Here is a 72,089-nt window from a genome sequence, read left to right on the forward strand (position 1 = left end):
CTATCCCAGCTACATCGGGCGAGAGGCAGGGTACACCCTGGACAGGTCGCCAGACTATCACAGGGCTGACACATAGAGACAGACAACCATTCACACTCACATTCACACCTATGGACAATTTAGAGTTATCAGTTAACCTAGTCCCCAATCTGCATGTCTTTGGACTGTGGGAGGAAGCCGGAGTGCCCGGAGAGAACCCACGCTGACACGGGGAGAACATGCAAACTCCGCACAGAAGGGCTCCCACGCCCGGGATCGAACCGGCAACCCTCTTGCTGTGAGGTGAGAGTGCTAACCACCACACCACCGTGCCGCCCTAATAGCACAACTGAATTCCTAAAATTCCATTACGACTTTTGGTTTTGGTCTGTCACCCAAAGATTTTCAGTAACCCCCTCTTGTCACCCCTGTGAAAAGTTTTTAGAGGCGCCACTGTTCTAGTAGCGCAGTAGTGCGATGCTTTGATGACAAAGTCCTTGGGTTCATACCAATATCCCTCCTCAACTCCTTCTTCCTCTATCCTTGATCACTTGACCCAGAAATCGATCTAGACTGCCCATCTTGTAGGGCGTCTTAGTACGTTAATGTGCTTGTAAGAGTCAAGGAGAGAGGAGGCTTTCAGAGGGGAGCGAGGATACACGAATGCAGCCTTCACGGAAGTCTTTTAACGACGACTCTTCACAATCTGTTATTTCCCTCATCAAATTTTATTACGGATACAGTCAAATTCAGAGAGTCTGTCTGTCAGCAAGAAATGCTTATACATCACTGACCGTTGTTGGGAGCTTTGCCCGATTAAGTGAGTATTCCCCTACGCGACTTGGGTGTAAGCAGGCAATGGTGCTGTGGAGGAGTGACTGCCGGCTGTCTCTTATAACATGTTGCCTGTGAACGTGTGGACTTCTGGCATGGAGGAATGGAGCTACAGTGTAGTGACGCCATATTGGCTGGAGCCTGCTGCCAGATACCTCGCAAGACTGAGGTAAGGACAGTTGATTGTTTTTTTGTTTGTTTCTTTTTAAGATTTTTTTTCTGGGCTTTTGCCTTTAATGGATAGGACAGTATGTGAAATGGGGAGACAGAGAGAGAGCGGAGACTGACACGCAGCAAAGGGCCGCAGGCTGGACCCGAATCCGTGACCGCTGCAGCGAGGCAACGCCTCTGTACATGGGGCGCCGTCACCACCCACCATGCCACTGACGCCCCAGTTGATTGTTTTTAATCCTTGAGCTGCTTCCCTCAACATTTAAAAACATTTTTATTTGTGTGTTTTATATTTATTATAACAATATTGCATTGTTTTTCAGTAAATAGTATTAAATATTTGAACTCATTGTTTTTTATGGTCCTATCAACACCACCAGTTGGTTTTTAGTAGCTGAAACTATTTTAATTCTTGTAATAATTTTTTTTAAACTTAAGCTGGCGTCCTTGGTTATTTCAGTATTGGTATACCCTATGCCTGCTTACACAAGCACAACTAGAAATGCAAGGTGTTGAGTCTTTGGTGTGTGGACCATGTGGAAGTCTCTAAGCACACCTACTATTTAGGTTTATGACAATAATGCAAAGTGTAGAAAAGCTGGTTGAAGTAGAATATAAATTGGAGGGTGTGTTGATTTATACACTGAACAAAAATATAAACGCACCACTTTTGTTTTTGCTCCCATTTTTCATGAGCTGAACTCAAAGATCTTAAACATTTTCTATCCACACTAAAGACCATTTCCTCACAAATATTGTTCACAAATCTGTCTAAATCTGTGTTAGTGAGCACTTCTCCTTTGCCGAGATAATCCATCCCACCTCACAGGTGTGGCATATCAAGATGCTGATTAGACAGCATGAATATTGCACAGGTGTGCCTTAACACTTAGGCTGGCTACAATAAAAGGCCACTCTGAAATGTGCAGTTTTATCACACCGCACAATGCCACAGATGTCGCAAGTTTTGAAGGAGCGTGCAATTGGCATGCTGATTGCAGGAATGTCCACCAGAGCTGTTGCCCATGAATTGAATGTTCATTTCTCTACCATAAGCCATCTCCAAAGGCGTTTCAGACAGTTTGGCAGTACATCCAACCAGCCTCACAACCACAGACCACGTGTAACCACACCAGCCCAGGACCTCCACATCCAGCATGTTCACCTCCAAGATCGTCTGAGACCAGCCACCCGGACAGCTGCTGCAACAATCGGTTTGCATAACCAAAGAATTTCTGCACAAACTGTCAGAAACCGTCTCAGGGAAGCTCATCTGCATGCTCGTCGTCCTCATCGGGGTTTCGACCTGACTGCAGTTCGCGTAACCAACTTGAGTGGGCAAATGCTCACATTCGATGGCGTCTGGCACGTTGGAGAGGTGTTCTCTTCATGGATGAATCCCAGTTTTCACTGTTCAGGGCAGATGGCAGACAGCATGTGAGGCGTCGTGTGGGGGGGCGGTTTGCTGATGTCAACGCTGTGGATCGAGTGGCCCATGGTGGCGGTGGGGTTATGGTATGGTCAGGCGTATGTTATGGACAACGAACACAGGTGCATTTTATTGATGGCATTTTGAATGCACAGAGATATCGTGATGAGATCCTGAGGCCCATTGTTGTGCCATTCATCCACGACCATCACCTCATGTTGCAGCATGATAATGCACGGCCCCATGTTGCAAGGATCTGTACACAATTCCTGGAAGCTGAAAACATCCCAGTTCTTGCATGGCCAGCATACTCACTGGACATGTCACCCATTGAGCATGTTTGGGATGCTCTGGATCGGCGTATACGACAGCATGTTCCAGTTCCTGCCAATATCCAGCAACTTTGCGCAGCCATTGAAGAGGAGTGGACCAACATTCCACAGGCCACAATCAACAACCTGATCAACTCTATGCGAAGGAGATGCGTTGCACTGTGTGAGGCAAATGGTGGTCACACCAGATACTGACTGGTTTTCTGACCCCCCCCCAATAAAGCAAAACTGCACATTTCAGAGTGACCTTTTATTGTAGCCAGCCTAAGGCACACCTGTGCAATATTCATGCTGTCTAATCAGCATCTTGATATGCCACACCTGTGAGGTGGGATGGATTATCTCGGCAAAGGAGAAGTGCTCACTAAAACAGATTTAGACAGATTTGTGAACAATATTTGTGAGGAAATGGTCTTTAGTGTGGATAGAAAATGTTTTAGATCTTTGAGTTCAGCTCATGAAAAATGGGAGCAAAAACAAAAGTGGTGCGTTTATATTTTGTAAATATGCGCTCAGCCAGTTACATCATGATTGTATTGCCACCCCCAGTACTCCCACAACTAACTACTACCAATACAAGTACCTTTACTACAATATTAGTACCACTATGAATTACCAAAAACTCCATACTGAAAGCTACTCCCAAAGTGCTACATATTGAGCCATCAAAAAGACAAAGTGTTGTTTTTATTTAATTAAACCATATATCTTATCATGGATACAAAAACAATAGACTGTTCTAGCAGCAGATTTGTGTCAAGTGACCCAAAGAATATTATTTATTTAATTTTTTTCCTTAAACATATAAAGGGATTCCAATGAGCCGGAACTCAGACACTATACAGAATAAGACACACACTCTGAGCATTGTACGCCGTGTTCTGAGCCTCTTGTGATTTGTCCAGTCAATCAATCAGGCGATCAGCCTGTTTGACTGTCAGCCCAGTCACGGCAGTGGCTCAGTAAAGCAGAGCAGATAAGAGCGAGTCCCTGCGGACGAGCAGAAAAACACTGCTGTCACTGCAATCATTCCAACAGTGTGAACTTGGCTCCAGCGACCACAGCCTGGCCATGGGGGCACCCACTAGAGAGCAGGCTGGGTGGATGGCTGGTGGAGAGGGGTTAGTCTGAGAGGAAGTGTCTTGTGCCGTAGGAGATGCCATTCTGGGAGCAGCTGGTGCCCTGGCAGGATTAGATACAGAGGAGAAGCCACGCTGACAGAGAAAGATGGAGGGCATCAAACACCCACACAGTCATCCCTCCCTCCTCCTCCCCTCTCCCTCGCTCAGGGTAAACAATTCAATAAAAACTGTGCCAGAGATAGCAGTGATGCCCACTATGATGCCAAGGCCAGCGCCCTCCAACCATCTGATATTGACAAAACACCCGGCTCACACTGAGAGCAGATTTCATGGAGATGCTCGGTGGGTTGGCTCTGTGTAAATGCACACCGAGGGGAACACTCACAGTGAGGGAGGGTTGCATCAGTTTGAAACAGGCGAATGCTATATTTTTGTACATAAGTGTTGAGGAATATGAATGTAAGATGTTTCTCCATCATGAAGGGATCATAACTACTGTATGTCAATTGTAATTGTTAATTGCAAATTGAAAGGTCAGCCTTAGATAAAGCAACTAAAACTAACTGGTTATAATTAGTATTACATTTTACAGAAAATGAGACCTCTTGTTATGAGTGAAATATAAAACATGTGTCACTCATCTACATCAGGATACTGCCCTGTCCCACTGCCCAGGATAGATGTGTGAGTTTATCACATTTGCACCCAAAATCAACACATGCTGGCTACACACTTTGACCTCTTCCTCTACCTGTATGGTGTGTACAGTGTGTGCTACAGGTGTAAACTGATGCATCATATTACAGGATGCTATGTGAGGTGGCTTTTTGTTTTGTTTAATTTATTTATTTATTTATGTTAGACACAGCATTAAACACACAGGTCTCAGAATAACACTGATGACAGTGAGCAGCAGCAGCAGTCCATTATAAAAAATCTCTAAATTAAATGCAAATTCTGAAGAACAAAAATACAGACATACACACAGACACACACATATATTCTTTCACGGCAAATGTTGATGTATGCAATTAATTTAGAACAATTAATCAGAGGATGTAAGCATGCAATTAATTATTTTTTTACTTAATTGACAGCTGTTCCAGAAAACTGAATTATAAAATATATACAGTGGTGGAAAAAAGTTTTCGGACACCCCATGCATTTGTGAAATATTGCATTAAGAATTACTCTTAGGTCTTCAAGTGCAATTTCTTTTAGTACAGTCACAGCCAAAATATAAATAAATCCTAAAAAAAGCCATTAAAAACTTAAAATTGATTGGTTCCATAAAAATACATAAGAAATTTTGAGTATTGGGTCATTTTGGTACCAGTGATGAAGGTCGTTCTTTTTATTAAAAGACACAATTTTTGTTGCCAAGCTTCGTGTCTACATAAAGCTAGCACATTTGAAAGTTCTTCAGACACAAAAATGGCTAAAACAAGGAACCTAACGCAGGAAACACACCTGAAGATAAAGATTCTCAGTCAGGAAGGGTACAGCTGCCGCCAGATAGCCAGGAAGTGCAGATGCAGTCCTTCAGCAGTTGGATACACTCTGCAGAAATACAGACGAACCAACAGCTTGGAAGACAAACCAAGATCTGGGCGTCCAAGGGTTTCTTCAGCAAGAAATGACCGCATCCTGATCCGCATGTGCAGGCAAAACTGCTGAATGACATCACAGGAGCTTCAGCAGCAGTGGTCAAACCAAACTGGTGTCCAGTGTTCCACCCGCACTGTACGTGGCAGACTTTTAGATCATGGCTTAAGGTCCTACAAGGCTATCAAGAAGCCCCTGATCAATGAGAGACAGAGGTTAGCCTGGCGTCGTTGGGCCCAGGCACACAAGAACTGGACAGCCAGGAATTGGAAGAAGATTTTGTGGTCAGATGAGTCCAGTTTCCAGCTTTATCTTCCTCCTACTAATGTGAGGGTACGCAGAAGGCCAGGCGAAGCATTATCTCCAGCATGTACAGTACCTACTGTCAAGCATGGTGGAGGCAGTATCATGGTTTGGGGATGCATGAGTGCTGCTGGTGTTGGTCATCTCACTGTCTGTGATGGCACATTGAACTCTACCAAGTATTGTACCATTCTCGAAACCCACATGCTCCCTTCTGCGCGTGCACTGTTCCGTCGAGGTAAAAACTGGATGTTTCAACAAGATAATGCCCCTTGCCACACATCCAAGGCCAGTAGAACTTGGCTGCAGGAGCACAGTATCCAGGTCTTAGAGTGGCCAGCTCAATCCCCGGACATGAGCCCCATTGAAAATCTGTGGTGGATTATCAAAAGGTCTGTTTCGAAGCATAAACCAAAGAATTTAGAAGAATTAAAAGCAGTAATTCAAGAAGAATGGGACAAGATTACCCCTCAACAGTGTGAAAGGCTCGTGGGGAACATGCCAGCCAGGATTAGAGCTCTACTATGTGCCAATGGCAGGACTACTAAATATTACTTTGATGATGTGATGGTTTATTTATTTTTTGTTCAGTTTTGAACACATTCTCTGTTATTTGTTGACTTTGATACCGACAATGTTGAGAACTGACAAAGACAAGATGGACTAGCAGAGAATATGAGACTGCTACCTTACAAGTTACTCCAGCCGGGCTGCTACATGCAGAGGATGTGGGATATATGGATGCTTCAAAACCCAACATCTAGGCTTAGAAAGTTACAACTCCTATCCAAGGGTTCAAATAAACGACAACTGCTCCGGCAACTTGAGATTGATGAGGTTCAACAAACGCTACGGCAAGGGGGAGCAATAATTGAGAAGAATCAGTGGATATACACCACAGCAACGATGATGCTAGAGATGCTTGGCTACAAGATGAACACCATGAACCACAAAGAGTGTAACCCTCCATGGAGAAGGAGGCTGGAGGCCAAGATCAAGGTGACACAGAGAGAGGTTAGTCAACTCTCAGAGCTACAGAAAGGTGTGGGGAAGAAAGGGATACCTCGGAAGTACAACAAACTGTTTGTACCTGAGGCACTGGAGACTGCCAAGCAAGGGCTCACAGCTCTTGCTACCCGCCTAAAGAGATACCCGAGAGAAGAAGAGGCCAGGAGAACAAATAGGATGTTCTCCACGAAACCATCCATAGTGTACTCTCAGTGGCAAGGTAACAACATGAGAATAGATCCAGCCAGGGCTGAAACTGAACAATACTGGAAGAGCATGTGGGAGAAGGAGGCACCACATAACACTGATACTAAGTGGCTAGTGGATCTAAGAGCAGACCACAGCAATCTCCCAGAACAAGAGCCAGTTACCATTACAGTGACATCCAAGACAGAGTGTCAGGTATGAAGAGCTGGACAGCACCAGGCCCTGACGTGATCTACACCTACTGGATAAAGAAACTGACTGCACTCCATGAATGCCTGGCAGCACAAATGTACCAGTTACTGAAGGATGGGACCCATCCAGAGTGGTTGACCCAGGGACGGACAGTCCTCATCATGAAGGATCCCCAAAAGGGCGTAGTCCCATCAAACTACCGGCCAATAACCTGCCACTGCACAACATGGAAGCTCCTGTCCGGCATCATAGTGGCTAAGATGAATAGGCACAACTGGCCCAATACAAGAGCAAGGCCCAGAAAGGAAATGGTAGTAACAACAGGGGAGCCAAGCACTAGCTACTGCTAGACAGAACAGTCACCTAAGACTGCAAGACCAGGCAGACCAACCTGTGCACCACCTGGATCAACTACAAGAATGCCTGCAACTTAGTGTCACACACATGGATACTGGAATGCTTGGAATTGTACAACATCAACAGGACACTAAGAGCCTTCTTCAATAACTCAGTGGGGCTGTGGAAAATGACTCTGGAGGCCACCTCAAAGCCAATTGCACAAGTAACCATCAAGTACGGCATTTACCAAGGTGAAGCACTGTCCCTGCTACTGTTCTGCATAGGATTGAACCCCCTCAGCCAACTCATCACAACTCATCGAATACCAGTTCCAAAGTGGGGCAACCATCAGTTACCTCCTCTACATGGATGACATCGAGCTGAATGCCAGGAATGAACGAGACATCCACTCACTGATCCACCTCACCTGGATCTACATTCGGATTAGGTAAGAGTGGTTGGATAGTGTCAAAGACAGAGAAAATGATCAAGGCCAAGGGAGTTCTACCGAAAGGCAGCATTGCAGATGTTCAGGACAGCTACAAATACCTTGGGGTCCAGCAGGTAAATGGGAACCATGAGGAGGCTGCAAGGAAGTAAGCCACAGCCAAATAACTACAAAGAGTAAAGCAGGTCCTGAAAAGTCGACTGAACGGAAAGAACAAGGTCAAAACCATCAACACGTATGCCCTGCCAGTCATCATCTGCACAATTTACAATCACTGTTACAATCACTTGTAATCTCTGAGCAAAGTTCTTTTTTTGTCAAATATAAAACAATTACAGTGAAGCAGCTGTTGGCAAAGCAATTCTCTGCGGTCACAATGCTCAGAAGCAATGTTCATATAATGAGGAAAAATAAGAATCAAGTGACTGCATGTTGCTATCTGTTTTTTGGTGGCCACAGCAGTCTTTACATCTGTAGTATGCATCACCTGCAGGAGGTGACAGGTGAAGAGGCTTAATGGGGTGGTTACCTGAGTATGCACAGAATAAAGCAGTACTCTAACTCTAGCGGTAGAGTGACTTTATTCTCTGCTCAGGATGCCATTACTCCACTATATCCTTACATAGAAAATAGTAGTTTGCTGCTATATTAGTGCTCTGAGTGTTGCATACAGAACCCTGAAGAAGAAGAACACTGCAACATCCAAATTAGATTCCTGAGGTCAGCAAGAGGCAACCTTCAACTAAAAGATCTAAGAATACATCAAATACATTTTACAACCCACAAGATGGGTCCTTTCATGTTAAATAGTTTTCATTACACTGCCGTTTTTTCAAGTATTTGCTTTTGTGATTGCAAACACTTTGGCTCCAGACGACATCATCTGTGTAAGCTGGCAGTGGTCTTATCCAAGATCTTTTGGCTTCACTTATGTATAGTGGGAGTGGGTGGAGACGTATCAATCATCTTTTATACAGTCTATGGTCCTAACCAGTCACAAGAAACTTGTGATCTTTGGGAACCACAGATTTGATTATAACTATATTTCATTAGATTAATGTTTTAATTGATTGGTTGATTGATTGATTGATTGATTGAGTGAGTGAGTGAGTGACTCTTTATTGTCAGGACAGGTCTGACATTTAATTTGCATCTCAGTAGTTCCATTTGCAACATTACTGTTTTGACAGGATAAAGTGATTTTGTGGTATGATGGGTGCCATAATCCTCGAGTGCCATAACTCTTTCTCTCTCTGATCCACTGTCTTGTCGAAGCTAGATCAAATTAATGATTCATAATTGACATAAAGGAATAAAAGGCCTGGCCCATATAAATGCATGGCCCAAATATAAGCCTGTTGATATCAGTGACTTAAGAAAATATTGTTTTATGGTATTTTACTCACGTCATCAAAGTAATGTAACTTATTGCATTGGATTACTTTTCAATTGCTTTCTTAACAGATGTTTTGAAGAGGGCAATAATGCTAAAAGTCCTCAACACATAAGTGTATAAATGTTGCAATTAGATTTGTCCCAATGGCTTTTTTTTCTGTTCGAAAATATGCAAAAAAAAAAAAAAACAGAATTGTTTTATGCATTATATAAACTTTTTATCAAAATAATTTAGTCATATGTAACTTATTTGTTATCACCAACATTTTAATTAGTAACTATAATTTTATTACATATTTTCTTCTCAGTAAATGTAATTGATAAAAGCAACATTTATTTTCTAATTTCATTATGTAACTCTATTACAACTAGTTACTGGGGGCATCAGTAGCTCAGTCCCTTGGGGCTTGGCTTGGGAACTGAGGGATCATACATTCAAGTCTCAATACAGACCAAGTATGGCACGTGGACATGTTGATCAAGGCACTGAACCTCCAACTGCTCAAGGCGCCTGTCCCAGGCAGCCTCCTTGCTCTGACATCTCACATTCAATGCATGTATGGGCCCTGTTTGTGCATGTGTTTGTATTTCAGGCCTGTGTGTATAAGACAACAGAGTAAAAAAGAAATTGAATTTCCCCTCATGATTGATAAAGTATATCTTCTACTTCTACTCCAAAACACTGATCTTGAGTTAAAGTAGCCTACTTGATTACTTTTCATCATACTTGTGCTATTATGTTTTCTTCCTGCTGATGTGCACTGCTGCACTCGTCCTACACGCTCGAAGTATATATGGTCAGGAAATTGAAGAGCTGGTTCTCTGCACAATTTTTGATAACCATTTGGCCTTGGGTTGGATATCAAATCATATCATGTCAAAGGGCTAAACACACAATTCATTGATGTTAATGTCAAAGTCAAGTTTTTCGTGTCTTTGTCAAGTCTGAAGTCAACAGATTCCTGACTCATGAGCTCAAGCAGCTCATCCAGGCATCAGTCTTTTAAATGGTCTCCACAGCCTGTAAGCAGGTGAAAATGCGTCAGTTTACACGTTTAATAGGAACTCGATCAATTCTTGTATTTAGTTTTTACATGAGATCCCTGCACATGCTCACCTGTTCATCAGACCAACATGAACTGTTTTTCTTCAACTTTAAAGAATGAGCAGTGCTGCTCTGGCTGAAATCCATCTAGATGGTGTCCTTTCTGTTGATTACCACAATTTCACAGTTCATGTGAAAGTCATCTAAAAACCAATTAAAACAGGTTCACGCTACATTCCTCCTCATTTCCACAGATCACAGGGAACTGCCAGCAGAATTAAAAGGTAAGATCTGGTAATTACCTCCAAACCGGCCAAAAAATTTCAGATCTATTATGTGATTTCTCCACTGGGCTTATCACAGCCTTATCAGACTGCAGGCTGATTACCAAGCAAAACCCTGTGATGAAAAATTAGGAAGAAATAGCTAAATGGAGTGAAAAATAACAGAAAACAGCATACACACACACTGACACATACCAGCGCCCCTCAGGTACTGAGGTGATTGTGGATTCTGGATAAAAACTCCCCAGGGCACCCTCCTTCTCCTGGCAGCAACAGACGGATAGAAAGATGAAAGGACGGATGGATGTGTGGCGAAATGAAAGGGGGAAAGAGTAGATGAAAGAGAGGTCAAGTGTGAGAGATGGAGCGACAGGTTTTCATCATATCTTTTTTGAGGGTGGGGGATTAATGGTCTGTCACCTCACAGCCCTGATTAGCCTGGTTTACTCTGCTCATTTACAATTGGTGATAGCACTTCATGGGTGAGTTGGTCACATCTGGTGGCCATGAGAAGATAAAGGGATGGAGGAAACCACAGACTAAGATGAAGGCACAGAGTCAGCGGCCCACTGACAAAAATGAAGGGAACTGTGTCAACTTGAAAAGATTTGCCTTGACTTTGTGGGTTTACAGGAAAGCTTGATGTGTAGAGGATAAGTTGCTGGTGAGTGATACACTGTATTTAGCCCACACTGACAGCAAAAAAAAAAAAAAAAAAAAAAGGAATTCATTCACCTATAAAACAGTTTAGAACAAACTGAAGTACCAGCAGCCCAGTCACCAGAGCAAAATATTGGCACTGTGCATTTCTGCAAACCACAAACATGTTACATTTGTACGTTACTTACGTATCATATCAGCGCTTTTTAAGAGTTACAGTATGAGAGCTGTATTTGTCATCAAGAGGTGGAGGGGACAGTTGATGGCGTGACACCTAGGCAAGACACAATGCAGACTTTTGTTTGTTTTTTTTCCACAACCTGTCACTGTTTTTTTCCGCTAAGGATAGTGCCAAGACAAGCGGTTGTTTTTGTAAGGAGACAATGGCACGGAACCTGGGTATTTTAATCCAAAACTGGATCTTTTCATAACCATAACCATTTGTGCCTAAATAGCATTTTTTCTGGTGACGTGGTTGAGTATTAATGTTTATAAACCACAAATCGTGGTTACATTATTATCATTTGTTTTTTTGTTTTTTTTTTCATAGCCCAGGCCATCAGCTCTATCAGTAATTCAGTAATGATAATGTTGTACTCACCAAAATACTTGCCAAGATCTCAGGACATGACAACATCTTGAAAATAAGTAGAACAGGGCAATAAGCACAAGCTGTCAGACAGTCAGACCAACCAGGTCTCGCACTGAAGTTGCCAAAAACAGTCGCTTGGTCAGTGGCTTCCAGCATCAGACACTGACAAATAAAGCCTTCCTTTCACTTTGGCATGATACGTGGCTGGTCGCTGTTATTGTTTAACGAGGGCGGGAGGGGTAGCAGATGGGTCCAACAACCATTTACTTTCACCTGGGAGGCTGGTGATCACTTCCCGTATGATTGTAAAGCCAAAACCTGTTATTTTCTTTTGTCCAAAACCCAACCACATGCTTTTGTTGCCTAAACCTAACCATGTGTGTGCACTGGCAAAATGTAACCACATGCATTTGTTACTGAAAGAGGAAAACGTCAATTTGCAGTGTTATACTGACATAGTGTATACATGTTAAAGGTAGGGTCTGGAGGATTTTCAAAAAACAAAACAAAATATAGACATATACAAATAAAATCCTGCTTAATCATCACCTATGGACTTCTACTCATGTCTGGTGGTGACTCTGTCTGCAGAGCTCCTGCCCTCTGCCTGTATTTTGATGTTTTTGTGAGCTTGGACCGCTTCTAGGCGGAGATTTCCCCAGCCAATGAGAGAGCGCAGGTGCCGTGCCCAAGCGTGTCTGAGCGTGCACCAGCGCGAGTGTGCCTGAACCTCTTCCGTGAAGCCTTCTTCTGTACCTCCGGCCTGCGTACACCTGGGAGAAATAGCGGATACAGACGTACCCACTAGGGCATTAACAGAAAAGTCGATTTGTTGACGTCAGTGGCACAAGTTGACAGCCCCCGGGAGGAGTCGAAAAGTCGTGTGTTTTTTCCCTCTCTCTCTCTGTGTGTGCTTGTGTACGGAATGCAATCGCTGCCTCTGAACATAGGTGGAACGGACTCAAAGCGGACGTCCGCAAGCCCTGTGCGTGTAAAGCTCAGATTTTATGACAGCACAGACTTCGCTCCACGCACCAGTGACTGCTCGGCATGTATTTTTCACATCACGGGGATTTTTCACAGACATTTTTACAGGAAACTACAACGCGGAAGTGCGCTCAACTATGAAAGCCCGAATGACTGCGGACATTCCTCGTGGAGTCCGCTCCGGTAATAGTACGCCCGAGTATGTTCGGGCCATGAGAGTGACACACACATCACATGTCAATGTGATGACATCATCAAATGACTTGTCGACTTGACTTAGACTTTATTGACAGACAAGTCGACCTGAAAAAAGTCAAAGTCGCCCTAGTACCCACGAAGAAAAGGAAATTAAATGTGAGTGAGGCAAAACGCAGAAACGATAAAGCACGGGCCAAAACTCGTGTGAATATCGGGGTGGCTTTCACCCACTTTCGAGCATTGAAGCACCACCCGTCAAAACAGGACGAGTGGTGCTCTCCAGGCAGCTCAGGTAAACCTGGATGTATTACCAGCTGTCAGGCTGGATGACACAGTCTATGGCACCACTGATGACCCTGAAGAAGCAGCTGAACAAGTCCCAGTCACAGATGCAAAAGAGGCCCAGGATGAAGACATCATAGGTCAGCCAGCCTACATTGCATACCAGAGCAGTTTGAAGACACTCTGTTCATTAGTTGTGCTGCCAATTGATAAGTGTCCTATCAAAGACTGTGTCAGCCAACCACCCTTTGAGGTCAACATCTCCTCAAGAGGTTCAACAGCCATTATCAATTGGGTGTTTTTTGTTTTTTGTTTTTATCTAGCCTGCAATAACTCTAAAGAATAAAATATACACTTACTTGCAAAGCTTGCATTGTGGCATTTACATTGTACTGATTTCATTTTGTTCTATTATTTCATTTATTTTATCTAAGTGTACTTCTTATATATAATGTTACAGGTCTGTTCAGAAGGACACACTGTCTGGACATGGAATTCCCAACCTAAACTGAAATACAGCATGCAGGCAGGAGATTTCATGTTGGCAGTCAATATTCTGCTCTCTGGAAATAATTTTGCAAAGGTGCACCTACTGTTCAAATACATGAACATGGGCATCGTTAGTAGAAGCACATTCTTCCAGATCCAGAATGCCTACTGCATGGTTGGATGGATGGAGGAGAGGGCAGCAGTAATCCAGTGGCTTGCTACACAAGACGGTGTTGTGGCCCTTGTTGTCTAATAGCTCTATGTTATTACCACAGGGCTCATTAAAATTATGTCTAAGTATGTATTTTGTTTGGTTTGTCAGCTGATGGAAGAATGGACAGCCCTGGTCACTGTGCACAGTATTGCACCTACACAGCCATGGACAATGAAAGCAAGGACATCATCTCTGTGATCACAGTTGATAAACGAGAAACTCAGAGAAAGTCTGTCCTAATGGAGAAAGAGGCCTTTATTATTAGGACCATGGATATTCTCATGAGTGAGGTCAACCTGAAAGAGATTTGTACAGATGCACATGTGCAAATCTCTGCACTTATGAGTAAGTGCAATACGCCAAGTCGATGTATTTCATGGATAAAAGACTCTCAAATAGTGCTTTTCTTTCATCCGAAACAGGCAAGGGAAAATATAAGGACGCTGGCATATTTCATAGTCTGGACATGTGGCATGGTGCCTAAAGTTTTGCAAAGAAGATTGTGACAGTAAGCCATGACGCATACACATGTGTTGAATGTCAAATGTAGTCCTTTCATGTGAATACTTTTTAATGAAAATCATTATGTTTGTCTGTTGCAGGCAGGACAGCAACGCAACATGAACATTCTCCTTCTATGGGTCAAGGACATTGTAATCCACTTTTGGTGGTGCTGCAAAAAAGCAACAACCCATCTGCAGTTCATGGTAAGAACACAATAGACACACAGACATTATATTGAAGTTCACTGTGCATTGTACTTTTGGGCTGTTATACTGTACACACCTAGCCTACTAATAATGATCCGTTTTTACAATGTATTGTTTAGTTGACATGAATGTGAGAGGACTGCTTATTTTATCTTCTTTAATTCATTATTTTTTTTTATATTGTGATACTGTGAATTTTTTGTAATGTGATGTTGAATGGTTGTCTTTTGTGTGGACCCCAGAAACAATTGTTGCTGTGGTAACAACTAATGGGGATCCTAAATAAACAATAAACAAACAATAGAAACAGCCATTACATGTAGGGGGTGTGGTAGATTAGCAGCATGTAACAGAATAGATTCATATTTTTCAGGACCTCTGGATGGGGATCCTCCATCATGTTGCCAATGAGCATGAGTGGGTCATGGGCAGATGCCAGCGTGACTGCCTTGCAGCAGACCAGACAAAGACTAGGACTGAGAGGGGGACCAGGGCTCACGACACCCTAACCAGCATTGTGAAAGACAAACGGTGGCTAAAAAAGTCCATAAGTTCCTGAACTTTAAGTGAATACTTTTTCATTTTTTTCACATACACAGACACACACATATCCATGCAGCACTGGGAGAGACGATTTTCAGTACAAATCATCCCTTAGGCCCTCCCAAACACAGATATGTATACGTGGACACAGAATTCACCTTTGGATCGTATATCAATGTCACCGCCATGTTCCTTATGCTGCATTCTATTGGTAGCCGGAACCGGGATTGATACGGTTTCCGGTCCGGAAAGGTACAAAAGAACACCCATTCTACCCGGAGGTCTCGTCATCCAACTTGGGCAAGGTCCAGGTAGACAGAGTCCGTAGAACTGACGTCACGACGAAGATGGCTGCGCACACTGTGAATGGTAAACAAGGTTATTTGTCCTCAATTTGTCCTCGTATATGCTGTTTAATTAAGCGTTTGTGTTGTAAAAATCATACAAGTACTTTGCAATGGCATTTCTATTTCCACTGTTGATTTGTGTTGGGAAAAAAGTCTGTGCAAGCCCATTGTAGCCTAAAGTCGTTTGAACCAGCAAAGTCTCCGGTGCTCAGCAACCATGCAAACAAAAACAAACTTACGGCATGCCGCCATGTTTTCTGGACTGTTGCAATGAAACGCTTTCAGATCAGACGTGTCATACGGTCATATAAATCCAACAAGGAATGACCGGCCTGGATTGCCAAACGAATGCGGCATTAGATCAAGACTGACCCGTGCTTTTGTGCCTTTGCTGCTTGTGTGTGTGTGTGGGAGTGTATTTATTTCTTTGGCAAAAGCCTAAAATGAAAAAAATGAAGGCAGTGACAACCAACTTCTCTTTTTCATGCTGCTTAATCATTTACAGATCTACATCCGAGCTGGAATCATTTCAAAACCATATTTTAATGTATGCATCGAAGAGGTATTCTTACTCCCCCCCGTCTATGAGGCAAGGACCATCCTCGCTGGACTACAACTACCACAAATCGTCCAGCCAAAATAAACGCACATGGAGAGACTGTGTAAGTTTAATGTATAATTTTATATTTCTGAGTAATACTTGTCAATACCATTGTAGTTACTCAGTATGACACCAGAATTTGTCTTTCGTATAAAAATTATCAAGACATTATTTATAATAACTTTTTTTTCCCAGGATGGCAAAGAGCAAGCTGGACAGTCTAGGTGAGTCTAATAACTAAGCCTATTTGTTTTGCTGTTTTTCAGGATGGGGAGAGTGTTCAAGAAGAGGTCTAATCGATGGACCTTGTACACTGAAAAAACTCCAAAGACACACAGTTACATTCCCAACCTGCAGAGGCATATACTGGAAAAGAGGGTGTCATCAGAAGGAGGTCCCCCAAAAGTCATGAAGCAAAGACCCAGTGATTCCCGGAGACTTTGACTTCTCCCTGTCCTTCCACCACCATCGACCCAAGACCTTGTCCAGGCCCATGTCAGCAGAGGTCATGGTATGTCAAAAAACTCCATGCATCACAAATTAGGAGAAGCATTTCAATAATACTTTTCCGTAAAACTGTATTAATGATTTTAGAATAACCCCTGTCTTAACCACAAATGAGTCAGAGACATTTTTCACAGAACGGAAATGCTCTCATTTTACTCTGCAGCTGTCTACAACATGCATGTTATGTCTTGGGTGCACCTCACAGGTGTAAAATGTGCATAGAAGATGGAAACAGTAGACAGACCCTTTAGGGTGACATGAAATCTGTTATGCAAGTGTGACATTTCATGCTTTTACCCACTTTAGGACACAAAAGCTCTAAATGTCTAATTTCCCCGTCTTTTTTTATTTTATTTTTATAGAATCTGTCTTGCAGCAGAGTCCAACAGCTGTTGATTAGATGGAATCACAGACATCAAGGTAACATAGTATGCCACAAAGATATTTCACATTAAGAGTAGATTTTGTCTGTATATGATTCCAGCCCTGAAGCAGTATTGTGCCACAACAGCTAATAAAGTGACACACTTATAAAAATTCTTACTGTGTAATTTAGTCCATATAAAATTATGGCTGTAGCTAACACTGAATTACGTCATTGCATATCAAGCTGTGATGATTCATCTTTTTATTTCAGTTTTGAGTGGCCTCACTAAAGTCCTATACTGGTCTCCCTAATTGAGTTTCACCAGTTTTAATGTCTGTCTTCATCATCTGTAAGAACTGTCAGATTTTCACACAGTCAGGATGTAAAAGTCTGTGTCCTCCTCCTATTATTTGAGGTCACCTGTCCTGCATGTTATACAGTGTGCTAGGTGGCTCACACTTAGTTTATATCAAAGTTTTGTGTTGATTTAGGGGCTCAATTTGTAATGTTTACAGTGGTTACATTCCCAACCTGCAGAGGCATATACCACAGTAATGTTTCTGTGTGTTTTATTTGTGTACAATAACACAGCTAAAAACAAGACTTTAAACTTACAGTATCCATGTTACAGTATGAGGTCATATATAACAGTCAAATAGTAACAGGGGATCAGAGCATGTGAGCGGAGTGGAGTGGGTTTCCGCTCCTTGCTCACAGACCTGTCACTTTGCGCCGCTCGTCCGCTTGGTTCTGCGCATTCTTCGCTCCGCTCCATCATAAATTTTATCCCTCTCCACTTGCTCACCACTCCGCTCAAAACAACTGCGTCGTACTACCCTAACCTGCAATCTTCTATTCACAAATAAAACGGGGTCTGCCCATTTTTCCAACAGCCCACTGGTCCGACATCCCATTGTTCCGACCATATTAAACCCATTGTTCATGATGCCCTGTGGTTAAGGTCTGGTTAGGTTTAGGCACAAAAACCACTTAGTTAGGGTTAGGAAAAGATCATGGTGTGGGTTAAAATGAAAAAGAAAGTGGCAAACACATAAGCCGTGAGCCTGCTCCGCCTCAAGCCTTTCCCAGCTTTACCATCAAGGCAGAAATACGCCCGCCGGGAGTCGTTCAGCACAGCGGAGAGCTCCCCACACAACCCGGACCCCAGAGTTAATAACAGGAGGTTATGGTGTTTCATTCTCTCCTCTCTATGACACTTGTATCTCGACCAGTAACCTACTTTTGTTGCGTTGCTGATCCTCTATGGTACACAAATAGGCTACAGTAATAATCACATATCGGAACAGCGGGACGTCGGACTAATGATCGGACAATAAAACATGAGCTTGGTAGATTCTCCGGGGAAGCGCTCTCCCAGCAGTTAGGGACCGTTCTACACGGTACCACTGGCAGCGAGGAAATAGTCAAAGTGTGGAGGAGATGGAACAGGTTAACTTCCAAAGCCCTCTCGCCTCTCCCCGCAGTTAGGGACCGTTCTCCAAGGTACCGCTGCTTCTCTTCTCAGTTTCTTTTCTGAAGTACACAGTAAACTCCATAGTTTTGAAAGAAAATAGTGTGGGTGTGCGCAGGTGCAAAGATGCATTCTGGATGGGGCACAAGCGACCGGAGCGAAATTGGAGCGAGAGATAAGGCTCCGCTCCACCTTTTAAAAAAATAGCTGCTCCTTGCTCAACACAAAATCCTCCCGCTCCACTCCACTCACATGCTCTGCAGGGGATATGTCTTGTGGATATTTTAACAATGCCCCAGGTAAGGGCTCATTTATGCTCCCTTTACGTACGAAAATGTATACGTCCGTTTCAAATGATGTTACCGTCACTGCCCACATACTTCCATGCACCCTTTACGTTGGCATGGATGTTAACTAATATATCCACCAGGAGGCAGCCCAGCATCAAAAGTTTATGACAACAACAAACTCAAAAACAAACATGGCGACTGTGGAGGAGATATTGATAATGCACCTCTTGCATAAAAGACAAAAACAGAGGCAGCATTGTAGGAGGCGGTGGTCGGTGAGGCCGTTAAATACATCGTGACTGGAGGACAGAGAATTCTTTTCTCTAGTATCCTACTGCCAATGAGAGAAACTGAATTGTTATTTCTTCTTCGTGTCTCACTAGAGCTACGTATCGGGTAGTGACAGCAACACTGCCCCCACGGTTCCCGGTGGTACTGCTCCGTTTGGCCCGTATCTGTAAGCTTTATGGAAACGTGCAGAAATACGGACGAAATGAACGCGGAGCACGGACAGAAGGCTCCGTCTGTATCCGGATCCGTATTTAACGTTGAGTATAAATGAGCCCTAATACAAACATTTGATTCCCCTCATTCTTACTTCTGCTGTGAATTGTATTCGCTGTGAATTTTAGTTAGTTTATAACTTTTTTATCCTGTTATTGTAATGCACACTGACAAATAATAATATAAGTTGACAGAATGGTCTGCAAGTGATTAGAATATTTGACTTTATGGGTATCAAATAAACCAAATCAGCTGTCAAATAAAAATGTTTGTCCAAATGCATTTCGATAAGACTTTCGATACTGCATTGATAACCAGAAAAACAAATCATGGGACAAACCTAAAAATGTTTGCCAAATCACCAGTTATACAAAAGCATAGTGAAAACACTAGTTGTGACCTTTTGTATCTGTCTTTATAGGTGTTGCAGAGAGGGACCAGCTGTGAGAACACACCACACCACAAAGATGCCTGTACAATCTCTCAGGGTTACTCCTTTTTAGACAGTCTCCCAATTTGTTATTACATGCCCTTAATTAATTACAACTACAGCATACTTGTGCGAATTGTAATTATTTGTATATGACCATTGTTCTGTAATAAAAAAGTTTCACATGGCCTGTTTGATTTCCTGTGTTTGCACAAGAGATTGGTCATGTATGAATTTGTTAATTATCACATGTACTGATAATTAATTCAAATTAGTTATTTATTACAATAACATGGAAAACAATATACATTTATAATCTGTGCAAATAGAAATAACAAATATGAACTGTACATAAACTAAACAAACTTCAGGTAAAAAAAAATATAAAATTTCTACAACAGAACAAGAAAAATACTTTGGAAATATAAAAAACAAATATATAGAGCTATTCAAATATTGAATAATAATGTGCCAGCCTGAAAACACTTAGTGGCCAGGAATAAAACCAATGTATTGGCCATGGGGGTCAGGGTAACGGACCCTGATGGACCAAACACAGCAAGAAGCGATGACGAGCTGCACTCCCCAACCAAGAGCACTATGCTGCCAAAATATGTACTGTCTGTACACGGCGTAATGGTACTCGCGGTTGTCATCCCCTGGCTCCCTTACATTTTCTGCTACCAGCACATCATCCCTGTATTGCCGATGAATGCGCAAATTGCCTTCATCAAGGCAGTAAATGGAGAAGTGTGGTAGCAGAGAAATGCAGTTTGAAGGTCCTGGCCACAGCACAGCTTCTTTCGGTCTGTTGACAAGTCCCTGCATTTGCCACACGTGCACCATAGTACGTCAGGTAGGCCAGCAGGCGGTGGAGCACCATTTCGACGTTGACGCATCATCAGAGCATCAAAAACTAAGCCTGGCTCCCTTGCAAACAGCTCCCTGCCCAAGACTCTCCACTCCTCTAGGTCCATCTCTTGAAGAAGTTGTTATGGGAACAGAAAACATGGGTGGGGACAACATAAATCCCCATCATAATGTGCATTCAGTGTCCTCATAAGTAGCTGTATAATTGCAAACAGTTTCAATACATGTTCTTCAGAAATAAATGAGAAATGTAAAACAATTACACTATATGTTAGAATAATAATAATACATTTTATTTGTAATGCACTTTACATTATAAAATAATCTGAAAGCGCTACAATACAGTTCATAAGCCTAAACCAACCTCTGTATGCACCTGTAACCCGCCAGTTACTTCAGAGTTTGGACCAGAGACTAGGTTCATGGAGGAGGGTTTAAAGAGGAATTGACAGACACAATAACTAAATGGAGCCACACGGTATGTTGGAAGCAGTCAACTATATTAACAGTATGGAAAATAAAATAAAATGGAATAAACAAAGTGCAATGGCATCTCATCACTCAGTGGTTCACAGTTTTTCTTTTTCAGTACAAAACCAAATAAAAGTGTCCCATTGGAACAGTAACATTCCTTTAATGGTTCCTTGAATGTTCCTTTAATTGTTCCTTAAATGTTTTGTCGTTGTTAGTCAGTGCGCTTTGTGGGTATGTCAAGTCAAGGGAAAGTTCAAAGAGTCAGGGGTCACACGTCAGGTGTGTGTGTAGTGGTCCTACCACGGACACTACCAGTTAAGGTGAAGAAGGGGTTGGATGTCCTCTTCCGGCTCAGGTGCTGGTTCCCTACTCCGTTGGCAAGGAAAATCTTCACTGGCTCGCCATCTCCCTCAACCAGGAGAATCCAGATCCACCTCTAAAGGGTTCTATAGGGTCTCAAAAACCTAGCCTGCATAAAGACAGGGCTATCACTACACAGAATCATCAAACTTCTCTTATGGCCATATTCTATGGGGTGCCGTTTGTAAAGTGTCTCACGCTGAAAATAACATCAACATTTTGCCACATTTAGCTTCAAACAATGTTTAAAAAAGTATTGTGAATTTTTTAACGTCACCTTTTACCACATTTACAGCAATATTTGTTAACTTAGAAATATATTAAATAGTTAAATCTAAATATTAAATGTGGCACCTAAATGTTAAATGTGGCACCTAAATGTTAAATGTTAAATCTAAATATTAAATTTAAATATTAAATCTAAATCTAAATGCTAAATATAAATATAAATATAAATATTAAATCTAAATATAAATGTTAAATCTAAATCTAAATGTTAAATCTAAATGCTAAATATAAATATAAATCTAAATGTTAAATGTTAAATCTAAATGTTCTGGGTGAAACTAAATATTTAGCTAATATGCAAATTTACACTGCCGGTCACCGGAAGTACCAAAATAAAAGCTCGAGATGGTCAGACTGTGTTTATAGAATCAAATAACGAATTAAAACCAACTTGTCGGGGGAAATGGACACTTGAACATACATTAGCGTGATAATAACTACCTAAAATAACAAGAAACGTGTTTGGAGAAATTTTATTTGATGTTTACTTTGAGTTGTTAGTGTCCCTTCGGAGGGAATCACCTTGTTGTTTACAAATACTTCCGGGTAGAAAACCAGCGGAGTTTAGCTACACATATATATGCATATCTCACATTTTTCACGTCACTGTATCACCATTTAGACTAATCTAGTGTTTGTGAAGTCTATAAACACTATGACTGAACAAACATTACTATCACGTTCTGAAATTAATAACATGGTTATCGTAGATTAGCGGGGCTAACTGTTAGCTGTTAGCCCCGTTAGCGGTGTCTGTAATGACTCTCTAACTCTAAACGGTCCGTGAAGAAAATATTTTTTCCAGCGGATGTCTTAGTTACAACATGATTGAGCTAACTAGAGTAGTTTCATGTCGTATCCGACAACGGGAGGCTTTTAACAGATGACGTCCTGTTAGCTTTGCTGCTGCTGCAGCCGCTGATGCTTTCTAGACATCGTGATTTCCCAAAACTGAATAAATACCACACATCGCAACACAAAACTGCTTTGCTAGCTCAATCATGTTGTAACTAAGACATCCGCTGGAAGAAAATATTTTTTTCACGGACCGTTTAAGAGTTAATGAGTCATTACAGACACTGCTAACGGGACTAAGAGCTAACGGTTGTTAGCTTAGGTTGTTAATCCCTCCGAAGGGACACTAACAACTCAAAGTACACGTCAAATAAAATTTCTCCAAACACGTTTCTTGTTATTTTAGGTCATTATTATCACGCTAATGTATGTTCAAGTGTTCATTTCCCCCGATAAGTTCATTTTAATTCATTATTTGATTCTATAAACACAGTCTGACCATCTCGAGCTTTTATTTTGGTACTTCCGGTGACCAGCAGTGTGAATTTGCATATTAGCTAAATATTTAGTTTCACCCAGAACATTTAGATTTAACATTTAACATTTAGATTCATATTTAGCATTTAGATTTAACATTTATATTTATATTTATATTTAATATTTAGATTTAACATTTATATTTATATTTAGCATTTAGATTTAACATTTATATTTATATTTATATTTAACATTTATATTTAGATTTAGATTTAATATTTAGATTTAGATTTAGATTTAATATTTAGATTTAACATTTAACATTTAGGTGCCACATTTAATATTTAGATTTAACTATTTAATATATTTCTAAGTTAACAAATATTGCTGTTAATGTGGTAAAAGGTGACGTTAAAAAATTCACAATACTTTTTTAAACATTGTTTGAAGCTAAATGTGGCAAAATGTTGATGTTTTTTTTAACGTGAGACACTTTACAAACGGCACCCCATAATACTCAATACATAAATCTCTACACACTACTGGAACACAATAGTGATTAAATTAAATTATTTTTTTTTTCCTTAAGGTGAGTATTTTCACACATTTTAATCATTTTTGATCAACATGAATTATTTTAGCTATTTAACCATGAATTATGATCATTTTAGCTCATTTTCCCACATGAAATATGGTTCATTTTAATCCCTTTTTAACCATTTCACAAATTAAATGTTGTGACATTGGATTATGAACTGAAATTTAGCAAAATGCACCTTTAACACACATCAGAATATCAATTCAGGGCTTCAGAGTTTCTGCCTCTGTGATATATGAACATGTTTAGCAGCATTTAACAAGACACACACCCTAACAGTGCATCTCAAAGTGAATACACAAGAAAATTAATAGCACACCTCATTTGTTTCATCAGATTATCAGAGCAAAATATGTAGTTTTAACTCTTAAAACACACAGTAAACAGTAGCGGCAGGTCACGTTCATGTAGCAACAAGTTTTCTGCCATCTCACGAGCTGAATCGCGATGTGGCTACTACAGTTAGCATGTGCTAGCGCTAGTTAGCTCGAGCGACTCACCAAGTCTCTGCCGAAAATAATAACCCACAGATCCTCGACCACCTCTCTGCTGCAGGTAGGTACACTTTCACGGGTTATCCTGTGTTGATAAGTGAGTTAACAACCGCTGTTTTCGTGACTTCTTATTGACTTCCTCTTCCGTGATTTCCCTCTGCTCGTATCGCTGCTCTGACTCTGTAGCTCTGACTCCACGCCGCACTACTCCGCATTCTCCCTCCGCACTGTAACTCTCGCGAGAAGAGGGTGGGGCTACTTTCTCTCACGAACCATCTATATAATACAACAAATAAGAATTGAGAGTGTGCGAAATTAATATTACTGACAGAATAATAACTAAAGAGGGTTAATTAAATAAAAAATAATATTTTAAGGGGAACAACAATAGTAACTGTTTTCTACTGGGTTACACACCCTTCTCTGCTGCTGGAGAGCTTCCACTCTTTCTTGTTCATCAGGCCACACTCCTAGTCTCCCTCTGCCTGCTCCACGACCTCATCCCCGTGCTCTGCCTCTGCCTCTGCCTCCTCTACCTCCTCTCCCCCGACATCTCGCTCATCGTCCTCTCCCTCGGGGCTGTGATCCTCCGAAATCCTTGTCATCTGCGTCAGAGGCTCGGGAAGCTCCGCTAAATTCTCCTGTCTGGGTATAATGACAATTAGCTAATGCTGCTGTTTGTTGATGGTTATATGTAACTACATAGATAACAAGGCATTGTAATTACAATATTATCTGAGCACAAATATTGCCTGTTAGCAAGCTAACGTAAATAAACACGGCTAAACTCCCTAGCTAATTAGAGTCAATAATCCAGCTATTAGCATAACTGTTTATTCTAATACACAAACAATGCCATTTGGACACGATAACACATTTGATACAATATTTGCAAAATACCTCATCACTCATTTTCCACGTCAGGTACACTCCAGTGAGATACAGGGCTCCTGAGTCACTGCCATCTACATAGCTGTGACGCTGCAGGTGGGTGCACTCAGCTGCAGGCGACTGCACGGCTGAGTGGGCCAACGCACCAACGCACCTAAGGTACCTTGTACATCATAACTGGACATGAAAAGTCCATGACCAAATGTCGATATGTGACGAGGTCGGAGTGAGAATGTGTTGTGATATCCTACAATAATGCAGACACAACAATTCATATGATATTATGCAAATTAGCACCCCACAAATGATGTTACATCCTCAACGTACAGTTATGAAATGAACATTGCGTTACTGTGGTTAGGTTTAGGTAAAGAAACATGGTCAGGATGTAACACCACTAGAGGTGTAACAGTACACAAAAATCTCGGTTCGGTACGTACCTCGGTACACAAGTCACGGTTCTTTTTTTTTTGGTACAGTAATGAAAAAAATAGACAACTATTAAATACCTTTTACTTATTGGTAGCCTTATTAAAACATACCACCACAGCAGGTAACTCTTTTTACACAATTTTTGAATGAAACAAATATATATAAAATCCTGCTTTTTCACATTGTTTGAATGAAAATAGAAATATAAAAGTGAAAAATAAAATCCTGCTGTTTTTTTAACACATTTTTTGAATGAAAAATATAAATATACATTTCTGCTTTAACAGTTTTACTCAGTTAAAATAAAAAGTATAGTGCAGCTGGTCAGCTTTAAAGCCTACTCAGATTCAGTTTTACTAGGAACTTACTTAGCTTTCCCACTTTGTTAAAGTGCAGTAAACAAAACATGCAGTGCAGCTTAAATAATTTTACTCAACTCCAATGGCATTGGTTATTTCTTTAGCGCGATGGTCAGGGAAACGCTCTTTCTTTTTAAACGACGACGATATCATAGTTTGCACCAGATTGTTTTTTCTCCAAAAATTTCTTTATTGATTTTAACACTGGAGTGGTCCCGTTATACATTCAGATGCATAGATGAGGTACATCAGCAGTAACAAAGTACTGAAGAAAGGTTCCAGCTTAATTTCCACCCACCAGAACACCCTAAATTCACCCACCCAGAACAGAAAAACAACCCTTAAGAGGACACACACTCACACCCATGCACACAGAGGACATGCAAACAATGACAACAAACACAGAGTAAATAAGCAGGTTAACAACTTAAGTAAGGTAAACACATAAGTACTCAAAAGGAGGAGGGGAGAAGACTAAACAAATAAATACAAAATAAGTAAGAAAACAAGTAAAAAATAAATGAAGAAGAAGAAAAAGAAGAAGAAGAAGAAATAAATCGAATAGTCATTTTCAACGTCAATAGTTAGGGAGTCTATGTGGCTTAGAAAAGGTTGCCACGTCTCATAGAATGTACATAAGGAACCCTTGAGGGAAAACCTTATCTTCTCCAAGGTGATACATTGCAGCATTTCATGGATCCATTTATTGTGAGTGTGTGGGGTGGGGGAGGGGGGGGGGGTGGGTTATGAGTCCACTTAAGGAGGATGAGCCTTCGAGCGAGTAAGGAGGAAAATGTAATAATGTGCTGTGAGGATTTAGACAGGCCATGCGTGGGGGAGATGCCAAAGAGGACCACAAGGGGCTCTGGATTTATGGTTCGGCCTATAACTTCGCTAATTGTTTTGAATATTGCAGACCAGTATTCCGATAATTTTGGACAGGTCAGAAACATATGAACATAGTCAGCGGGGGAGTCTTTGCACCTACTACACTCATCTGTTCTGTCGGGGTAGATTTTGGCCAGTCTAGGGTTATTGAGATGGACTCTGTGCAAAATTTTGCATTGCAGCAGACCATGCCTTGCACATATGGAGGAAGTGTGTACGCGGTTTAATATTCGTTCTCAAAATTCATCAGATAGTGAGGTCCCGAGGTCCCGGTCCCAGGCAGCCCTTAAGGAGGTCAGTCGGTTCTGTGACAGAGTATAAACGCGGTTATAGACACTTGTTATGAGGCCATTTCATTTGGTGTTGAGAGATAAGAGTTGGTCCATCATTGTTTCTGGGGGGCGATTTGGAAAGTGAGGGTAGAGGGATTTCACAAAGTGTCTAATTTGAAAGAAGCGAAACAAATGTGCTTTTGGAAGGTCGAACTTGGCCCCGAGATGCTTGAACTCCCTCACTTGAGGCAGTCACTCTCCCCCAATCCGGAGAGGGCAATCCACCAGTTTCTGGCAGAGAACCATGGCCTCAGATTTGGAGGTGCTGACTCTCATCCTTACTGCTTCACACTTGGCTGCAAACCACCCCAGTGCGTGCTGGAGGTCACAGTGTGATGAGGCCAACAGAACTACATCATTTGCAAAAAGCAGAGATGGAATTCTGAGGTCCCCAAACCGGACCCCTTCCTCCCCCAGCTGCGCCTCGAGATCCTGTCAATGAAAATCACAAACAGGATTGGTGACAATGGACAACCTTGGCGGAGGCCAACACCCACCGAGTATGCGGACACAGCTCTCACTTTTGGTCATACAGGGACCGGCCCCCTTACTCCTGCAGTATCCCCCACGGAACACAGTCGTAAGCCCTCTCCAAGCCCACAAAGCACATGTAGACGTGATGGGCAAATTCCCATGACCCCTCCAGCGGCCTCGCAAGGGTAAAGAGCTGGTCTGCTGTCCCACAGCCAGAACAGAATCTGCATTGCTCCTCCTGAATCTGAGGTTCAACGATAGGTCGGAGCCTCCTTTCCAGCGCCCCGGAGGAAACCTTACCCGGGAGGCTGAGCAGTGTGATACCTCAATAGTTGGAGCACACCCTCTGGTCCACTTTTTTGGAAAAAAAAAGTGCTTTGCTAAAATAGACGTGTCTCGAACAAAATTAATTTTCTCCTGATCTGTCAGTCTGAAAAATGCCATTTCAGTGTCAGAATGTTTAGAAGGGTTGAGGCTTGTGAAAAATGGCTCCAGTATTTACTTAGGAGACTATGGGGTGAAGGAAACTAATCTGTACTCATGTTCACTTCTCCTATTGGAATGAACAGACTTAAGACTGCTGAAGGGGTGGAGCAGTTGCGAAACCCACGTGACATAGATACAGGAAATGAGTCCAAAGTGAGCTGTGTAGGTTTATCAGCAGACTCTGATGTGGCTCTTTAGCCCCCCTCCAGTGGCTCCCTGTGGCCTTGACAAAACAAAACTATATGAAAATGAATTACAGTTATTTTTGGAACATTCACATTTTATTTATCATTGTTGTAGGCCTAAAGTGATTCTTTATTTCTCTTTTGCTTATACACAAACCTCCATAGCCTTGGCTAGTTTTGAGTCTCCCCAGCCAGCCTAATTAGGAATTCCAAATCCAACAAAAGATAAGCCTACAGGGAAAATAAAGAATTTCATAATGCTTGGACAGATTCATTGGCTTTCACCACCAGTGCTGCAGACTTAAATGACTAGGTAATTATAAATAGCCCACTACGGACTAGTTGTGGTAAAAAATATTAATGAATGCTCATAGTAACGATGATTTAATAGGCTGAGCTACCTTCATATAAGGTTTAAACATTATTAGCGTCTCCAGAAAGATTATTTCTTTGTTATTGTTGTTGTTGTTTATTGTCCTAAATTGACTCTTTGATAGTACAGGTCTCAACCTTTACTTTTCATTATAATATAAGCTTAACAATCTATGCAAGCATGGTTATTTGACAATCCTGTAAACTTCCAAGACCTCCCTGGAGAGATGCTGTAAATACATTTACACAAAGGCCATGAAAAAAAGTCTTGGATTTCAGACAACATACAGTATTAGTGAAGAGTTAAACCAAAGCTCTGAGTCATTGTCAGAAACTGATGTACTGACACACAACTGTTTTAGCCACAGAGAATACAGTTTGGAGCAGCACTCAGCATACACTTTCTAATTAGTGTGGAAAAAAATATTGTAGACACTACTGCAGTTCCCTCATGCTTTGAAACATTCATATTAATACCACATGCATATGCTATGTGAAGACAAGTGTGCTGACATGGAAATATTTGCACATTAATGCATTATTTTGCTTCATTAATTACCTCTTTACCATAACTGTTATGTTTAATATATCACAGTGACTGTGGCAGGACATTAGGCAGATCAAGTGCCTCTTTTTTATGTTTTTACTTTTATACATATTTAAAACTAAAATGAATAAAAGATTACTGTCTCTTTGCCAGTAATAGACAAAGAATGGGTTCAGTTCCAGGACCTCCTGGGAGTCAACAACCACCAAGCAACTGTAATGGAAAACACTGTACAAAACAAATAGACAATACAGAACCTAAATAAACCCAGCACTATAACCCAAGGTTCATTCAACAGTTATGGCACACTGCTAAAAATGATGGGACCATTAGTTTTTGCTACACTATTAATTAAATGGTTGTTGAAATATTGCAAAGAGCTTGAAATATAACAGCAAGTTTTGTAGTTGACACTTGTGTATCTTAGAATATGGGTAGTAAACCCTTGGATCGTCTTTCACGTTTTTCAGAAAGACCGATGAAAGAAACACTTAAGGTAAGTCAGTATTTACTTAAATGAGCTAATGGAAGAGGACTTTAAACAGCTAGCTTGGGGTGGGGTGGAGCTGCTGGGATTGGGGGGGATCACCACTGATTTTGTCGTAATCTTTTAGTGTGTTCACTCCGAACACTATGCAAGGGTTTGGGGTTTTTAGATTTCTGTTTGGCATTTTGCCTTTATTAGACAGAAAGGCTATAGTGTGTGTGTGTGTGTGTGTGTGTGTGTGTGTGGGGGGGGGGGGGGATGACATGCAGCAAAGGGCCAGCATTGGAATCAAACCCATGACCGCTGTGGCAAGGACATGGCCTTTGTACATGGGGATCTGCTCTACCAGGCAAGCTACTGGGCACCCCTATGATTCACCCCTGTGATCTGCACAGCAAGATTACATCCAAAGTCAATGCTTATATGCGAACAGACCACACTCGGTAAATGCCACATTGCAAAGATGGGAAATTTGGGCTTTTCACATATTGGGGGAAGATGAAAATTTTCGACCAAGAGGGAGGGTATTGCAGTTCCAAAGTTCCAAATTAAGTGTTTGTGAATTGTGTCAGTTATTTTGTTGAGTTGTTTCTCAGCAAAATGCTCTGAGTAATTTAGGCTGGTGTTTTATCCTGGAAAGTAAACAATGAAAGGATTGAAGCGGGGTCGGCACGGTGGTGTGGTGGTTAGCACTGTCGCCTCACAGCAAGAGGGTTGCCGGTTCGATCCCTGGTGTGTATCTGTGCGGAGTTTGCATGTTCTCCCCGTGTCAGCGTGGGCACTCCAGCTTCCTCCAACAGTCCAAAGACATGCAGATTGGGGACTAGGTTAATTGGTAACTCTAAATTGTCCGTAGGTGTGAATGTGAGCGTGAATGGTTGTCTGTCTCTATGTGTCAGGGTGTCTGTCTCACCTGTCCAGGGTGTACAGGTACCCTGCCTCTCGTCCAGTGTCAGCTGGGATAGGCTCCAGCCCCCCCGCGACCCTCAAGAGGATGAAGCGGTTAGAAGATGGATGGATTGAAGCAGTAGTGCGCTACTGTGATTCATTCAATCTCTGTAACCGCTTATCCTGTTGGGGGTTACAGGGAGCTGGAGGCTATCCCAGCTGACATCGGGCGAGAGGTGGGATACACTCTTGACAGGTTACTAGACTATCAGGGGGAGACCAAGAGGGCTGATATATCGAGACAGTCATGCTCCCATTCACATCAATGGCCGATTTAGAGTCATGGATTAACCTAACCTGTCTTTGGACTGTGGGAGGAGGCTGGAGCACCCAGAAAAAGAAGAACATGCAAACTCTGCACAAAAGAAATCCCCCACTCCGGGGATCAAACCCCCCACCCTGGGTTCAAACCAGGAACCCTCTTGATGTGAGGCAACAATGCTAACCACTGCACCACCATGATCTGCTGTGACAATATGAAAAATAATTTTGAACATTTGACATCTAAATGAATTAATCTGGTGCACTTTGAGAGTATCAATCAAGTATCACATCAAGAAGCTAGAATAACAATTTCAAGGTTTTTAATGATGAAATATGAACAGTTCACCAAAAAAGGAAAATTTGGTCATCAGCTAATACAAAATGGCCGGGCAATTTTAGGCAATTCTGAGCAACAAGAGGCAGAATAGGAAGACAACAAGAACGTCTGCATTAAAATGTACATTTTACATCAGTTGAGGCCTTAACTCACAACCTCTGACACCAAGGAGCATCTTCTATCTGACTGAGCTAATTTGCAAGTGACAACTCATCGGTGGCTTCACAAATTGACTTAGCCAGTCACCAGGATGACAGCAGCTGTCAAGGCAGATTTCAAACTGCTGTCAAAAATTCAGTTATCAAGATAAAAATCTGAAAATACACATATTGCATATAGACAGCATGGAGATGTTAATTTGTTTTTAACAATGATTGATGTACTCCATAAGTGAAAAACTGATGTTTAAAAATGTCATCCTTGCATTGACTCCAATTGTTAACATGAGATCAAAATTCAAAATGTTGTCAAAAATTCCGTTTTTGAGATATATTATATATTTCTGATATTTGTTAAACATCATCTACCATGATTTTACCACTACAATTTTTTAATGAACATTGAAAACTTATTTAGCAAGAATTTGCAAGTATATGTTTACAGTACTGTTTACAGTCAAACATCTAGATGCACTCTAGGTTCAGAAAGAAGAAGAAAGAAAGAACGGGCAGGAAAACAATACAGTCCGGGCAGCTTAGGCAGCCCGGACCCTAATAAAATGTGATACCTGTAGCCGTTGCTCACGGTAAGGTCGTTGTGTGCGACAGAGCACTTACAGAAGAAATGTGACCCGGGTCTGAAACATGTCAAGCCAACGCTTTTTTTCCACTGCTGCCATACAGTAGTATCCTGGAGCATGGTGTACAAAAACAAGCACCTGGCTCCTTTAGTTTTTGACACCAGCTACCCTAAAGGCCCGAACATACTCGGGCGTACTCTAAGCGGAGCAGACTCCGCGAGGAATGTCCGCAGTCATTCAGGCTTTCATAGTCGAGCGCACTTCCGCGTTGTAGTTTCCTGTAAAAATGTCTGTGAAAAATGCCCGCAATGTGAAAAATACATGCCGAGCAGTTACTGGTGCGCGGAGCGGTGTCCCCGCGGTCGTGAAATCTGAGCTTGCGCGCACAGGGCTTGCGGACGTCTGCTTTGAGTCCACGTGGACCTCCGCGGAGTCCGTTCCGCGTACGTTCCGCCCAAGTATATTCGGGCCTTAAGGCTTTCCGTCAGCTCCTGTCCAACCCCAGCGCCACTTATTCTTCACTCCCCCTTCCAATTTTGATGTTTCTTCGCCAGGTTTAATAAACCTGGCATCCATCCTCGGCTAGCTGCTAGCTTCTACTGCTTCTTCTTATATTATTATTTTCCTGCAGTATCGATGCTACTTGGCGTGTAAAACTAGCTCCTAGCTAACGTCATTCTCAGAATCTATCGGCTGTATTCGGCGTCTGACTTCCAGCAGACGGCTATACAGCCTCTGGGGGCAGACCCCCGTTTTTTTGGCATTTTGGTTTGATTTGGGCGGAGGAGGCGAATTGTGACAGTGACGCCAGTTATGTTCCGCCTCGTTAGTTCACCACACGGAGTGTTTAACCTGGCAACAACTGCAGCCAGCTCAAATGTGACTGATCAATATCACGCGGACTACAAACAGCCTACAACCGGAAACCAGGGCTCTTCCACTCTTCTTCCAGAGGCAAGATCTTCTGGGTTTGTCTACAGACTCTACATTCACTGAATGTAGAGTCTGTATATAGAGACTAAACAAACTGCAACTAACAAATCCATTCAGCAGCTCCACCATCCACAATCAGACCCACATGGCTACTTATTCACTGCAAAATTACAGATAACAACTCACACTAACAGCTGATGCTGCTAGTGTGTCAATGTTTTTCAGGCTAATAAAGTATAATGGCAGCAACTTCTTACTGGCTTTTACTAGCCCGCTAGCACTCCACTCTGATATGGTCTGATAGCCCACCACTAACAATTTTGTTCCACCTCATCAAAGAAAACAAAACATACATTTCATCATCATTTCATTTATCAAAGATCTATTTTTAGCTCATCCATGTCCGTTGACAAACATTTTTCATCACAGTCAACAAAATTAACACTGATTCAGCTAAGTGTAGTTTTAAAAAGCGCTAATGGTGGTGTCATCACTAAACTTCACAATAGAGTTCTCTTCATGTCTAGTTTCGCAATCATGGGTGTACGTCATGACCATGGGGGGCTGAGCACACAGCCCAGGGAGGCTCTGATGTTCAACACTACAGTAGAGGAGGTGTGGCTGCCATTCCAAACTGACTGGGGTCTGTCTGTGTGAGGAAGTTCAAGATTCAGCTTTAGAGTGTCACTCAAGCCCAGAGTGCTAACTTGCCAATCAGTTCCATGGGAGTGATTGTGTTTAATGCTGAGCTGAATTCAGCAAACAGCATTCTGATGTAGGTGTTGTTATTTAAAAAGTGTGTGAAGGTGGAGGGGCAATGAAAATGGCATCTTCTGTCGATCTGTTGGCTCTAAATGCACACTGGTGAGGATCCAGGTTGTCTGGGATGTTGTCCTTGATGCGATGGTGAACTAGTGTCTCAAAGCACTTCATCAGAATTGGAGTAAGTGCTGCAGGGCAGGAATCATCAAGTCTACACAATCCAGGCTTTTTTGGTACAGGGACGATGATGGCCGTCCTAAAAGCAGGTGAGTACACTCTGCTGTGACAGTATGTTAAACCTTTGAACTCTGCAAACAAAATGGTTCACCAGTGCCTACATTGGTATTTTTGGTCATCATGAAGTCATTTATTGGTGTATCTTCAAATGCTTCATATCCCTAAAATCTGTACAACCTAAGCTAAAATGTTCTGTATGTCAATAAACCATAATAATTGATAAAAGTATTGAAATTGTGTCATAGAATGACTTTTTTCATCAGTTTTTACAAAATAAAAACACAAAAAATATTGATCCAAAAGATTTTAAATGTAGAAACATAAGAAAGATATTTCTTAACGCTCCAAAAGTTATTTGTTCCATGTACATTATTTAGTTTTTGAGATATGCTCATTTTACTGACCAGAATGAAAAGGCAGTCCTAGTTTCTCTGGCGCTGCATTGTGAGTGCTGCAAAACCATGCAAAAATGCAGACAACAATTTCCCATTACCAGGAAATTCCAGCACAATTACAAGATCATGACGTGATGATGGGGTGGGTGGGGCAAGCCTAAAGCCCAATTCAGACCAGTGATTCACAATGAGACGAAAGTGTTTCAGAACACTGTAAAGAAAAGTTGCAGTGGTGTGAACTGGCTGTTCTGAGCTTGATTCAAGTTGGGTGATGGTGCTACCTGTAGCTACAGTAAGCTGGCCAGCAACTGATTTTAGAATATAACGCCAGTCACCTGTTTCAACAGCCAATCGGCTTGTAGTGAAATCCGCTGGTCGAGTCGAAATGACCCCAGCCTGTGTTTGCTTTTTGTGGCAGGTGCTTTGTCCCTGCCGAGCCCTCTGTTTCTATCCCTACAGTGTGACAGTGGACAGTGGGTCACTGCTGGGTCGCTGCTGCTCACTGTATGCGTTTCTCCCACAGCAATCATGGGGAAAATCTCAGGGAAATTACGGCATAATTACCGCAAAATACCACATTTGCACCACCATAAGGTAAGGTAACATGAGGACAAGATGTGATGACAAATATTCTGCCTGTTATAGTTCTTATTTTAGATTTATTTAGAAAGTATCATGAAAACAACTATTGCAGTTATGTCTGTTTTTAGAGGGTCAAAAATGTCAGTGATGACATCAACTAGCTGCTTGGCACATGTTCTTAGTACTCGACCTGGGACGTCATAACGCCCAGCAGTTTTACTCCTGTTCACTCTCAGCAGGGTTTTTCTTACATCAGCTGTGGATACTAACAGCAGGTCCTCTGGAGGTGAGGCATAATTGACAGCTGACTGCTGCTGCAAAACATGTAGCTGTCCTTTAACAGTGTACGAAATAGATGGCCAAATGGACTTCCAAAAACTTGTGAAAGTCAGAGCAGACAGATTGAAAAAGATGCTTATGGGAAGAAATGAGGTTCCAATTTGTTGGAGAATGGCTCGTCTGATAAGAAAAAAGAATCACAACAATGAGTGAGACAGAGAAAGTGGAGATTAGGCAGTGAAAAAGACAGAGACAGAAGGAGAGATTCACAGACAGAATATTCAGAGCATCTGTTGTCGAAGCTGATGATAATGCCTCATTATTGTAGTCATTAGGGAAGCAGAAAATGACAGAAAAAGACGGAGTGAGAGAGAGGAGGAGAGTAATAAGGGTACAAAGAGAGAAAAAAAAACCTTACGAGACACATGCACAGTACAGGCTGAGAGATGGTATGGAGAGTTCACCTACTTTTTTATTTGGAATAGAGTTTACCATTTTTAAAGATAAGATAACGCTTTATTGATCCCTGTGGGGAAATTGGCTTTCTACAGCAGGTTATAGGGTTCAGCAGGGAAATAGAAAACAGTAATATGAACCCTGAACTAAATATGAAGTGGGCAATAAAAATAAACTATAAAAGCAGAGCAAACAAAACATTGGAAGCAAAGTAAAGGGGTAATTATATACATAAAAAAACATCTGCAGGGTTATGTAAACATATGCTGCCAAAGATGTAGAAATATGTTTAAAAGGAAGTAGCATGAGAGTCTATAGCCACAATAGTGTCTCTGTGAGGATGTATGGTCTAGTGTTGGGCGGACAGATCCTTATCATAGTTTTTGGTTCCTTCGAGTTGATATGTGTGTAACCCACTTCTGATAGGGTACACAGAGTAGTTAAATAGTTAGGACCAGTGTCTAGATTCGTAGGAGGGATTTAAAGAGAGAATGACAGACACAATAAGTAGCTGGAGCCAGATGATGCATTAAATGTAAAATTATATTAAAGGCACTTTGGAAAAATAACGAAATAAAATATTTGTTTAAACCAACAAGATTGCATAGTTCACTTTAAATAACAGTAAATGTCCCTTTAATTGAAAAGAGTTCAATCCTCCTTTGTTCCGTTTCTTTAAGTTCAGTTCAGCTAGCATCAGTCAGACAGTCAATTTCAGTCAAGCACTTTTTATATCAGTCAAGTCAGGTAGTGAGGTGTGACCTTTAGTCCTACCACGGAGATGAAAGGGGAAAGGATGGGAAGGGGGTTTCCTCCTTGGGGCAAAGGTGATGTCACTCCAGCTCCTCAGATGAGGAGATGCTCAGTTTCACAATTGGCTCACCATCTCCTTCATCAAGGAGAATCTGAATCCACCTCCAAATCTAGGGCTTCTCTCCAGGGAATCTCAAAAACCTAGCCTGTGCAGAAACAAAGCTATTACTCTCTGGGTTATGTCTGAGATCCTGTCTCTTATGGCCATAATAAAATCACATCAAAACTCTTCAAACACTACTGTAACACAATAGTGATTAACTTCATGAATTACTGTTCAGCATTTCTCATGAAATATTTCATCCCTTTTAACATAACTTATCTTTTCATCTTTTTAACCATAATTATGATTTACCATTTTAAATATTAAATTATGATTATTTGACATTTTATCCATGAAATAGACATGTATATCTTTTTTAAATCATGAGCTGAATGACAGCACATCAGCATTGATGTTACACATCACACAGTAGTTTTTCTTAACCATACAGCATATTATTAGCACTGGTGGTGCATAACAGGACAGCTATGCTGCAAGTGTGCCCAGTATAACATGAAAAGAATACAAAAAATAATGAATCCACCATCAACAGAAAATAACTGACTTATTACTCATATTATATATTTTTCTATCAGGTTACCAACGCATAATATATGCTGCTTTAACACTCTTCACATCATAGCAGTGTGTAGAAAGTCAAGTTCACAGATTAGCAAGGAAACAAACTTTCTGCAGGACCTTATGACCACACACTGAACTCGGCACGCAGACCTGCTACCATTGTTAGCTGCAGTTAGCCACATTAGCTTAGCTCAGCTCAACTCACCAACACACTGCCAAAAGTTGTTAAAACTCCTGGAGCACAGGTCCGTGGATCCGGTCGGTCACTTCACACTCAGACTTCTGCTTAAATTTATAAAAAAGACAGTAGTTTTATTTTTCCTAGTTATCAACTCATTTAGCAATATGTCTGCTTTGTCTGTTGTGTCGTCTCCGTGCTTCTGACTGACCGACTGCTACGTAAAGAGGGTGGGACTTGACTCTCCTCTCCAATCAGAAGTCTGCATTGGCTGATTGAACCAATAAGAATCAAGTATAGCTAGGATACCTGTGATTGACACCTTGATTAGCAAACAGAAAATAAAATGTACTGGAATTAAATAAATAATACATAACTACTGGGTTACATATGTAATAAATAATATTTATTTTTAATGCAATACAGCATCCCACTTGTATGAAGGTAGGCTATGAGCTCAACAGTGGCAGTTCTAGCACATTTGGTGCCCTCCGCGAGCCTCCCATTTACATCTTCTTGTAGCCGATCATAACAGGATAGGCCCTGGGTGGGCCTTTAGGCCCGTTTCCACTGAAGAAGTTCCTGGTACTATTTGGGGGGCAGGAACTACTACAGGAACGTCCTCTCACTCGGCCCTCTCAACCGCTGTCTCCACTGAGAGAGCGGAGTACGAGGAAGGTTCCTGTAAAGTTACGGGCTGTGGCTGTGACGTAATCGTTGCACGACCATTTTGGCCGGGGCGACGCAGGGACTCCGTTAGCCGATAGCGGTGTCTGTGATAATTGACTAAATGGCCCGTGAAGAAAATATTTTTTCCAGCGGATGTCTTAGTTACAACATGATTGAGCTAACTGGAGTAGTTTCATGTCGTATCCGACAACGGGAGGCTTTTAACAGATGACGTCCTGATGGTAGCTTTGCTGCTGCTGTTAGCTGATGCTTTCTAGACATCGTGACTTCCCATAACTGAATAAATACCACACATATCAACACAAAACTGCTTTGCTAGCTCAATCATGTTGTAACTAAGATATCCGCTGGAAAAAATATTTTTTTCACGGGCCATTTAGTGAGTTTTTTTAGATGGCGGTGGAAGCTATATGAACAAGCTAACCCTCGTCTGCTGAGTTTTAAAAATGCCAGCTATTTTGTTGCTTTCTGTTGTCTTTTTTTCTTTTGTTTCTGTCTTTCGGGGCCGTTAAGAGTACCTACCCCAAGGCAGGGACTTGTTTAGCCCCTGTAAAAGTTCCGAAACTCTGTCCTTCGGGGGTGGTTCCTGAAGTGGAGACATGCACCAACGGCCCCAGCCCTGTAAAATTACCCCGAAGTTCTTGCGGTGGAAACGGGCCTTATATCTCTGTTCCTTTCAGGTTTTTGCATGTATGTAGGTATCTGTATATGTGTGTACCTGTGCATATATGTATTTTAAGAAAGGAAAAGTGATGCTTGGAAACACATCACTCAGGAAATGAACTACATCGTTCACCAGTGTAGCATAGATATATATACGTAGAGGCCGCATTCAATGGCACTCATCATTGGAGCGATACATGAACGCGGCCGCCATCTTGCCCATGTGGAGCCGCGCTGCCTAATGCACGTATGTCTACTGAGGCAGGAAATTATTTATGATTAAAATCATCATTACTCGCTGAATTCTCAACCGCTTTTTCATGCGGTTTGGTTTGTTACAATCGTCAGACATATAGTTATGATACAGGATACTTGGTTAAATAAAAAATGCAGCTTTTCATACCAAAATATTTGATCTTTTGTAGATAAAGTAACAGTAATAGTTCTAGAACACATTTAAACTAAACTTTCCCCATGTAATAAATATTCTTTTTTCTTACTAGATGTACAATGCCCACCATGATGTCATTTAATTATTAATTTTGACTATAAATGTTTATTCACATTTTAAGTCACACAATGTGGAAAAAAATAGTGTATCAGCAGGGTTGTGCCGAGCTGCAGTGCAGATTCTGATTAACAAATGTTGGTTTTGTACAAGTGAAAATAAATGACTTAGAGCTCCATGTTTACACAAAATTTTGCTTTAATCTCATATGTATAACACCACAGTGCTCATGGGAGCCTGGACACAGAACTGTTTGCATTATTAGGTCATATTTACAAAAAATATATACAGTGTACAGTAGTATTATTTTTAGGAGTCCTTGCAGAGAAGCTCAGGAAAATTGAATACAGAAGGAGTCACTCCGTCCCTTAAACAGACAGTCTGCTCAGTCCTGTCGAAGTCCTCAAGTCTGAAGTGACAGCTGCAGATGACTGAGGAGTCACTCGGCACAAAGTCCTTTCTCCTCACTGCTGCTACCCATGCCCGTCTCCTATCTGTGTTTTTTGGGAAGCTACACACAAAATAAGTGTGTCAGAAAAACGTTAACTACTAACGTTATACTGCGTTATGTCACGTTGGTGCCATGAAACAGATAGTTGACAGTTTGGAATAACACATACACCGACATAGCTGTTTGACAGTAATATTATATAAATGTTAACCTTTTTTCTTTAAGTTGTGTGACATAGTGTTAGCTTAATTTGGCATTAGGACCAGATCAGGATAGTTACTTTACATGTTTAGCTTAAAAGAAGGCTCACTTTTTGAGATATATATCTCATTAAACATGTTTGTAACAGTAAAATATTGTAAAACAACTTCTTACCTGTGGAATGTTATTCCCTTCTGCTTGGTTTTAACACTTCTGTCATTCATACACCTAAATGCAGAGCAAAAATGTGGCATTTTTGCTGAGTCTGACATGGGTCTGAACCGGTCAGAGCACCTAGGCAAGATGGCGGCGGTAGTGACGCAGCCCACAAGCCAGGGTGCGGCATCTATCTATGCCAGTATAGAGTAATCATGAAATGCTAACTGCCCAATCAGAACTTCTAATGTAATTTGGAGCTCAACACAAACATGCCTGTGAGCTTCAAGCTTGTGGGAGACAACGTATCTTGTGCCTCTTTGAGTATTTGTGTGAACAGGTGGTTAGTTTAGCACCATAGCATGCTTATAGCTGGAGTAGATGATGGGAATTTAGTTTGCAGGTATTTGGGCATAAACCAAAGTGAGGTGGTCGATATGAATAAAATCTTTGACCATGGTTTGTATAATTTTATGTGATATATTACATTTTCTTAAAATGAAACTGAAGAAAGTTTTATAGATTAAATAAGTAGATGAGAATGTCTGTTGTTGGCTAAAACAGCAAACAAATGGCAAAAACCCAGAGTCTTTAACAAGCTGAAGTTTTAAATCCTCAATTATTTACATTGCCAATGCCCTCAATGCCCAAGAGATATTGATGGAATAGATACTTCAGTAAAAACACAGGCAAAACCTCAGATGGTGCTAAATGTTTTATCATCTCACAGTGTATTTTGTCATACTAATATAAGATTTAAAAGTTAAGTTAATTTATACATTTGAGTTAATTTACCAAAAATCTATTTACAATGTTTATGCTGTTAATTAGTTATATATTTATGCTTTATTATTTACAGATTCAGATATTTACACCAGCATCTTTTGAAATAGTTAAAACAGTCTCTTGAATCCGCTTCTGTGGTTTTTCCTCATTATAGTTACATTTGCCCTGGTCTAGGTCATTCCTGGCCTCTGATCGGTTGGGTTAGTCACATGGGTGTTAGAGACAAGGACGTGTAATTGTTGTTGTGATTCTGATGCCGGGAGCCTCAGTAAAGTTCTGCTTAAAAGTCATCTGTCTCAATCCTGCTGTTTCCTCTGAAGAGTGTCCAAATACCACCTATTGAACCCTCATGTTACACTAACAAAGTATTGAACAAATAAACATTTTGACCTGACGATGTCATTAGATGTTAAACTTGGGGACGTTACCAGACGTTACCATATTGGGAGGAGAAGGTGGAGCTGATTCATAGGCTGTAGTGACAACTGGCAGACAAAATTGACAATTGAAAAGAAAAGTGGAAATTGACAAAATTTGTAGGGGTAAGTTATGTAATAATTCCCCCTCTGTATAGTTGCCATACAGAGGGGGACGACATGTCTCCACTTCCTCCCACTGTACAGAATTGAAGCCAAAATATCCCAGATACGGCCGCTGCCATCTGGCATATTTGGAGCACAGTAGCAATCTCTGTGGTGTTGAGGTCCTGCCCAAACATCTATCCTACCAATCGAGAGCAGCACCATTGATCATGAGCACACCAGTTGGCACACACAGCTGTCAATCATAGCATGAAATTAAAAAAAAAAAAAAAATTATGAGAAAAACGAGCACTTGAACAAACGTCAGCATGATAAAAACTACATAAATTACAGAAACCATCTTTGCTCCACATGTTTATCTCTGCTGTGTCGCCTGTTACCTGTTACCCTGCATGTTTCCTGGTCTGAAGATTTTTGCCTAGTCCCTTGGTTTTGTCTGTCTGATCTGCCAGCCTGCCTGGTTTGTGACCCCTGCTTGTTTTTGGACTGATTGAAGAATATTGGACTCTGCTCCTGTCTCTGATTTTGTTGAGATATTTCACTCAACCTTAATGGTGGCACTACAGGAAAATGGGACCACCACAGTCATTAGGATTCATCATCCAGGAAGCTATGAATTTTTAGCCCAAATTTTGTGACAAACCATCTTGTACGTGTTGAAATTGGAGACAAATTCAAAATGTAAAATCTGTAGGTTTTATTCTCCACTGAACATTAATGTCCGAACCAAATGTCAAGGCAATCCATCCAGTAGTGGTTCTGACATTTCGTGGTGGACCAACTGATCAACTCTGCTGTCCCAGGTCCTTGTTTACTTGTTGTTGGTTTGTATCATCTGCATGAGGACATGGGTGTTACAGTTTACAATCCTGCTGACTTTATCATGCTATACCACCAATAAACAGTTGGTGGCAGTAATGTGTACACATAAAAGGAAGTTATATGTCGCCCAGAGAGCATCCGTAAATGCCAATGTGATGGGAGGCATTGGGAAAAGGATGGAGACAGAATAAAATGGCCTCGTACAGCCTTTGTAGTCTTCCAACCATTCAAAACATGTTGACACTACTTGTCACATTCACCAATTAACACACACATTCATACACTGGTGGCTAAGGCTACCATAAAAGGTGTCACCTACTAATTAGTTCACCATTCACATGCACTAACCCAAAAAAATTGCACAGCCATGGGGAGCAATTTGTAATTAAGTGTTTTGTCCAAGGAAACTTCAACACACAGATGCAGGAGCTGGGGGTCAAAAAAATTGCAGATGACTCAATCTACCTCCTGAGTGCATGCACGCGCACACACACACACACACCCACACACACACACACACACACACACACACACACACACACACACACCTTTTTTTGACTGTTTACAGTATCTCCATTATCAGCCAAAAAGGAAGAGGAATATATGGAAGAGTATACCCCTTCCTTACCCTCTAACTTTCCCATCTACTTAGTAGTACACTACTCACTAATCTACATAGTAGTACACCCACCTCATATATATTTAATGAAGCCGCAAATTAGGATTACTGTATACTGAAATACCAGAAGATGGAAAGTACATGTTCTGCAGTGTGTTTTCCTCAGTTTGCATTGTGAAGATCATACAGTCTCTGCGCTAGTCTGCACATGTAAAAAACAAAACATAATTTTAGTGTTAAAACAGTATCTGATCCTGATCGTCAGTTATCTTTCTGTGTTTTCATTGCTCCTATAAGCTGCAGACCTGTGTGTGGAGTTTGTCAGAAAGATGAATTGAAGTGAGCTGTGGAGTGAAAAACAGCCTTCCAGTCTGAGTGATAAGATGCCCTGTGCCTGTCCGTCTCCACAGCCACCCAACCTGATGGGGTGAGGGAAGAAAAAAGTTACAAATCACTCTGTCAGCTCTCTGGCCCTCACCGTAATGGCTCTCAGAGGGGTGATAAGGAGCATAGAGTTTCCCAATGAGAGAGGAAGGTGTGGAAAAAAGAAGTGGGGGAAGGAGACACAACTGTGTGTGTGTATGCGTATGTGTGTAAATTTGCTAGCAATGCTGGTTTCAACAGCCCCCAGTCTTCTGTCCATACCCTCAGGACTGGGTCATGAAGACATAAAGATGGGTGAGGAGAGGAGAGTTTGGGTGCAGGGGAGCATCACAATTTATTCCAGGTAGGATAAATCTGTTTGCATGTTCATGTATATTTACAGGTACATAAATAGATTGGTGTACTGGTGTAGACATACAAGTAAGTGTAGATATGAATTCAAACACATTCATGTACAGTGCTACGCAAAAGTCTGGGCACCCCTGGTCAAAATTTTGTTCACTGTGGGTAGTTAAGTAAAAGATGACCTGATTTCCAAAAGGATTGAAGTTAAAGATGACATTTTCTTCAATATTTTAAGCAAGATTACTTTTTTATTTAAATTTTTTACATTTTCAAAATAACAAAAAAGTTAAAGGGCCTGAAGCAAAAGTTTGGGCACTCTTTCAGTTCTTCTCTTAGGGATTAACACCCATTTTTCCTGCAAAAGACTTGTAGCTCTGTGAGATTATTGGGCCGTCTTGCATGCACTGCTCTTTTGAGGGCTATCCACAGATTTTTAATGATGTTTAGGTCGGGGGACTGTGAGGGCCATGGCAAAACCTTCAACCTGCTCTTCTTGAGGTAGTCCATTGAGGATTTCAGGGTGTGTTTAGGATCATTGTCCTGTTGTAGAAGCCCTCCTCTCTTCATCTTCACATTTTTACAGACTGTGTGATGTTTGCTTCCAGAATTTGCTGGAATTTATTTGAATCCATTCTTCCCTGTGAAATGTTCCCCATGCACTGGCTGCAACACAAGCCCAAAGCATGATTGATCCACCCCCATGTTTAAAAGTTCGACAGATGAACTTTTCATGGAATTCTGCACCCTTTTTCTCCAAACATACCTTTGCTTATTGTGTCCAAAAAGTTATATTTTAACTTCATCAGTCCACAGAACCTGTTTCCAAAAAGTATCAGGCTTGTTTCGATGTTCCTTTGCAAACTTACGATGCTCAATTTTGTGGTGAGGACACGGGAAAGGTCTTCTTCTGATGACTCCTCCACAAAGGTCATATTTGTACGGGTGTAACTGCATAGTAGAACAGTGACCCACTCCAGAGTCTGAAAAATCTTCCTGCAGGTCTTTTGCAGTCAAACAGGGGTTCTGAGTTGCCTTTCTAGCAATTATACAAGCAGCTATCTCAGAAAGTTTTCTGGGTCTTCCAACCTCAGCTTGACCTCCACAGTTCCTGTTCACTGCCATTTCTTAATTACATCCACAAACTGAGGAAACAGCTTCCTGAAAACTCTTTGCTATCAAATGGCCTTCTATGGAGAATGATTGAATGATCTGACTGCTGTCGTGACAGTCTTCATTTCACTTTTTAATTTGGCAGTAATGATGTAATTGTGTCTGGAAGTGATGAACCTACAATACATTTTCTGCTGAATCGCAGATCCCTTGGCTTTACAGAACTTTAAAGTGAGTTACAGCTCATTGTTTAGCTGTCTAGCTGCAATGTTACTGTTCTATTTTTAGAGAAAATGCTCTGATAAAGTCATTGTACACCACCTGCTCAGCAGCAAATAACAAAAAGACATAGTTAGAGACTAGCTGGTGAACAAAGAGCCAGATATTTTTCTCAGGAGGTGGTAGTAGAGACTAAAATCAGCGCTAAAAGAGAGTAAATAGCCTATTGGACTTATATTTATCTAATAGAAACAAATATGACTTTAAATAAATTCCGATCTTGCCGTTATACTGCTGGATGTGTAGATCAGCAACTGTTTACTACCAAGATCATTATATAAACCTAAAAGGTGATGATTTGTCAAGTTGTGTTTACAACTTGTTTTTGCCGCCCCCAAGCAGCCATAAAAAACATATTGTTATTGCATGTTTAACTTTTGCTTCATTTCATTCATGGCTGACTGTCAGCTCTCCAGGCTAATGCAACACATTGGCTACACTCGCATCATTGCGTTCATTGACCATTGCTTTTCTATGTGTATTGACAAACAAGGATGCAGACAATTAGTACAGCCAGTAAAAAATAGAAAGAACCTCTATAACCTATAAATCTCACCCAAGCCTGATGCTTTATTTAATGCATTGGTTCACACTCATCCCTAAATCCCCTATGTTGTTAGTTGATGTAGGTATATAAAAGCGAGAGTTTAGATAATATAAATGTAAATATACATTTTGCTGTTGCCCCCATCCATAGCAGCACGTTGCTTTACTTCAGTCCCGGAACTTCTGTCTGTTTCTCCAAGCATGCTGTCCGCCATCAACCATAGGTAATACACTGACTATAAGAAGGTAAGTGCCTCACACAACCCCACTAAAAAAAGTCATACTATCAAGTTAACTATGCAATAAAACTGTCTGATTACAACAGTAATCATGATGTAGATGACGGTGCAGTGAACGTACAGGTCACATCTGGGCTTTAGAGGAGTAAACTCATCAGTTTAAACTGTATAAATATCCTCACCAAGAAGCCATGAGCATTAGGCACACCGTCTGACATCATATGCTGATATTTTTTTTGATATTTTAATACTAAAAACAATTTCCCATCAGGTGTTGTACACAGTGGGAAAGCGACAGCAGAGTAGAAATGCTTGGCAGTCACCAAAAATGCTTGAGGCAATGTGTTCAGCTTGATCAAGGTGGAAAGGATGCCTTTGCTGTCACCTTCTACATCTTTCTCAGTCATGGAAAACAGAAATTTAGCAAACTGACACTGTGGCTCAAGAGTGGCTATATCAATGTGACAGAACCTGTCAAAGTGGCCACAGGGCCTGCAGATAAGGCTTGTACCTACTACAGCAGGACCTTTGATGGTCCTGTAGGGGAAACTTCAGTCTCCAAGAAAGCATTTTTATGACTGCACAGCTATGTCAAATTAAGAAATAGGTGCATTGTACACTATTTTGTATGTATTCTATCATAATTCAGCCTGACAATCAGTACTTTGTTCTTTGGAAAGTTAATATAAAACTTGTTTGAGCCATTTGCACCCACACAACACGAGTTTGTAATGTACAGTACCTGCCAAATCATCTGTTGGGTTCAATGAGTAAATATGGAGTTTCCAATTAGGTTTTTTCTATAGCCATTGTGGAGCATATGTGAAGATTATCATTATAGAATTTCAATATAAATCCATGCAATCGAAGCAATCAATTTCATGAGCAAATCCCTCGGGGAAGTGAATCACTTTTCTTTCCAATAAAGGCTTTTTTTCTGCCATGGCAACATTGGTTTTGTCAGCGTAGGCGTCATATTTTCCAACAGTGGATTCAGTATCTCACTTTAAAACAAAAGCCTTCAAATAATTGCATAATGCAAGCTGGATTACCTGTGATAATCCAATATGCTTAGCATCTGACAGCTGTGACAAAGCTCGGAGGCAGTAATGTGATCAGTGTGCTGTAATTGGTGTAATCATAAAAATAAATCTCTGCATACATTTTTTTCTCATAGAGGGAAACCTTGTCTCATCTTTCCTTTGGAAAACATATTTGTGTAAAAGCAGCTATTATCAGAGGAAGCCCAAGTAAGTTGTTGCTTTTCCTAAAAGTTAGGATATGTTAAGATGTTTGTCAGTGTCTTGACACTCTCCATCATTTACTGAAATTCTATATACCTAGAAATCTGTTAATGAGTCCTTTCAAGTTCAAGGTCAACAGTAACTCTTTCAAGTGAACAAACAAGAACATCAATTACAGACCACTAGTGACTGTGATAGACATGGCAGTATGCCTGTGCAATTATGCACAAGAATCAAGGCCTGCAGTAGTTAACCTAAAACTCTTCATCTATCTTAAAGGGAAATTTCGGTTTATTTCAACCTGTCTCCTATCGTCCTAAATTTGTTTCAAGTGACTAGTGACAAAAAATAATAGTTAGCATGTTAGCTGTTAGCCTAGATACAGCTGGGGCGCATAGTAGCGTCAGACCTGTTAAAACGTAAGTGAACGGGAAACCTTCAAGTGCAACGTTATTCCACTAAACAAGCTTTTTTTCCACAAAGACCGTGTCATATTGTTAGGATAAATGTCAGAGAACATATAGAAAACGACATGTAAATGTGTTGTCTTACCTTACCAGTGTGCTGCCATGTTTGTTTATCCCTCTAGCTCTGCTTCCCAAAGATAAAGATAAGATTTCCAAAAATATCTCGTGAGCTCTAGATAAAGCCCAGCTGGATACTAACGTTACTCCAGGTGAAGGTGTCTCATCCTCGGTCACATCCAGACCTTGAAAATAAGGCTGCAACTGGTCCCATTCCTTGCAACAGAGGCATTCCTCTTCTGTGGGCACTGGGGCACAGCATTCACAGGTACACCACCAATCTCCAGAGCTATGCAGCCTTACAGCAGCCATTCCTCCTCTCTCGTCCTCTACCTGTTGTGCCTCTCTCTCTCTCTCTCTCTCCTCCTCCGTTGTTTCACAAAGCTCTTCGTCAGTGTATTCTGGCTCAAATAAATAAGGGTGGCCATCAAACTCTGCAAAATCAAATTCCTCCTCCACAAAGTCGAAGTCTGGCAAAAAGTTAGCCATTATTCTATAAATCTTTCATAAAAAAAATGAATGAACTTTTCAGGCTACTGTCCGGTTCTGCCTTCCAGCTGTTGCTGCTTGTTCTCGCGAGATTTCAGGCACGGTATGAGATCACTGCTTTGTTCTCACGATATTTCGGCCGCGCTTTGGAAAGCAGAGCTAAATGGTAAACAAACATGGCACCACATCGGTAAGGCAAGATAACACGTTTACACGTCATTTTCTATATGTTCTCTGACATTTATCCTAACGATATGAGGTGGTCTTTGTGGAGAAAAAGCTTGTTTAGTGGACTAACTTTGCACTTGAAGTATACCCGTTCACTTACGTTTTAACAGGTCTGACGCTACTATGCGCCCCAGCTGTATCTAGGCTAACGGCTAACATGCTAACTATTATTTTTATGTCACTAGTCACTTGAAACAAATTTAGGACGATAGGAGACAGGTTGAAATAAACCGAAATTTCCCTTTAAGCCCTGTTCAAGGTAGGAATATTGCGCTATTATACTGCTTCGCCGTTCTGTATGTCAGGTACAGTTGCGGAATGGGGAGAACAAAGCTGCTACGGGAGGTAGTAACAGCGTCGAAACTGTGTCTGTATAAACAGGACAGCTGGCAGGATGGGGACATGGGCGGCGTGGTTGTGACATTTTGATGACGTGTTATGCATGACACTCACTGTGGGAGATTTAAAATGTAGCTGGTAGCAGTTAGAAGAAAGATGAAGAACAGCAGCAGTAAATGTCCAGGGGCTCCTTACCCTCCAAGCAGATGACCAGATCAGCCACCATACAACAAGCTTTGGGTTTAGGCAACCAAGGTAACTGTGGTTAGGTTAAGGAAAAGAAACATGGTGAGAATGAACCTTAAATGACTAAAAGTGTACACAGATGTGAACACATGACTCCAGGGAAGTCCCTGGCAAAAGTCAATTTTTTTGTGACCCATCCACCAACCCAATCTGCCTCCCTACAAGCACCCCGGACTACTTCCTTGTTTACTGCTGTCAGCACATTAGCTACGTGATTGCAGCCTTTCAAAATGCGTGGGGTATGTATGAATTTGGGTGCACTGCTTTTTGTAGAAAAACATACAAAAAATTTGTGACAACAGCCTGAGTATATTATAACAGTATCTCAATTCAACACTGTACAACTAGCAAAAATTAAAATGCAACACTTTTGTTTTTGCTACTATTTTTCACAGGTTTAAGCTAAGGATCTAAGACTTTTTTTCATGCAGTCAATAGATATATTTCTCTCAGACTATGGTCATAAATCTGTTTAAGCCATGCTAGTAAGCATTTTCATTTCTTTCTTTTCGAAAATAATCCATGCACCTGACAGGTGTGGCATATCAAGATGCTGATAACAAACTAAACGTTCATTTTACTACTGTTAGACGTTTCCAATGTTGTTTCCTTGAATTTGGCAGTACATCCAACCAGCTTCACAACCACATAGGTCAGTTACGATGACAAATTTTTTAGTGCTGCACGATTTGGTAAAAATGTGCGATTGCGATTATGGTGGACAGGGCGTTGTCAAGTAAATGACAAATTCCAGAGCCATAGCACAACACAGCAGCATGTCAAGAGGGCCGAACCTGAGCAAAATTGCTCAATTTTTCATTTGTTATGGAGTCCATGATAACTGTGCTTGGATGTTGTTTTATGAGGCTCTGGCGGCTTTCAGTTGTCTCTTAGTCTTTAGTGTTACACGGCTCGGCTTTCTCTCGCATGCACTCTTCCTACTTTTCTCTGTGCTGTGCTGTCTCAAGTGTTGGTATAGATTGGTCGTGTTGCCGCGAGACGTGTCAACTTTAACTTTTAAACTTTTACACAGCACATCTTTCAGGTACGGTGACGTTGAACAGAAAGACGTGCTGTGTAAACGTTTAAAAGTTAAAGTCGCCACGTCCCGTCTCAAGTGCTGATATAGATTGGTTGTGTTGCCGCGGGAAGTGGCGATTTTAACTTTACACAGCACGTCTTTCTGTTCAGCATCACCGTACCTGAATCCAAAGTATCGCCATTTAACAGACGTTTTTTTCGCCACTAACTCAGCCTGTTAATGGTCGAGCTCATGCTCTTCTTCAGCCTCTGTGCTGATCACTGCTGCACGCCGGCTGCACGCACCAGGATAGCTTGTGGGCGTGATGTCAACAAACTCCACACACAACAGGAGAGGCAGTCACGTTCACAGGCACACACGTTAACATTTATTTAGCCTACATTAAATTGCAAATCGCAGCCTTTTATGGGGTTATGTAATCGCACAGCCTGACATCGCGATTGCAATTGCGATTAGATTAATCGTGCAGCACTAAAATTTTTGTCGATGAGCATGTAGATGAACTCCCCTGTGACAATTTCACATATTTTTTGCAAAAATAATTTGGTTGTCCAAACCAGTTATTGCATCAGCAGTTTGGTTGGATGCCCTGCCAAATTAACAGAAATGACACTGGAGACACCTTAAAGCAGTAAAAGTGAACATTCAGTTCATGGACAACAGCTCTGGACGACCTTCCCGCAGTTAGCATGTCAATGGAACGCACCCTCTAGCCTTGCAACATCTTTGGCCTTTTATTGTGACCATCCAAAGACACACCTGTGTAGTAGTGATGCTGTAATCAGCATTTTGATTTGCCAAGACAAAAATATATCTGTTGAGTGCATAAGTCTTAGATCTTGAACTTAAGCCTGTGAAAAATGGGAGCAAAGACACAAGTGTTTCATTTACATTTTACAGACTCACAAATACTTTGTCCAAATTAATTACAACGCAACCCACGTAGACCAATCCTAAACTACACTGCAAAATTAACCTGGTTATCTCTCTAACCGTGTGTTTGGTGCCTCACTTCAGTGAAAAGCTAAATGGTGATTTCAGATTTGTTGACATTTGGCAACATTACTGTAAGGTAGTTACATTTCTAAAGGGCAATAAAAACCAAGTTGGAGTTAAATCCAAATTACTTCCACACATTGCTTCTCATATGGTTTACTGACATACAGTAATTATCCATTCAGCATGGTTTGCTAGTTTCCTCCATTTTGCATATTTTTGTTTGTGGTTTTTCCTCAAATGTATTCTAAATATCACAGCCTAAAAATATTTTTATGACCATTTCATATGAATAACATGAGATCATGAGGAAATATCACAATTTTGTTGATATGGGCTCTTATGTCTGAAGTCTGTGTGATCACCCGGTCTTTTCTCTTGGTCCTCTGGCTTCCACCCACAGTCCAAAGACATGCAGGTTAGATGAATTGGCTACTTTACTAAATTGCCCATAGGTGTAAATGTGAGCATGAATGATTGTCTCTCTCTACGTGTCAGCCCTGTGATTGAATGGCGACCTGTCCAGGGTGTACCCCACCACTCACCAAATGTCAGCTCTGTACGACCCTCGAAGGATAAGTGGTTACAGGCAATGGACGGAAGGATATGTAAGCAGTGACCACACTATTCTACCAAGAGGGAAATACTATTCGAAGGGTAACACACTTCAACACAAGGCCGGGGTGTAGAAGGGAGGAAACATGTTTTCACTTAAGGTAAAAAAGACTTTTATTAATTCTGTTGTGGTTCATCCCTTGTTGTGCATATGGCTGATGTGATTACAGTGACTTAAAACATATGCACCCTTAGTAGATTTAAAATAATGAGTTCACAATCAGAATATCAAAGAAGTCAGATGCAAGTAATGAATAAATAATATAAATGTATTCTGTGACTCTGAACAGGACACAGTAAAATATAGAACACAGGTTGTTATTCATGCGCAGGTATTTGTTAAACAGTTTCTCTGCTGCTAATAACTGTATCTGTATCTGTATATATACATTACTCAGAGATTTAGGTCCATATCGACATTATAGCATTACATAGTTGCTGCAGCTTTGTCAGCGGCACCACATCCCAAAGGTGCTCTACTTGATTGACATCAAGTGACTGTGGAGGCCATTGAAGCACAGTGAACTCACTGTCATGTTCAAGAAACCAGTTTGAGTTGCTTCAAGGTTCAGCATGTTGTTGGTTCAGAGATGGTCTTCTGCATACCTCGGTTGTAAAGAGTGGTTATTTGAGTTACTGTTGCCTTTCTATTATCTTAAACCAGTCTGGCCATTCTCCGCTGACCTCTGGCATAAACAAGGCATTTTCCCCCAGAGAACTGCTGCTCACTGGATATTTTCTCTTTTTTGGGACCATCCTCTGTAAACCCTAGAGATGGTTGAACATGAAAATCCCAGTAGATCAGCAGTTTCTGAAATACTCAGACCAGCCTGTCTGGCACCAACAACCATGCAGCACCAACAACCATGTCACATTCAAAGTCACTTAAATCACCTTTCTTTCCCATTCTAATGCACGACTTGAACTTCAGCTGGTCGTCTTGACCATGTCACAAACTCCATCAAAAGTCTCTGCAGCTGTTCATGAAGCCAACTGACAGCTAATTATTGTACAGGCAAGGCTTCTGCTGCCACAACTCCACAAGGTTTTCCTCTTTGCTGGACTCTCACACATTTCTTTTGGCGCGTTTTGCCTCCATGGCAAGCTGCTATCTGTCTGATTGTTTGGTTTTAGTGCCAGTGCGTCATTTCATGCTACATTTCTATTGGTCGGTTAGTAGACGTAGGTTGTAACAGTGGTCACACTGTGAGATGGTGATCCCAAATCTCTGACACTGTCAGAATTTTATCCCAGGGTGTCCTTGGTCATAAGATTGTGATAACAGCCATCCTTGAACCTCTCTCAATGTGCGAAGTAAGACCACTGTTTTGGAGCCATGACCAAAGAGCACGCCACATTTCTTTCACAATGGTCATCTTTCATCTCAGACAGCCCGAAATCACATATCGTATACTGCACTTAAGGCTGAAAAACCAGACATGATGCATGAGGACTGAACCTACAAAATAAAACAGGAATCAAGACTTACCATTAATGAATAACATAAAACACGAAAAAAACAACAACAGAAAACCCAGAAAACAAAGTCCTCAAGATATAGAGACTAGAGACTTTAACCAATCACTGTACAATGTTTTAACATCCTGGATGTAACAAACGTAGATATTTTAACCAAAAAGGTTAAAATAACTTAAAATAACCTCAACCCTAACCTTAACCCATGATCTTTTTTTTTAACCAAACCAAACAGTTTTTGTGCCTAAACCCAACCCTGTTGCCACCAAGTAATTAACACATTACATGCCACCAGCATGTAATGCTGTGTTAAAAGTTGTGATCATTTCATGTATTTCTGTTTGGGAGCAATAATCTTGTGTTGGTTCTGGTGTTTGTCTGTCCACTTTGGTATAAAACTGCAGTGATGTGGTTTCAGATCAATCACTAACAGATTTCCGGTAAAGATATGTCGTTCCAATAAAAGACTTTTGTGGAGAGTGGTCTTGTGTGTCTTTGCTCATGTCTCCTCAGAGATCCCGACTCACTCCTCACTCCTTAGAGCAGAAATAAGAGAATTGGGACAGCCTGTGGACTGGGAAAATTTGTGGGTCAGGCGAGGATCAAGAAGTGATCACACAGAAAAACTGGCGTACCTATAGAACCTATCAGAGGTTGCCAGTGCCATTTAGTACTTTGTCGGCAGTTAAGAGGAAGTTCCTGGTGGTAAACTTTTGAACCTTATGAGTCCTTGCAGACTGCCTGAACACATAATTACTTTTAGACTTGGGGCAGGAACTGCCCATGATGATGAAGTAAATCCTTTGCAGAGTCTCTCATTTGTGGATGAGGTGTAGGTTTTGCCCACCAGCCTTCAGTCCTATGAAGGCTCAAGAATTGGGACACTTAGTGTGTCACCCAGAATCCCTGTCATTTAGCTAAGAACCCCTGAAAACATTGAACCTTAAGTATATCATCTTCTTCAAGACATTTACATGACCACACAGCAGAATATTGCAAATGCATTATAGCCTAATGCTGAGCTTCCTTCCTGCTGTCTCCCTGTAACTTTGTAGACTGAAAGGTTCAAGCTTATTTTTCTGCTACATTCACTGTAAGCCAGTCAACAGAATAGCGTCAGCTGAATGTCTACAATGTAAAATGTAAATGTAACCTCAAATCACATATTCTTTTACTCTGTGTCACTGTGCTCCTCTTCATGTTCTTTATCATCGCCCAACATGTCAGCCTCCCCCTTACCCTCTCCTCTCCACCCTCCGCTACCCACCTCTTCCTTCCCTCCCTCATTCTGGTAGAACAACAGAAACCAAGTGGATGGCAGTGACAGGTGACGCTTTGGATGAAAGTCCCTGACTCCAGCGGCTGTCACAGTGCTCAGCGAAGAAATGAAAGAACCAAAAGAAGAAAGGTTTTAGTTGGAGGGGAATGGAGGGAGGTGAGGAAGGAGCGGAGGTGGAGATGTGAACTGAAGTCAGGGAGTGTCGCCCCGGGGGCTATGAGCCTCTAATTGACTGCAGTGGGTTGACGGAGGTTCTTTGTGACTGTCACTTCCAGCACACACACACACACACACACACACACACACACACACACACACACACAGAGTTTGTATTTCTATAGCTGTGAGGGCCTTACTTTCACTCCCTCTAACCTAACACCTACTCTCACATGCCCAGGCTTAACCCTTAGCCAAACCTTATCAAAATTCAAATTTATGAAGTCCACACCAGCATTTCTAACAGTAGAATATAAGACAGAATAGATTTTATTTGAATGGGATGGGAAAATAGCTGTATGGTACACAATGAATTTCTGCAAAGACTAATGCATATCTATGTATCTAATCAGTGTTTGTATTTGCAGATGCAAAACAACATTGATTTTTAACACTAAACCAATCGCAAATACTCAATACTAATACTAATAATAATAATAATGATAATAGTATTTATATATATGTACACTGAACAAAAATATAAATGCAACACTTTTGTTTTTGCTCCCGTTTTTTCTTGAGCTGAACTCTAAAACATCTAAAACATTTTCTATATACACAAAAGACCATTTCTCACAAATATTGTTCACAAATCTGTCTAAATCTGTGTTAGTCAGCAATTCTCCGTTGCCGAGATAATCCATCCCACCTCACAGGTGTGGCATATCAAGATGCTGATTAGACAGCATGATTATTGCACAGGTGTGCCTTAGGCTGGCCACAATAAAAGGCCACTCTGAAATGTTCAGTTTTATCACGCAGCACAATGCCACAGATGTCGCAAGTTTTGAGGGAGCGTGCAGTTGGCATGCTGACTGCAGGAATGTCCACCAGAGCTGTTGCCCGTGAACTGAACCGTTCATTTCTCTACCATAAGCCGTCTCTAAAGGCGTTTCAGACAATTTGGCAGTACATCCAACCGGCCTCACAACCGCAGACCACGTGTAACCACACCAGCCCAGGACCTCCACATCCAGCATGTTCACCTACCAAGATTGTCTGAGACCAGCCACCCGGACAGCTGCTGCAACAATCGGTTTGCATAACCAAAGAATTTCTGCACAAACTGTCAGAAACCGTCTCAGGGAAGCTCATCTGCATGCTTATCATCCTCATCGGGGTCTCGACCTGACTGCAGTTCGTCGTCGTAACTGACTTGAGTGGGCAAATTTGGGCAAAAATTTTGAATGCACAGAGATACCGTGACGAGATCCTGAGGCCCATTGTTGTGCCATTCATCCACGACCATCACCTCATGTTGCAGCATGATGATGCACGGCCCCATGTTGCAAGGATCTGTACACAATTCCTGGAAGCTGAAATCATCCCAGTTCTTGCATGGCCAGCATACTCACCGGACATGTCACCCACTGAGCATGTTTGGGATGCTCTGGATTGGCATATACAACAGCGTGTTCCAGTTCCTGCCAATATCCAGCAACTTCGCACAGCCATTGAAGAGGAGTGGACCAACATTCCACAGGCCACAATCAACAACCTGATCAACTCTATGCGAAGGAGATGTGTTGCACTGCGTGAGGCAAATGGTGGTCACACCAGATACTGACTGGTTTTCTGACCCCCCCAGACCCCCCCAATAAAGCAAAACTGTACATTTCAGAGTGGCCTTTTATTGTGGCCAGCCTAAGGCACACCTGTGCAATAATCATGCTGTCTAATCAGCATCTTGATATGCCACACCTGTGAGGTGGGATGGATTATCTCGGCAACGGAGAATTGCTGACTAACACAGATTTAGACAGATTTGTGAACAATATTTGTGAGAAATGGTCTTTTGTGTGTATAGAAAATGTTTTAGATCTTTGAGTTCAGCTCATGAAAAGCGGGAGCAAAAACAAAAGTGTTGCATTTATATTTTTGTTCAGTGTATATATGTGTGTGTGTGTGTGTGTGTGTGTGTGTGTGTGTGTGTGTGTGTGTATGTGTATGTGTATGTGTGTGTGTGTGTGTGTGTGTGTGTCTTCCATGCTACAATCAGTGACTTGGCTGCAGCACAACAACCTGACATATGATTACCTTATAAAGCTGATATGGCAAACATGTTAGCAGTTGCCTATTTACACATCCTGCAAACACAACAGAATTAGCATTTGTTTGGAGGTGGGTTTGTGTTCACTTGATGAATATGAGTCCACCAGTCACTTCCCTTTTAGCTCAGATTTGGTCACCACCAACTGTGTCTGCCAGCTGTTTGGTTGTGGCCAGGTAGTGTGGGTTTTCTTTTTTACTTTTTTACTGCTGCTAGAACACCAGTAAAGTTTTGGGAAGCAAAACCAAGAAGCAGAGCTGAGGACAACTGAAGGGTTGGTCATAATTTTCTGTGGGCTCGTAACTACAAGTCACCCTTTGAAAAGAAAAAGAGTTATTATTTTACAGTATCTCATATAAGTGAGTACACCCCTCCCATTTTTGCAATTATTTCATTATATCTTTTCATGGGACAACACTATAGACAACACCTCTTCGGAAACTGAGCCACAATACAGTTTTTCAACATGATAATGACCCAAAACACACCTAAGTAGATGACAACTGCCTTGCTGAGGGAGCTGAAGGTAAAGGTGATGGACTGGCCAAGTATGTATCCAGCCCTAAACTCACCTGTGCACCTGTGGGCCATCCTCAGGCTGAAGGTGAAGGAGCGCAAGGTGTCTTCACATCCATCTGTTCCATGATGTCATCATGGAGGAGTGGGAGAGGATTCCTGAAGCAACCTGTGAGCTCTGGTGAATTCCATGCCCAAAAGGGTTAAGGCAGTGCTAGATAATAATGGCTGGCACACAAAATATTGACACTTTAAGCACAATTTGGACATGTTCACAGTGGGGTATACTCACTTATGTTGCCAGCTGTTTAGATGTTGATGGCTGTGTTTTGAGTAATTTTCAGAGGAAGGTAAATCTATACTACTATACAAGCTGTACACTGACTACTTTAAGTTATATCAATGTGTCATTTCTGTAGTGTTGTCCCATGACAAGATACAATAAAATATTTGCAAAAATGGGAGGGGTGTACTCACTTATGTGAGATACTGTATTTTCTGTAATCACTTATCCTTTTGGGGATTGTGGGGGGCTGGAGCCTATCCCAGCTGACACTGTGGGGGTGAGGGGTGGGGTACACCCTGGGCAGGTTACCAGACTATCGCAGGGCTAACATATAGAGACAAACAACCACTCACGCTCACATTCACACCTACGGCCAGTTTAGAGTCACCAGTTAACCTAACCTGCGTGTCTTTGGACTGTGGGAGGAACCTAGAGTACCTGAGAAAACCCATACTGCCTGAGAAAACCCATACTGATATGGGAAGAACATGCAAACTCTGCACAGAAGGGCTCCCCCACCCCAGACTGAACCCCCCACCCTGGGTTCAAACCAGAAACCCTTGCTGTGAGGCAACAATGCTAACCACTGCATCACTGTGCTGACTATTACTCACAAAATAATTATTTTATCCATCGGTAAACTTGTTAAAATGCATCCAATAATTTACAGACATCTTTGTCACAGTGGAAAAGTCTCTTTGGACCCAAAGGCATCATGTGATGGACCGAGCAGCTGTAGTTACACGGTTTGGCCACTATGTCAAATTGGCGTTGAAGTCCAGCGCTATTCCTGTTGTAATGCAGCCTCTGAGTCCCATGCTTTATCTCTCCAACCATCCACCTCCACCTCATCTCCAAAAGCTTTGATAGCAGTACAACAACACAACACTACCTCTGCCCCATTGCTTTGAGAGGGCACTAATTAAAAATGCTCTTAGTGGCAAGCTCTCAGTGTTGGTGGTAATGCATTACAAAAGTAGTGCGCTATAGTAATATACGACGTTCTAGTAGTAACAAAGCAACATAACACATTACCAGCAGGATCTGGGGTAATATTAGTACATTTGCATTGTCACATAATGCGTTACCACCCAAAATAAACTGTAGCCTATATAGTTTTCATTTTTCATTCATCCACACTGATCCACATCACTCCACTTCTGCCAGTGCGCCAACAGCGAAAATATCCCCTTGAGGTTATGTATTGTCATGTCAATATATGCTACATTACAGAAGGGTCCAGCTGTGAGTTTCCATGTTCAGTGTATTTCCATTGATATACCAGCAGTCTACAGCATTCTACTTCTGCATCCTAAGGCTGCCTGAAAGCAGCTAGGAGAAGGAGCTGGCCTCTGGTTTGTTTTTCCTCATTCAAATAATCGGCACATCTGGGTGATGTTAGTTGTTGGATGTGTTTCCCTTCACATTCCCTACAACTGCACAGCAACGCAAGCACACAGTCCCGTTCTTATGCATAACTCTCTCTCCGGTGCTGCTGTAGCTGACCAGCACACAGGTGGGTCTTCCAGCTCCGGTGTATTAACTTAGGCTCATCATAATGACTGACTCGCACGCCATTCTACTTGTGCTAACCTCAGTATTTGTTTATTGTGTTTCCTATCATAGGCCCAGAAATATTTATCTCATAATTATCAGACTTTGGTCCTCTGCCTGATCCTCCCTGTGTCCAAGGATATTCATTTATTTTAAAAGGTCTAGGCTATTTAAATGTTCTATACCATCAGGCTATTATTAATATAGGCAGGGGACTTTAATACAAAGTGGTAACCACTGTATGTGAATGCATGGATGGGTCAGACCTGCGCAGCACTGGATTTGAAATGAACTGTAATAAACTGGAGCTTCTGTGCTTTGATTACCTGCTGTGAAACAACATGACCCCCATCCATTTCCATTTAAAATCAACATTAGTTCTTCTGAGCTCATTTTAGTCAAAGTAACGCAAAAGTAGAGTAATAAGTAACTTATTACTCCACACAGACAGTAATATTGTAAAGTAGCTTATTACTGTTAAATGGCGATAACTAGTAATATTTAATAGATTACATTTTGAGAGTAAATTGCCCAACACTGCAAGCTATAAACCTAACTTCAAAACTAAGTTGTACTCATGTAGAAAATATTTTTAATTAAAAGTAGTAATGTTGGTATCTGTGGAATATCCTGCGGAACACTGTTTCTATAAGGAGATGTAGGTTTTTGTGATTTAATTTAATTTATTTATTTATAGTACTGTTCGGGCACCATAAACATCATGTATTATTCTATTGTGATGGTGGCAGAAATCTAATTAGCAGTGATCTCAGATTTGTAGGAAAAATAACCCATATTACATAAGTACTAAATCTATAATATATTATGTCTCTCTGGGGAAAATCAAGTCTTAATTAAATTTTAAAACCCAGAACTAGACTCAGTAAGAAAATTATGTACATTGTCAGTTTTTATCTTCATTCTTCATTAATATTCATTAAATTATTTTATATATATATATATATATATATATATATATATATATATATTTTTTTTTTTTTTTTTTTTTTTTAAAGTAATTCAAAATTAAGAATACTTAATAAATCCCATTGGTCTGAAGCAATTGTGTTCAGCTCTAGTAATTTCTGTGTGTATGTTAATCTAAGGAGAACCCATCATATGCAGCCATTGGATGGAAATGGACTGCACATTTGATGAAGCCAGTTGTTGAATGGCCTGAATTAAGTGATACTACATTCACATTGTGCACCGGAACTGACTAACATTTCCTTACTTGGGTAGATTTTTCTCTTTGTTTCTTATGCAAACAGAAAAACGTATACATACACATTTATGCAGACACCTGCACGCTGACAGAGTGCGCAGACAACACATGCACCCATGGGCATGTCTACATATAATCACAGCATACATACACATGCACAAACTCCCATGACGGCTATGTCTTGGATGCATTCCGACAAATTAGACTCTTTCCTTCTACCTTGCTTTCCTTCTCACCACTCTCCAGACACACACACGCAGCAACTGTAACTCTAAAAAACGGCAACAGATGTACTCATGGAGGTTTTCAAGCCTTTTATCATGCCAAAGTTCCACTGGGACTCATTCAGATGGACTGCTCTGACAAAAACAGGTTGATAATGGCCACGCCACATACAGTATAGCAGGAACAGGAGACCAGAGGGGATGGGGACGATTTTCGGATGACTGGATGAATAGATGGCTTGATGGAAAAATGTACGAGTGGTGAGAGAGGACAGAGGAGGGCGCTGCTGCAATCCCAAGAGGTGCAGCCAAGGCCAGATGGCATTTGTCTGCGAATGTGTGACCACACTGTGACAGTGGGGAAACACACTTACACAGACACACACACACACACACACACACACTAGGCCTTGGTAAGAAAAACAGGTAATACTCAACTATGAAGAGGCCTTGAACAGGGAATGTAAGAATTGAAAGATGTGGAATATTAAGTGTCTTCAACATTTCGTGTAAAGCCCTTGTGGAACTTTTTTGAAAATTATGTTTTAGGCATTTTATGCCTTTCTTACATATCTCACAGCAGAGAGATAACAGAAAATGAGGGGAGAGAACATGGGAGTGACATGCAACAAAGCTACAACACAAAGAAGCTTTAGCTTTCTGCTGCAAATAGAATGACTGTTCTTAATGGAGGTTGTGAACTTGTTATGTATCTCTAAGCTCACTTTATTCAGTACGGTAAGAGAGTAGACGCAGGGAACAGTTCAGGCTCTGTATATTGAGTTGAATGACTGGCAGCATTACAGAGGAATCTACACCATATGTTCACACATGTATGAGAATGAATGATCCACTGAATGAATGACCGGACGTTAGAATGAAGAATAGTTTCTGTAAACCTGAAAACACACTGGTGCCACTGTGTCATGTACCATCCCTCACACACAATTGATGCGCCGCGCTGCATTTCATCAACAGATGACCAGGTAAAGTTATTACTACTTTTACTGAGATCTGTACCTCCTCCAACTCTGCATTAGCTTACAATCATCTGTGGACATCCAGTAATTAAAGTTGATTCTCACTTGCAGAGCTGATCTCCAGAGCTATGACTCACCAGGCAATATTTTTTTAGCCATTGTCTTTATAACAATGGGACTGTGGGTCATTTAGCTTGGGATATTTCTTGACCTCAACAACATGTCTCTCGTCATCCATTCTTCATCACACACGAGATACAGCAACAGCTACAGAGTTCTCTTTGTGCATCAGTGGTGAGGAGAGGAGTCGAGCTGCTACTGGAGCTGGTATGCGCAAGCAGAGAGCGAGAGAGGAACAAATGCACTTAATTCCGAGGGCGGTGAGAATGGATAGAGGACAGTGGCAAAAAGTGCTGTGAGGTGGCGCGTCCAGGAGTGCCAACATGCATCTAGCCGCCACCAGTGTGGTTGTACATTGAAAATAATAGGGAAATATTTTGTGATGTGCGGCATTCGCCGCCAGTGTGTTTTGGCCTGAAGACAAAATAAAAATACACAAATAATGTATACTATATTTAATTAATGAAATGCACTATGCTTTAGTACTGTAGCAACAGCATACGAGTGCTCTGTAAACAGAGATGACTGACAGAATAGCTTTGTTAGCCGTATGCATACACACCATGTAAACAAGCAAAATAACATAGCTGGCTGGCTAGCATTAGCTAGATTAGTGAGTGAGTCAGTTACCACACAATATTTACTCATTTATCTCTCATAAATACCAAATACATTCTATTGGCTATTAAGACTTATTCCCTTCATAAACGCATTCTCTATAGATGAGGGTTATGCAGCCGCAGCACAGCCCATGCTCACATAAACTCCACACCCACAACAATCCTAGGACCCTACGGCATAACTGAGCTGTCCAAAAAGACTTAAGATAACAACATAACATCCCAGTATAATGAAATAACAGGGAATTTCCAACAGTCCTAGCTAGTTTCAGTTTCAGATCAGTTTATACAGGATTATGCAAACAACTATCTCTCATGGCCAAAACTGGGAGATTCCCTGGGGGAAATTCTGACATGATTACGGGGCAATACTATGTTTGCACTGCACGTAACATATGGTTATGACATGATGAAGGGGAAGACAGAAACCTTAGGTCAATCTGTTATGGTTGTTATCTGGTCAGGGCCCTTCTGTGTGGAGTTTGCATGTTGTCCCTGTGTCAGCGTGGGTTTTCTCCTGGTACTCCAGCTTCCTCCCACAGTCCGAAGACATGCAGGTTAGGTTAATTTGTGACTCTAAATTGACTGTAGGTGAGACCATGAGCCTGAATGGTTCCCTGTCTCTATGTGTCAGCCCTGTGATAGTCTGGGGTCGTGCCAGGGTGTACCCTCTCCCATCCAACGTCAGCTGGGATAGGCTCCAGCACAGATACTGAAAATGAATAAATGAATGAAAACACATACAGGATTACGGAAACAGCAATCTCCCGCAGCCATTACAGGGAAAACCAGTGTAATTACGTCAAAATACCACATTTGCACAGCAGGTTAGGTAAGGTAACGTTAACAATAAAGGGTTAATGACCAGTGTTGGGTAAGGGTTACTTTAAAAGTAATCAAAGTACATTACTGCATTACTTTTTTAAAAAGTAACCAGTTACTTTACTGTGTTATTCCCTGAGTAAAGTAACTCAGTTACTTTAAAAGTACTTCCAATGTTACTCCCTGAGAAAAGTAACTCAAGCACTTTTAAAGTACTTTTGAGTATTCTACATTTCCTATTGGGCAATGGACCACAGGGCGCTAAGCCTACATTTTTTTGTCTCCAAAATTAAAGTTATGGACCACTTGCCCTTCACTGAGATCCAACTCTCCCATCACAGCCGTCACTTTGACCAGTAGAAACACAGAACGATCTGCTGCCGTAGACAACTGTATGACAACAACACCCCAGCGTTTTTAATATTTCAAACAAAAAATAAAAGCAAGATATTATAATAATAAATAGATAGGCTGAGTGGCGGAATTTACATTATTGCACGTATCAAGTGTTGATATTTCATAGTTAGTAGTATATACTGATATAGATATTGCATATGAGTGATGATTGAGACAAATACAACATGCTAATGTTATGAGCACAAGCCTGTGGCATTTTGCATTGTATGAATAAGCCTAGAAGACATTGCCTCTACTCATATGGAGCTAGGGAAAACAGCACTATTTAACAAAATTTAGCTCCATTACAACTCACAAGGTTCACTGACAAAACAATTGTCTTATACTAAACACGTTTTCCAAACAAACACAACATGCTAAGATTATTAGCACAAGCCTATGGCAATTAACATTGTATAAATTAGCCTAGCAACTAGAGCAGAATTCCTCTGCTCATATGAAGCCAGGATAAATCACACATAAGGCTTAAAATGCTAGTTTGTAGGGGCTTTACAGTCTTCACAAGTTATTGTTTCCTATCTGTTCAGTAAAAGTGAATGAAAGCTTCGTTCTGAGGGAAATGGTTTTCAGCTTACAAAACCTAGACAGGTCTGCTTAGCCATGATTGTGTAATTACATTTCTTAGGGAGGTGCACATCCAGCTATGGCGCTTGTTGTCAATGCGTCCTAGTGTTGTGACGTTCACGAACAAACCGATTCTATTGAACGGCTCGTTAACATGAACGATGGGAACCGAGTCGCAGCTGGGAACCATTCTTTTTTTTTTTTTTAATATCACTGTGTGCTCCTCATTTGCTCCTCCCCTGAGCAAAATTCATTGTAGCCTGCTTTGTTTTTTAATGTTTATTTGTAAGTGTTAAGGTCACGGTGTTGCATGAATAACAAGTCATGGTAGCTTTACACACATACAAACAATTTGTATAAAGGGTAAATCCAAAATAGTGATGTCACTGTCAAAGCAGAGTGATATGGCGCAACCTTGTGGAATATTTACAATGAGTCCAGATCAGACTTTAAAATCTAGTCCACACATGTCAAATGAGGTTATAATCAATATTTCAGAATAATTCAAACTCAGATATTGGTGGGATATCTAATTTTGTATTATTTTGTTCCAAATCTTACCCCATCATACCTCCCAGTGATTATTTCCAAGATAAAATGAGTTACCACCAGGCTGGCTTCTTAAAACTTAATAAATATAAAAATCAGTCAAATGAGGCAATTTTTTGAACGGCTCTTTGAAAGGAATGGCTCACCAAGATCCGGCTCCCCTCAAAGAGCCATAAATCCCATCTCTAACGCGTCCTATGCCGTAGGTACAATGTCAATTCAATACAGAAGTAAAAATCTTGCTTTAAGCCTACTCTTGAATGTAAAGAGGGTGTCGACCTCCCAAACTTAAATAGGGAGCTGGTTCAGCAGGTGATGAGACTGATGCTGAAGGCTCTGGCTCGCTTTCTTCTTTTGGAGGAACCATAAGTAACCAGTGTTCTAGCAGGTCAATAGGGTAATATACATATACCGCTGCTTGGTCAGTGATTTTGGTGTCAGACACCAGCAAATAAGGCATCTTTTCGTGGCAGTACAACATGCCACCGGCTGGCATCGGTGTATCGCACAGTCGGACAGTGTCAGTGTGAAACACCACCACCACCTGTCCAACAAACACCGGATTTTGTGTTGTTAAGCTAAAGTATGGTGATTCTAACCATGTACCTTTGATGCACAAGGAAACATTAATACATGGTAATTTACCAATGTTGTAATTTGATTTTGAAAGACACAATGCATGTAACAGGCATAACTTGACAACGGCATCCTAGAACAGACACACCAGGATACGTAGATGTGTAGATGTGAAAGTCCACAGACCAAGAGGTGATATTTGATGAGCTGGGAGTGAGACGGTTTCGTGACTAACTGCTGAGCTAAAGTACGGTATCTAACAGAACTGAATCGTGTGTAAACAACTGTGGAGTTTGAAAGTTTAAGGAACGAGAGAGCTGGAATTGCCTGAGCAGAACTAGTGTAGGTATGACATGTAAAGCTGGTAATTAGCTGCTGCAATGAAGAATGTCACAAAATGAACTTAGATGAGCTAGAGCAGCAAAACTGCACTATCAGTAACTCAGAAATGCCAGGACCCAGAAATGAGACAATAAACTTACCAAAGCATGTCAATATGTCCAAGTGAGGTGAGCTATAAGCTGTGTGGTTTGTGGCCATTCCGATAGGATTTTCAAGGTTGTAGCAATCTCATTTTCTGCTTCCTCTAACTTAATGTATTTTGATTCTTGCTGTCCATCTTGTAGCCGTGAAACATCTCTGCATGAAATCAAGTCGTCTACACTTACCTGTTGGAATAGGAAAAGAAATACACTAGCAAACAGCATAACAGGCCCTAAAATGCAAGATACATTACTTACCATTAGTGTTTCTTCACTGCTCCTCTGCTCCACGCTGCCTCACACACTTTCATTAAATATTCCTGATAAATAAATCAGCGCACACACCGACACAGCCACATGGTCATACTCACACACACACAGAAACATGCAAGACACACTGTCAACATCCTGATTCTGTTGCCCTCTGGACTGATTTCACTCTCATACATAATGCATAAGCTAAATGCTTAAGTTGAATTATTAGGATGTTTTATTCAGGAAGGGGCTGGGGCTGCCTCTTCTCTCCCCATTAAGGACGGCTGGTTCGGGGGGGAGGTGAGGCGCCTAAGCGCTTGGGCACTGTGGAACATGATTTGGATTAATTAGTAATGGTGAGTGTAAGGTGCTGGAGATGTACCATTAATGCAGACAGGCTGAGGGCTACGGTGCTTAAACCTGCTTCCTCTTATCTGCGAGAGTGGAAAGGATGCCGGGGTTCAGAGTTTAGTCCCCAGGTCAGTGCACCAACGTACAGCTGCTGAGCCTCATGTCTCTTCAGAGACACTGTACAAACTGGACAGTAATTCCTTTAATAAAACTGGACATTAAAGTTTATAAGACGTAGACTGATACATGGATAATACATCAGTGATTTTCTAATCAATACATTCAACCAACATGTTCTCTTTATTTGAGAATGATCATCTTCATCTTGCCTTTTTGGTGTCAGGGGAGCTATGATGTCCTTTCGGCTTAATAATGCTTCTAACATTTTTCCAGCCTGCCAAAAAATATTAGAATTAATAGGGCCTGTCTTTAGAGATGGCGATGTCAATGGGTTAGTTGGTCTGTCAGTCCACTGCTTTGGTCCTGAATGAAATTCCTTGATACCGATTGGATGGATTGCCATGACATTTGCTAGACATACCGAAGGTCTCCAGAAAATGTATCTTAAAGCCTTGGTGAACCTGATTTTTCATCCAGCACATCTGACAATTCCCATCAATGAGTTCACGTTGCCACTACAATAAGGGCTCATTTATGGTTAACGTTAGATACAGAGACAGACAAAGCCTTCTGCCTGTACTCTACGTTCATTTCAAAAGCTCACGGACACGGATTAAATGGAGCAGTACCCTCAGAAATCATAGAAGCAGTGTAGCTTAATTCAAGCAAGATATGACTGTAGGAGTGGAAGAAATTTAAATAATGGTTGAGCAGAGTGAATCTGTAATGTATTATTTATATAAATATGTTGTGTTGTGAAAATAATGAAAAGAATTCTCCATCCATGATGTATCTAATAGCCGCACAGACCACTACTGTCTACAACGCTGCCTCCATTTAAAAGTACAATATTACGACCTCCTCCACCGTTGCCCTGTTTGTTGTTGTGTGATACTTTTGACTCTGCCCTCTAGTGCCATCTATTGGCTGTATATGCCACCATCTAGGACAAATGGACAAACTTATTTTCATACATAAAGGGAGTATAATTGAGCCTTCGGACGGTAAAGCTGTGTTCAGCGTGATGGCATTCTGTAGTCTCATTTAGTCGCTTATTAGCAACTGTCTTCTTTTAAGACATATCAAGGGTTCAAAATTCACAAGGGGGGTATTTACTGATGCATTTTTTGTCATAAAACAAAATGGGAAAGTCTCTTAACTTTGTCTTAAAGGGACACTGTGTAACATTTTCAGTTGTTTATTGGCAAAAATTGATGTCTGCATTCATAAATATGTCACCACTAGTGTACTATTACCTCCACCAATAATCTGACTTATTCTCGTAAAAGGAGAATTTTGGATTTGTTTGTACATTGTGCGGGTAAGTCGTCTGTGGGGTTCCATTACGTTTCGCCATCTTGAGAATACACCTGCTAGCAAGGGACATACAGCACCGCCTTCGGCGTTTTCATTGAGAGCCAGGCCAGCACTGCGTGACTGAGGAGCTGAAGGAGAGGAGCAAGAGGCGCTTCGCTACTACCCTGGCAAATCTGAAACCAAGTCCCACTCTTTGAGCATAATGCAGGATCATGCATATGCAGCATCATGGGAGACGGAATCCTTGTCGCCAAGAAAGCGCAAAAGGGAAGAGAAAAGGCAGTGTGACCGGTGAATTAAAAACGGCGCCCACATCGGGTAGTTTTCCCAGGTAGAGAGAGCTGCTGAGGGAGAATGGTAATACAATCACAGGCCAGCGCCGCTGTTGGCTGTTAGCCGCTGTTAGCCGCTGTTAGCGCTGGCCTGTGATTGTATTACCTTTCTCCTTCAGCAGCTCTCTCCACCTGGGAAAGGCAACCCCAATGCTGACCCTTGATTTTTTAATTCGCCGGTCACGCTGCCTTTTTTATTCCCTTTTGCACTTTCTTGGCGACGAGGATTCCGTCTCCCTTGATGCTGCATAATACATGATCCTGCATTATGCTCAAAGAGTGGGACTTTGTTATGCAGCAGTAGTGCCGCTGGCCACTAACAGCTGTTAGCGGCACAGTAATGCGAGGAGAGGGATGAGGTGTGTGAGGTTGAGCCACTTGTCAGTTGTCAAAGGACAAGACGTGATTGGTTTGTTTCAATTTACACGCCGTCCCAACAGTCCTACGTTGTAAACACAGCCAGCGTGGTGAGGAGGGGGTTTGTCAACTCACGTCGCGTGTGTCTGTGTAGCAGCCTGAATGAATACTCCGTGTAGTATCGGATGACATGGTTTCATCAGTGTTATCATAGCTTTTTGGTACACAGCGGCTACAGATGTTGCAATACGTGTTTGAAACAGTGAGGCGCTAGAGTGCGCCATCTGTTTGAATACAATATATGATTTCAACGTTAGATGGGAGAAATTCCTGCACACTGTGGCTTTAACCATAGACCTTATCTCTGGCATCTAACCAAAAACCCTTTCAAGAACCTACTGACTTTAAGATGAGGGAACCTGGAGTGCAAAAATGCTAACTCATTTCCAGGTTTTAGGACTCATTTTTGGAGCACTCTATTGGTGTATTGCCTCCTCCACATCATTAAGCTCACTGTGCCCTGGGAGGATGCTGTGATGGAGGACCTGTGATCGCAAGAGCCATAAGTATGCCGAGCTGACAGTCAACACTGAGCAACGCAGCTGGAAAGCAAAGGTTTGCCCAGTTGAAGTGGGCTACAGAGGCTGCACAGGCAAGTCAGCCACAAGGCTGCTTAAAGAAAAGGGAATTCGAGGCCAAACCCAATGTCAGGCCATCAGAGCTCTCTCTAATGCAGCCAGGCAAGACAGTGGCTATGGATCAAGAGGTGAGACACCTAAACCCCCACCCCTCCCCCAGCATGACTTCAACTTTCACTCACTATTGCAAGTGTGTGCAACAACAATAGACCAGTTAAACTCCACCTTGATTAAAGCTAGGTACGTTTTTCTCCTCTAAGTTTCTTCTCTCTTCTCCCCACTCCCTCATCAAAATGTGGGAGTGGGGGGAGGTGGAGTGTACAGCCCAATCCAGCAGAGGAGAGTTCAAACCGCACAGACGTGTCTCCTTGGCTCTGCCTTCCCTATGCTCCTTCTCACTTTTCTATCTACCTATGCTCTTTCCTACTTTTCAGTCCCTTAACTGTTTGGCTGAAACTCGGAAATCCACAGACAGCACTATTACTCCGACTCATAGTCTCAAGTGTGTGCATCAAGGGATTGTAACATCAAGTCCTAAACTGTACTGAAGACTGTCCTTTAGAGGGTAGCACAACAAGGACATTAATGAGTTATACTATTCCTTTCCTCAATGAGTATCAAGCCGAGCGTTGTCATTTCATTTTTAGGAGATTATACTTGTGACTCCTCCCATACTGTTGAAATACTTTGAGGTTGACATGAATTTCTGAATTAATTAAAGGAGCTATATGTAAGAAATCTAAAGCAAATAGTCGTAAAATCCTCCTAATATGTCACAGAGACTAAGGAATAATGTTAATATAGCATACTGATCTCACAGACAACAACAGTACAGCCAGAATATTCGCATTTTAAAAAAAAAAATTACGGTCCGCAAATCATGTTTATGTTTTGAATTTGTGTTTTGGCCTGTTGCGCCACCCACCGCCGTCTACCAGTCACACAGTCAGCAGAGTCTCAGCATCTGGGTTGCCAGTAGTTACGACTGAGCTACAATGGCTGATGGTGCAACTAAACCCAAACGACCTCGTTATGATTCCCAAAAACGCCAAGACAAAACTCGAGGCAAAGCGAGGGTCTATATAGGAGATGCTTTTGAACAGTGGAGACCATTGAAAGCGGAGAAGAATTTGAAATCGGATGTCAAAGTGACTACTCTTCTCCTCGACAGGTAAGCTTTAGCCAAAGTTGGCTAACTAGCATCGTAGCTAGACGGGGATGGACATTTCGAATACTTTCAACTGTTATTCATTTTCAATCATATATATATATTTTGGGCGGGGCAACACAATGCTTTGAGTTCAAGGTCTGAGAAAGGATAGCATAAGTAACACTGTAAACACTGTGCTACATTACAGAGAAATACAAAACCATATAAATGAACCTTAAGTAATATAGGCCTATATTTTATCTACAGGTGCACATTACACAGTGAGCAAGCTGCCTGTCAGTAAAGCAATAATGATTGTGCTGTGTAGCTAATGTGCATGTAGCTACTAAAATGTTTCAGATGTCATGTTTGTAGTCCATGAAATATAGGCAAATGTTTGCCTGCAGAGTTTACATATCACCTTGGGTTTGTCCTTCACCTTCCCAAAACGATCCCATACTTTGGATTTCCTGTCCGACATGTCATTAACAAGCCTGTGTAATAACCGCAGGTACCAGCCCTGTAAATTAGAGGCTGTACAAATGCCACGTCTTTAACTGCCTGGAAAACTCAAAGTCGGGCGCTGAGCTCTACTCTTGTGCCTTTTTTGTGCCAGCTTTCAAGAGTGCGGCAGCGGGGTGCGTCTGAGGTTGCTAAGCAACCTTAACAAGCATGGTATAGCTAGAATATAGTTTACCTGAAATCCTGAGTGCAGGGCTGATCTTCTTCCAGGTGTTGTTTGTGCAAGTGTGTAGACCTATTGTCTGTGGGCCAGATTTAAAGATCTGGGTAGCCCTGCACTAACATGACCAAAGTTTCCATATTTATCACAGACTGAATATTTACAGAAGAAGCGGAAGATATCTGTCGGCTGTGATTGGTTTGTAATTTGACTCCTGTCTGACAGCTGAGTGTGGCCTCTTCCTGTATCTGTCCTTTCAAATTAAATTCTCACATGGTCCGTTCATATAGGTTTTGATATATTTTGACAAAGCGCAGCTCCTAATAGAGTTTCACGTTTGTTTGATTTTTCTGTGACTTATTGACCAATGATATCTTGCCAACTAATGACCTTTCTGGTCAACTAACATTTGGTCAGTTATTGGTGGGGCAGCTCTTATTGTTATCATAGGCAAAACATGACAATACACTGTCTGTAATGTCATTACCTAAGTGCAAATGCATCTGATGGCTCACAGGGTGGTTATGTTATGGCCATAATCTTTTCTTTATAGGCCCCGATTTCCATATTTCTCAGCAGATAATGATCATCATGTTATCAGTGCACCACATGGCTGTGGTATGATGGCCCACTTTGGTGTGTTTGTGTGTATGTGTGTGTGTGTGTGTGTGTGTGTGTGTGTGTGAGCGTGTGTGACTCACTGACTCACACCCCTTAGGGGTCAGTATGTCAGGCTGCAAACTCCTTGCACAATATGGTACAATTAGCAAATTTGCATGGAGTCGGACCGCACCTGAACGCACACACACAATCTGTTGCACCCATGATAACCTGGGAAAACACCATCTCCCTCTCTTTGTGTGTGTGTGTGTGTGTGTGTGTGTGTGTCATAGGTCCAACAGATGGTCAGATCAGTGTTGCATATGTTCTGCCCCCACTGTTCCAGTAGGGACAATTAAAACACACAACACACTATTTACAACTTCATTTACACCACAGTTACTCTGCTTACCTGGGGGCATCCCATTTCCTCTTTAGCATATGCAGCATACGCCTGGTTTGAGCATTTTTTAATCACACCAATAATAATCTCTTCCAGAGGGTATTGTTGCTAGACATTGCATATTAAAGCCATATTACACAGAAATTGAGGGAATTGTTGTATTTGCTAGGACTCAATCAGCTGCTCAGACATTCCTGGCTTGTGTGATTGTGAGCCGCATCTCCACTGGTGGCTCCAGGAAAGAAACACCACAAGACACAAAAAACGTCAACCCAAAGTAACAATTAATATAATGGGTATTGTCTTATATTAATGATAATTATAAACATGTATTCAGCACTTTTCTAAGGCAAGTTTCACAGTGCTTTGAACAGATAAAGATCAAAATATATTTTAATAATATTTATAAAAATTAGACAAAATAATTGGTCAGTTAAAAGTACACGAACAGAACACAATAAACAAGAAAGAACCTCGCCAGCAGCACTATGAGGCTTTAATGTTGTTTGTAAAGAAAACCAATCTGGGGTGCAGATATGATAAAACCTCTGAGGCTCTTTTATCTTGAAACATGGTGCAAATGCATCTGAGAAGAAGTGTGTGGGAGTATTTTGGGTTCTACACCATAGATGGCAAAATTAAGAAGCTGTATGCTGACTTGG

At 41.4% G+C, this 72,089-nt stretch overlaps 1 long non-coding RNA gene across 1 annotated transcript; it reads right to left on the minus strand.

The window, feature by feature from the left end:
• Positions 1-20,687: 20,687 nt before the first annotated feature.
• LOC125894329 (uncharacterized) lies at positions 20,688-37,381 on the minus strand. The gene is made up of 5 exons (XR_007450054.1): positions 37,230-37,381; positions 36,361-36,545; positions 24,619-24,846; positions 24,208-24,477; positions 20,688-21,658 (listed from the first exon to the last, which is right to left on the minus strand). It is a non-coding gene; the product is annotated as an uncharacterized LOC125894329 (long non-coding RNA).
• Positions 37,382-72,089: the final 34,708 nt, after the last annotated feature.

Source organism: Epinephelus fuscoguttatus, linkage group LG9, assembly GCF_011397635.1.
Source record: "Epinephelus fuscoguttatus linkage group LG9, E.fuscoguttatus.final_Chr_v1".
Classification (NCBI taxonomy): domain Eukaryota; kingdom Metazoa; phylum Chordata; class Actinopteri; order Perciformes; family Serranidae; genus Epinephelus; species Epinephelus fuscoguttatus.